General features: G+C 39.6%; 2 protein-coding genes across 2 annotated transcripts; both read right to left on the reverse strand.

The window, feature by feature from the left end:
* Positions 1–7,880: 7,880 nt before the first annotated feature.
* On the reverse strand, positions 7,881–38,121 carry GCC2 (GRIP and coiled-coil domain containing 2). Its single transcript, XM_050894926.1, is given in 24 exon segments — positions 7,881–9,580; positions 10,715–10,916; positions 11,795–11,934; positions 12,749–12,943; positions 14,382–14,599; positions 16,080–16,256; positions 18,069–18,190; positions 20,201–20,338; positions 21,049–21,126; positions 21,255–21,355; positions 21,912–22,074; positions 22,650–22,754; positions 23,125–23,274; positions 24,699–24,833; positions 27,105–27,203; positions 27,284–27,384; positions 28,080–28,149; positions 28,851–29,438; positions 29,440–31,341; positions 32,147–32,251; positions 33,090–33,157; positions 34,238–34,322; positions 34,990–35,052; positions 38,066–38,121. Coding segments are annotated over 24 exon segments (5,082 nt in total). The 5' UTR covers positions 38,072–38,121; the 3' UTR covers positions 7,881–9,509.
* Positions 38,122–45,773: 7,652 nt separating this feature from the next.
* SULT1C4 (sulfotransferase family 1C member 4) lies at positions 45,774–51,573 on the reverse strand. The gene is made up of 7 exons (XM_050904884.1): positions 51,402–51,573; positions 49,601–49,738; positions 48,207–48,304; positions 47,764–47,890; positions 46,433–46,527; positions 46,046–46,226; positions 45,774–45,886 (listed from the first exon to the last, which is right to left on the reverse strand). The coding sequence occupies exons 1-7, from the start codon at positions 51,571–51,573 to the stop codon at positions 45,774–45,776; spliced, it is 924 nt and encodes a 307-aa protein (XP_050760841.1).
* Between the last annotated feature and the right edge of the window lie 20,516 nt (positions 51,574–72,089).

Raw genomic sequence — 72,089 nt, forward strand, 5'->3', positions numbered from 1 at the left:
CTATAATTCACAAAAGGTATTTGATGGCTGTGCCCCAAGCATGGTTCTGGACAGAACTACAACTGTAAAAATACAGAGACATCAGACTGCTGGCTTTTTCTTGTTTGTTTATTTGTTTGTTTGCTCCTTGGCACAGCTCAGTTTTGCTTCACAAGTTTAGGAATCCAAATATAGGAAAATTTCTGCATCACAGGGAATACTTTTCTGTACAAAGAAGGAAATAAAGGATATGGCTGGAAAAGGGAAGGGATGGGATGCCAGAAGAGGGGGAGGTGATCCTTCCCCTCTATTCAGCACTGGTGAGGCCACACCTGGAGTGCTGGGTCCAGTTCTGGGCTCTTCAGTACAAGAGAGACATGGACATACTGGAGAGAGCCCAGCAAAGGGCCACTAAGGTGATTAAGGGAGTGCAGCATCTTTCATATGAGGACAGGCTGAGAGAGCTGGGACTCTTCAGCCTGGAGAAGAGAAGGCTCAGGAGGATTTTGCCAGTGTATATTAATACCTGAAAAGGGAGGGTACAAAGAGGACAGAGCCAGGCTCTTTTCAGGGGTGCCCAGTGATGGGACCAGAGGCAATGGGCACAACCTGAAACACAGGAGGTTCCGCCTGAACATCAGGAAACACTATTTCACTGTGAGGGTCATCCAGCACTGGCACAGTTTGCCTGGGGACGTTGTAGCGTCTCCGTCCCTGGGATATTCAAAAGCTGCCTGGACATGGTCCTGGGCAACTGGCTCTCGGTGGCCCTGCTTGAGCAGGGGGTTTGGACAAGATGACCTCCAGAGGTGCCCGCCGACCTCAACCAGTCTGTGATTCTGTTAAAAAAAAAACAAACAGACACCCCTTTCCCCCCCAAAAAACCCCCCAAAACCAAAACACCCACTCATTTTAATGAGTGTCAGCAGAGCTTCCTTATATCATTCTGTGTTAGTTGAAGGTAATAGTACCCTTTTGCTTTTTTTAATCAACTTTCGGCAGTCTGCCATTCATTGTAGGCAGCTTCATAAATGTCTTTAATTAACCTCAGTTTGTCTGCAAGGAGTTTGGGGGCTTTCCCAGTGCCCGTCCTCCTGAGGAGCTGTACGAGGCAGTTGCTCCTGGCTGCTGAGCCCAGCTGAAGAGCAGCACCTCTGACCAGGACAGCCTGAAACAGGGGGAGGTGGCTGGGCAGACATGCGGCTACCAGGGCAGAAAACTCCAGAACAGTAAATTCTGGAAATAATTAACAGGCAGCGCCAGCCAACGAGCGCAGCCGTTACGGTCCTTCCTTGAGAGAGCACATTTATAGATTTAATGGCAAGTGAATTGCACCATGTGCAGTTTTCCTGTGCTTTTAAAGACGACATCCCTAGAGCCTAGTCCGCTAGCAATATAATCTCAAAGTAGCAAAGGCATTCACAGAGAGCGGGAGAGCCTCCCTCAAATATGTACGTATGCCAAACATTTAAGTACTAGCAGCTTTTGGAAACGTCGTACCAAGAAAAGCCAGGAATTCAGTTTCACAGATTGCCTCCCTAGGCTCTGTGTGCTTTCTGGCAAGTTTGCGCCTTGGCTTTGGGGTCTGATTTAAATTTTTGTTGTGTCTTGCTGTATAACAGAAATAACAATTCTTAATTGTTATTAATTCTCTACTACATAGTATTAGAGCATGCTGGCATTCTAATTAACTTGTAAAATTCAGTCCAGAATACTTAGGCAAATAATTTAATAGGATTCACAAACACACACCGCAAACTCAAAAGGAAAAAAAGGTCACTCCTTCCAGTCCAGTATAATGAAAGGCTATGACCATTTTCTTCCTATGCAGTTTTTAAAAAATATAGTAATCTGCCTACTTATTTCTGCTTACAAACCCATCACGAAGTTAAACATTCTGCTGCTAATGTACTTGGCATCAGGAGGAGAAGTGCCATTATCCCCAGCAGACGAGTGAGGAAACAGAGACAGAGAAACTGAAATTAAATTCACAAAGGAAGCATGTGACAGAGCAGGGACTTTGGACTCCATGTCTCCAGACCAGCATATTAATCACAAAATTAATGTCTCTCTCTTTTTTCCCTCCCATCTCTCCCTGCTGGACTAGAGTAAAAAGCAGTTTTAAGTAGACACATGTTTTTGATGTTCTGTTTCCAGAGCACTTTAAGTCTTCCATTACTGTTGAAATGCTAATGTATAGTACCACGGCTGGCAGTGGTAGAAGTGACAGCAGAGAACCTTTACCTATTCAGAGCTATACACGTTACCAGCTTTGCTGACACCAAACAAGACCATTATTGTAGGCCTGGGGAAGAAGTGAGAAAGGAAGGGTTATTGGGGAGACAGACGAGAAGGCGGCTGCTTGGTGAAAGAATTTGACTGCCTGTCTCTCATCACAAATATCAGCATCTTTACACCAAGTTCTTTTTCATTTCCAGAAAAAGTCTTTTACAATTTTGCCATAGTGATATGAAGAGACTTGAATAAGTAACTTCCAACTATGGTATTTGCTCTAGCTTTTGCTTTCTCCCAGAACTTCATGCAACCGCAGATGGTATATTCTTCCTCATGTTGTTACTGACTCCGAGTGCCTGTTAACACAGCAGCCCCGTGGTTGTTTACCTTAATATAATCAATGGATTTCAGCTGTAAACTGTGTCAGTGTTCTTTGTGTCATAGCTCCAAAGCTACGAAGTTAAAGCAACAGCAAAGGAAACTTTGACCATTTAAGCATGAATAGTTTTTGAACACAGGGTGTCCAGCTAAACTTTCCTAGCAAAACTGTTAATGCATTCACAAGTAGCAAATTATTTAGGTTTCACATTCTTGCTCAGCATTAATAACTTTTCACAGCTCAGTTGTAGAAACAAATAAATTTTGACCACTATTTGATCTCCATAAAAATCTTTCCTAATTTCAAAAATAGTTTACTCAGAACACTAACAGACAGACTTATTTTAGTGATCATTCTGACATACTTATAAAAGCAAAGTCAAATTTCTGCTTCATGCATTTTAGACATGCCTAGTATATTTGGCTTCCCCTTTTCTTGGAAGATGGAAGGAGATTGTGCAAGAACAGGGATATAACTTTTATAGATCAATCTCAAAACCCTGCAAAATTGATCATTAAAATTCCATATTTAGCAGCACAAATTTCTGCTTCATGACAAGGTCAGTAATTGGACGGACACACTAACGGCTAAAGAAAAAGCTTACGGCAGCACCACGAAACAGCTACTTTAAAAAGTAACTCAATGACTTCTGGCGATCATGGTGGTATTCCCATGTTTTTATTTAAGCTTGTACGCCACTTGCATATAACAGAAGCATATAGAAATTTGTCCACAGAAATGTTTATTGTTAGTGATGCTTTAAAAAAAGTTCAGGGCATCTATTCCAAACTGAAAGCTTAGTCTACATCAATAGATAAAGCTATAAAAAAGGTTGATTTAACACAGTCATCCTTTCTGTTTATCAGGCTATTCTCATTATGCTCCATCTATCATAAAAAAATAAACCACTCCCTGAGCCATCTCAAATTCCTAACCCACCCATCAGAAATAGGTTTTCAAAGTCATCACTGTTCAACTGGAGAAGGTAGGGAACAAATCTGATGGCAAATCCTGCTGACAAACCCATCTTTCTTTGCCGCGTATGGACCATATTTTAGCACAAGCATCCCTAGCTATTGCAAGATCCGTGGTATCACCACTGGTTAAAAAAAAAAAAAAAGTCATTGCTTGATGACAACAATTTGGTGCAACCAGTTATAATTACCTGTTTATTATTTTGTATGGTTATTTGGATGGTTTTGCTAATGCCAGTATTCAGAGGTCCTCCAAAGAGAGGAAATGCAGCTCAAGAGTCAAGCAGCACAGAAGTCAGTCAAATACCTTGGGATAACTGGGGGGGAGGGGGGGGAACAAGTTCCACCCCGAAGTAACTGAAGTCTGTCATTTTTCCATTTTAAGCTTTTTGTCACTGCAATTTCCATCCTTCCCAGAATGTTACAAAACGTATCGTTAGCTTTTCTGCGTTTTCTGAAAATCCTCCTCCCGCAAGAAAAATATGATATATCCGCTATCCCCCACCGCTCTGCAAACAACTGCTTTAACCAGCTTCCAAGAGAAAGGCTGGTGGGGAACGTTAGGGCAGGGACAGAGAGCCACCACATCAACAACAGGAGCTGTATTTCAGTTTTTATTCCCTCCCGCTGCTTCTCTCTCTCCGCTCCTCCAAAGGCTGTAGCCCCCTGCCCGTGGAGCGGAGTGACCACCCCCGCCTGTCCCCCTGCAAACGTTGGCAGCCTCACAGAGATTGCTGCAGCTGCAGGTTTAAGTAAACGGTGTGACTACTCGCGAGAGGAACATGAACTAGTCTGGATAAGTATTTAGATGCTAAAAGCCAAAATGACACGACTGGCCTTCTCCCTTGGCAAAAGCAATGCTGAGCGTCAGCAACTTAACTCCGCAAGGGGGAATAACGACAGTAAAGCAGTACTCAGGTAAAAGCCTTTTTCTGGAGTTCTGTAATGGTTTCCATGGTTTTTACTTTTGAGATGTTCTGCATGCTGCAAAGGGCAAGAGATCCAAGAACTAATACGTACCTCCACTCTGGAAACGGTCCAAGTGTTCTCAGAACAAGCTTCGATTTTCAAGCAATGAAACAATAAAACCCCCTTAAATCCTATGCTCGTATACAGCTGCTATCCAGAGTCTATCAATTTAAAACACTTTCAAAGGCCATTATAAGAGGACTGGGACTGTGCCCATGCCCAAAATAGCACATTGGTTTTTACACTGATTACCTTTACCCTGGGTTCTTAAGAAGCCTACAGGCATTCAACTGACAGCAGAAGGAATAAATGATTCGCTGATACCAAAGTGGATTGAATTGTTGGAGCAGTAACTGACACGCATTTTTCCACTTTGCTTTACTATCCTCGGTCATCATTATTCAGTCCAGCCTTGATCCTCAGGATGAGCCTGAGGAACACAGGACAGGAAGGAAGCTCCTGAACCTAAGATGCACCTTCTCATCCTTGCAAGACAATATGATAAATGTTAGATCAAATTCAGTTTGAAAAGTAGCCAGATTATTATTTCCCTTCCCCTAAGCATATATACATTTACGTGAAAGATGTTAGAAGTTGACTTTAAATATCAGGCTTTCGTTTTTGACTGGTTTATATCCATTTGTTATGTCAACTTCTTTTTGCACCTTATGATCCCCTCTCTGACCACATATTTGTATAATAAGCATAGCCTAACAAAAAAATGGATGGCAAGAAGATAAACACACCAAGCTCTCACTTCAATCAATCAAACCAACCAACCACCTCTTCATAGAGCATCTAATCTTTGCACTAGGACAACTGTGCAGGTACAGAAAAATTATCACAGGGAATGAGGGAAGAGGTCGTTATGTCCACTTCAAAGCTGAGTGCTATTAGGAAGCAGTGCTGATTTATAAGGTGGCTAGTACTTAAAATAAAAATACTAAGTGCAATCCTTCTAACAAGCACATTAATACCTTCTGCATCCCTCCTCTCCTTCATGTCAGATATTGTCAGATTGTTGGTGACAATCTAGTAACACATTTGAAGTAATTTAAATAACAAACCAATTTCTTTTCCTCTTCCATTCATCCAGAAGTATCCATCACTGTTACTGTGTTCCAAAGTAAAGACTGCGGCCACTATACCAGATCCATAAAATGTTCTCTTTAATACTACAGTAAACATCCCTTTGTTTTCTACCTTGCACCTGAGTAGCATTTTCTCAGGTAAGAACAAGCATTCAGGGAAAAAGAAAGGCACTCTGTTGGGTAAAGGTGAATTTTATTGAAGTGATGGCCACATGAAAAGGCCATCAAAGACATATTTCCAACCAAAACACTTATCTATTCAGACTAGCAATTCTGAAATTACTACAACAAATATATTTTTACCTCTTCATACATTTGGTTTCTCAGCTTGTGGGTGGTAACTGCTATTTGCAAGGCTCCTAAGAGGTATTTTCACAGTACCAGTAATAGTCGAACTAGCAGGTAGTTGAGGAAGTATTGTTGCACTGGGTGAAGCCAAAGCATAAGCCAGATGAAGCATAGGTGGTTAAGCTGCCTTCAAAGCCACTTAGTACAAACTAAGGAGAGTTTTTAAGTATTCCTCCAGAATTTCAGCATATATTGTCTGTTATCGAAGCAAAAGGATAGAGGGCGATAGCCAAAGGAAGATTTAAATTTAGAAAATAATCTAACCATGTATTCTCTCAATTATACTTTGGGGAAGGAGGGTCACGAAAGAAAAAAGCAACTCTACTCTCCCATATATCACTTCTAACACGGGTTCCCTTTGGCCATCCTGAACCCCAAATCCAACTGACCACATCTACACTACAGCCTGACAAGCTCTGGTATTCCTGTCTTTCAACTGGAGCACATTTCGCTTGTGCAAATGAGTCTCCCTTCTGGGTAAAGGGAACATGAAAGGCATATAACCCGTTTCTAAGTCAGCATAGGTAGTTAAAAATTCAGCCACAGTGCACACGCAGGCCTGGGAACTCTGAATCACTCCCATTTTTGGTTTTTAATTAATATATACTCTGCATAGTTACAGTAGAGTCTTTTTTTTTTCTTTTTTTTTTTTTTTTTTTACATGCCCTCCTTGGGCTTGGGCTGAAGGCAGGCTGATAGAAGAGTAAAAATTGGTCCTAAGCTTGTAAACTCTTTGGGCAGGGGTTACATTTTCTGGGAAACGTCCTAACAAATATGGCACTGTAAAGAAAACAAACAAACAAACCAACCAGAAAGCAAAGTCAGCACAGTGCTCTTCCAAAAAAGAGCACCACAGTATATCAAGAAGCAGCAGTACTAGTTAAAACTTTAAATTGCTTTTTGAAAGCAAGTCACAGCTACAATGCTGTACATTACAAATGCAAATACATGACATATAAAAAGTTTTCTATGCAAAATAATCCTGCTTCCAGTCCACATTCTTCTATGCCATTTACTGCAAGTGTATATTAAACTTTGATATATTTGCTTACAGACAGTTTATTGCCACAAAGGTAAGTTCTGGCAATCTTAGCAACAGAACACAGTTTAGTAGCAGTTATTAAAATACTTTTACATTAATTAAGATCTTAATCTTCCATTGTAAAAAAAAAAATATAGTAATGCAAGTTATCCACTACATTCATAAGTACAATACTTGAGTTTTACTAAAAACAGTAAGCATGCAACTTAGACTTGAAAGAAGTCAATAAGCAACTGGTATTTAATACAGCCAGTGATATAAGTTACTTGCATACATTTATTCACAGCTTACAATGTTAAATAATCTACAGTTCTGAAATACGTGCATTTTAAAAGGAACTTGTCACAGCTTTTTAGCGATAGCTGAGCAGACATCGTGCACAAGAGACTAAATCAGGTCAGCTGCAAACTGAGTTTGAACTAAGTAAGACAAAGTCATACCCTTCCACTCATGTGCTTCCATTGTTAAAATCACAGCAGGAGAATGACTTGCACTTACTTTTATGCATATTTCAAATCTCTCCTGTCGCTCTGTTTTGGCATTCTTTTGAGTGACATTAACCAAATCCAGCTGTGAATAAGGAGTTAGAATTCAACATCCGAGATCTGGAGCAAACTGTGAATGCTGAAGATATGGTAATCGTTTCAAAAGCAAATGCAAGAAAGCCTAAACGTAGCCTCATGTCTGCTATCTACATTTCCAAGCTACAGATGCCTAAAAGACTCATCCCCACACTACTATTTATCAGTTCTGTGATCTGAAAGTCCCCAGAGAATGTTTTCACCGGTAGCACAAACCATAAAGATTCCAGTTAAAACACATGTTGGAGGGGGGAAGGGGGGGGGGGGGGGGAAGGTGCTTAAAACTGTGGAAAGGAATTAAAATACCTAAATAAAGTCTGTTGGCTTTCTTGATTGTGTACTGAAATATACACAAGAAGCAAATAATTAAACCAAAAGTACAGTTACTGAACAGTTTATTCTCAATGTGTGCTGCCTTTCTGCTGTTATGTCCAGATTAATCTCAGCCCCAAATAAGGCAATATTAAAGGAATGAGCATCATTTCCTCAGGGCCTCAACTAAGATAAATAGGAAAGGAAGAATACTATTTAGTATTGGTATGTATACCAGGGAATGATTCTCTGTAAAACAGCAGAGAAGAGCATGAAAATATGAGTGAAAAAGATGGGAAGACTCTGGTTGAAAGGTAAGCAGGGTTTAAAACCATGTGAATGCATTTTAATAACTTACAAATAAATTAAGATGGTGAAAGGCAGCATGGACTACAAAGGGGAAAAAGAAGACTGAAGCTAAAAAAAGGTGCTGTGTTCATAATAGAAGTAGTAATTCTATGGCAGAGATTTATTTTTCTTGAAGAAAACCAAACATTCTCTTGAATAACCTGGAACAGAAATTATCTCATCTGTGCAAAAGATTTGTGCAAATGACGTGTGCAAACACAGAGAAGTGAGAGAAGGGTATAACATCTTCAATCATTAGAACATTTAAAAGATGCATCTATTGACACAAGCTCTGTCCTGTTCTTTCAGAAGTTATTGTTAGGAGTCTGACCTACGGACTCAGGTTCTCCCTTTAGTGTCTTCAATATGACTAAGTCAGTATGAGTAGTCTTTTCATCTAAGTACAGACATCACTACAGTAATGAAACATTTCTTCCTGGTCTTGAACACAAACTTCCAACCTCATAGCTTAAGCCCTTTCTCCCAAAGTTTTAGCTCACTTATGACCTCTGATTCTTGAAGTATAATCCCAAGACTTCCATAGATGTCATTAATCTCTACTACAGTACCATGCCCCAGGTGTGCCAAGCATTGTATTTCATATAGTTTTAGGCACCCACTACATTTTGTGGACCATTGCCTTCATATTTTCAATCCAGCTTTTGCAAAAAAAAAAAAAAATATAACCTAGACTAAAAATTTAGTCAAGTCAAAGCAGAAAATGCCATTTCTGTTTCTTAATGATCTTACATTTTGTAAGCATCACCAGAGAGGAAATAACTCAATTTTAATTTCTTCAACAGGCAGAGAATAACACCAACCATATAGATTAGCGAGCTCACAAAAATATGTGAAAGAAACCATAAACACTTTAAATGCTTTAAGTCTAAAGTCTAGTTATTCCAGTTACCGTATTAGATCAAGTTTTTAAATATCAAAAGAGCCATCACAGGTTTGTCAAATTCTGTTTCCAAGCAATTTGTAATTAATTTGTCACTTCTCATTATACTTCTGATCATCAGCTTTAACATTTACAAGAGAAATAGTTCACTGCTGTCAGAGCATAATATAGGACAGTCTTTCAGAGCTACTGAGGGCTCCTTTCTTAGAAGAGCCTAAAAAACTGAAAAGAACACGCAGAAATAAAAACCTGTAGTTCAATGCTACAACACCAACAGATTGTTCTTCTACATTAAGATTTCTCTTTTTGCAACTGTGGAATGTGTTTGAAGATTCAGCGTTTCCACTGTCTCATCGAAGTCCTGACCAGCTGTGGAGGTACGAAGCCCACCCAGAGGGCCGTGAGGTGCTCTCTTCCTCACCTGAAGGAGGAAGAAAAACATACTTTAAACTAAGTTTATGATGTTAGACATTGCATCATTTGGTTACATGACCTTGTTTCCTCCCCACCTCTGTCCTTTTTCAAATGCTGTCCTCATAAACTTGTTGAGGAGGTAACATTCAATATTCACTCTTGGGCTGCCATAGATACGTTCCTGGATTTTATCACTAAGTCCACTTTACTTTGGGTACTTAAGGATGTTTTAAAGTGGCAATTTATCACCTTTCTCCAGAAAAATCTAATCAGTGTTCATTAGAGTGCCAGAACAACATCAAAATGCTATGGACTTAATTTACATTTCATCTTTCCGAATGCAAAGCCTATCATGGAATGCAGTACTTTGCCACCTCCCTTATTCATGTGATTTTGTTCACAAGTTTTAAGTGCTTATATATACACACGGTACTTACTCTTTATATTAATTTTAAAATAAAGTATAGGTCAGTTGCTAATGAAGTACAAGAAGCTACAGGTTGTTATTGAGAAGTGACAACCAATACCTTAAAAAGTGTTTTTAAGGGGACAAACACTCAAACAGAGTATTTGAAGCAGAGCCAGAACATTATTGTACAGTCAGCTCTTGGGTTAATTTCTTGCAAAGGCTTAACTCTTTTTCTTTCCTTGCCTAGTTCCTTTATTTGTTAAACAAAAAGCATATATTCTTGAAGATATTTTTAAAGTTAATATATTGAAACTAATATTAATCTGCAGTACTACCTTGAGAGGACCACTTATAATTATCTTTTTAGAACATCTGCCAAGAGAGTAATTCATTTATATTATACCTCTATTTTAAGGTCACTTTGACAGAAATCTTTAACCCTACTCAAACCATGAACACGTTAAATTTTTACCGTCTTCCTAAAATGTGTATGTTTCAGAAGAAATTATATTTTACCTTAATTTTATTTATATTTTTGGGTATTTGTTCTGTTTTCTGAAAACTTTATAGTAACTTCCCAACAGAGCAAAATGGTTTTATTGCTAGCTCACTGGCATTATGCTGCTAAGCTTTGTTTTTCCTCAAAGGTCTACATAAAAGAAAGCACAGAACTTCAGTTGCCTTTATTTCCACTTTTCCTTTTTTTGCGACAATGTTTTGAACACCACCTACCTTGGGCGATTGCAACTAGCTTCCCCTTCTCTTCAGGGCTGAGCTGCAACATGGTGTCTATGACTGGGAGCAGCCTTTCTTTCTCGCTTCCCGATTTTAGAAATATGAACTGCAATAGAACATTCTTCAAGTATTCTAGATTAGCCACAGACTTTTCTCTCTCTTGATTTCGTTCCAATCTTCTTATTTCATTCTTAAGAAGCTGCAGATGAGAGAAAAAAAAAATGCAATACTGTTTGCTTCATATAATGAGTGATTGAACAAAGGTCTTTTGAAAAGCTAAAAAGCAAATTATGCAGCTTGCTTCAAAAAGAATAATGTGCGCATAGCAACACATTCTGGACAAAAATCCAGTGAAAATTGAACATGTGATAATACTGTCCAGAAATAACTTTTTATTGATCAAAAATAACCTTTTTTGATAAAATCTGCACAGTAGTTATAATGATATATGGTACCAACTATTCAATTTCAGTGGTAAAGAGTAAGAGTCGAACAGTTAAATAAGCAACGTGGATCAAAGATTTAACAATATTATGATTCATTAAGACACATTTTATAAAAGAAAGCTTAGCATGTTTAAAGAATGTGTTAACTTCAAAAATGTTTTCAGAAAACTCACGGAGGTACAATCAAATCAAACCAAACTCTATTAGTACATGTATCCCTAAACATGTACATGTATCTTCTTTTAACTTAAGACAGCTAAAAGGGGTAACAGGAAGAGAAACCAGACAATGCTTCCCTTGGGATTTACTGCTTTTATCTAAGTGAAAACAGTAAAGGCACTTTACTAAACATTAAACTTCCAAACTCTTGAGGTTTTTTTTTGTAGCAGCTTTTACTCTCCCCCTGTCCCCCCCGACTAGAAACTATGGGGGAAAAAAACCCCAAAATTGAAGTCAACTCTGGAAGCACTAATTAGTCCTGTGGAATAAAAGCTCTTCCAAAATTAAGGTTTGCATCACCAGATTTTTATAGACTGGGATTTTCTGAAACATATTTGATGTTAAACATTTGGTCTGAGAAACAGACCATAGAAATTAGAGCTGTCCCCACATTTCCTGCATGTCTGCTAACCTTTATTTGTTCCATTAGGATTGCATTGGTTGCTTCTGATTCACGAAGTAATTCATTCAAGTGATCAGCACTCTTCGCTGTTGTGTTTAGTTTCTGAATCAGTTCATCCTTGGTGAGTTCTGTTTGCCACTGAGATGGTTCTGCAATTAATTGGAAAAGAAAACTGAGACAAGGAAAAAGTACTTGCATCTACTTTATACTAACTTAACATTAAGACTTGATTAATGTAGTTTCTTAGAAACAAAATCCATGCAAAGTCAGACTGCAAAATTAACAGGCATCATTGCTGCTGCTGCATGCTTGTGTTGCTATCTATTTTTGTATATATATTAGAAAGGGATTGGCAAATCAGTTCTAAGTATGTCAAGATACATGGTTTTAATTTACCCCTTGTTTCCTACCCATAGATGGACATTTTCAACAGTTCTCCACAAAGTGTTCAGTAGACTTTTAAAATATGATTAGATGCTACCATATATTTTTCTACTTTTTTGGGGACTCTTAGAACATTGTTCTTCATGCTGGCTTTAATTTTCCTAGAAAAAACTATGAATAAATTCCTGTTGTAATAAGCCACATCAAGATGAACAGACATTTTATCCTTCAATTAATAAGAGTTAAATCAGCACTTAATTGTGTCTAGTAGAGACTAGTCCAGAATACAAAGAGTTCTGTAACTATTCACTGACTTGCTCATCCAGTCTTTTCCCTTTAGAAAGTCAGAAATACGACATCTTTAAATCACTAAAACGTGTAGCAATGTTTTATTGTTAGTCCTTACTCAAGGACAAAACTCCTACAGAAATTCAGGATAGTGTAAACTCAGTGGCACTTAAGTAGACTTGTGTCTTGCACCTAAAAGCATGAAAACACAACGTTCTCACATATTTTGAGGGCACAAACTTCTGCAACTTATGTAGGCAAGTGCTTCAAAAAGCCACTTGTTCTACCTACCAAGTTTTGCTTCTGGGGAGTTCAGAAGTTGTTCCAAGGATGGTACATAAGTGCTGGCTGATGAGACAGACTCCGTGTCCGTTGTTTCCATACCTTCTCCCTCTTCCCTAGCTACAGTGTGCACATCGAGAACAGGAAGGTCAGTGTTTCGCCGTTCTCTTAAGTTCTTCGTTGCTGGATTTGAAACAGTTGGACCTGAAAGATACTTACTGATGTTTGTCATCAGAATGAAATTGGTAGGGCTATTTCATAGGTGTGACTGTCTCGGATTGGAGAGCAGTACATAAAATAGTCTTCAAAAAGCAGGAGGAGGAAAGGTGAAGAAAAGGGAGAAAGCCAGATACACACATAACATTTATAATAGAAAATATAGCCTTTCACCTCCAAATGACCATTCCGATCAAAGCCTGTTTCTAAATTCAAACTTGATTGGCAGTTTTTATTTCAGTGACTATGAAACCTTCATGCAACTCTCCCTGAAGATGTGTTGTATCTATGATAAGAGTGTCAAAGGTTTTTAATGCAAAACAGAAGTAGCTTTTCTTTCAACCAGTCCTGTGGGAGGTGTAAATTGTTCTGTTTTAATACTGTGTGCACTCTCCTGCTGCTTCAGTAACATACGGAAAGAGTAACTTCTTAAACTGTTACTGCTGCTTGGCAATGCCCAACTACATCCTAATTAGTAACTTCACAGATATAAAAATAGCACTTGAGCTTGAGCACAGTAAAATCTTAAATTAGAAGAGAGATCAGATAGCAAGTATACCAATAACAAACATTGTTAAAACAGCTTTCAATACACTTTTCTTTAGCTTTACCCCTCAATACTGGAGGCAGAGGTCCAGTATGCTCCAAAATCTGAGACAAATTGATAGGAAGAGCACCAAATATTTACAAAGTAATTTCCCTCCATCTGTCTGACAATGCAGATACTGCAGAAGAGGTAACAGTGATGCAGATTCTAGAACAGAACAGAATAGTTCCAGCTGGAAGGGACCTACAATGATCATCTAGTCCAACTGCCCAACCAATTCAGGGCTGACCAAAAAGTTAAAGCATATTATTAAGGGCACTGTCCAAATGCCTCTTAAACACTGACAGGCTTGGGACATCGACCACCTCTCTAGGAAGCCTGTTCCAGGGTTTGACCGCCCTCTCTGTAATGAAATGCTTCCTGATGTCCAGTCTGAACCTCCCCTAACTCAGCTTTGAACCACTCCCACGTGTCCTGTCACTGGATCCCAGGGAGAAGAGCTCAGCACCTCCCTCTCCACTTCCCCTCCTCAGGAAGCTGTAGAGAGCAACGAGGTCACGCTTCAGCCTCCTTCCCTCCAAACTAGACAAGCCCAAAGTCCTTCGCCGCTCCTCACAGGACATGCCTTTCAGCCCTTTCACCAGCTTTGTTGCCCTCCTCTGGACGCATTCCAGTACCTTAAGATTCTGAAGGGACAGTAATAACAAAGACATGTTCCTTACTTGGTATCAGTGGATTGAAAAGGCATGCTGCCGATTCTCCAGAAAAAGTTGCTGGTGTATTACAGAACCACACACTATAAGCATGTTTTAGATTCAGACTCAGGTACACAAATTTGTATCTAACCCAAGAAAACCTGGTATTATGACTGAATGTTACCTCTAGTGCTTGGTTCACTCTTGAGTTGAAAGAGCTGAGCTTCTACTCTGGACAGTTGCTGCTGAAGTGTCTCTACTGTCTTCCTGTGCTCTTCTTGCAGGTTCCTGACTTGATCTCTGAAATTGTTCCGGAGAGCTTCATTCTGGGCTGTCAGCTGACTCAAAGCCTGGGCATGCTCTGTTTTCATGACCATGTTCTCTGATTGTATTGTGCAGAGCCTGAAAACAGCATATACACAAACCATAAGAAACAAACAGCAAAATGCTGTCATTTTTACATTTCAAAATTTTTAGAGTTTAAAGTAGTTTTCAGTTTTCATGTGTATGATTATCTTAGAATGACCGTGCAGCTTTTTTCCATTTAAATTCCTCTTTTTACAGGGAAAATCTAAGACTGAAAAAGTTACACTTATTACCTATCATATGAATGCGCTGTGCTATATAAACTCTTGATTTCTATTTCAGAATACAAAATTCAGACATCTTTAGGAAAAAATGAAAGTATTAGAGACACTGTGGTCTAAACATTCTTAAATTCTAAAACAGCAACATGACTGTTTATAGTGTCATACAGGGCGTGTCACTTACCTTATACTCCACTTCCTTTAACATTTATTTACCAAAAACTTATGCAGGACTTCTGAAAACATAAGTTTCTAAGAAGCTAAGTTTAATTTTTTTAAGCTTCAACTTTCAGCACAAAAGAGAGTAGAAGAGTGTAGTTGTCAGCAAGAATAATGTCAGTAACATATCAATTGTACTCGGTTTGGAGGTACTCCAGAAGCACGACAGAATTGCCACAAGCAACTAAACAGGTGCATGTATGGAAAGACTAAGCATAGGACTTGCCCTTATAAGCATACAAACTTAAATATAGCCAGAATAGCAAAGAGCTAGTCTCTCAGGGTACAAAGGGAACCTACTGTGATATGGGTTGTTTCCAGAAAAATGCGGGAAGACATAATATAGTTGATTACAATGAATCATCATGTGGCTATCAGGAACAGATAAAACAGTACAAAGACGGTGACAAGAAGTCAACGGTTCCTAATACTAAGCTTTAATTTCTAATGAATATTTCATGTGAACTTCTTTGTACCCTAAATAGAGAAGAAAAGACAAGGAAAGACCCTTTTTGAAGAGCTCAAGTATTAGGTACTCATGTGATTTTTCAAGAAGTGATACAGATTAAACAGATTCCTTTCATTTTGAAAGAAATAGCAGATTAAGACTGTGGCAAGCATAGACTTAAAACCCAGTACTTTCTGTAAGAAAAGCACTTGGTGGACACAGGACTGGATATTTTGTCAGTGAAATTGTTCGCTCTGCATTTAACTACCTTATTTTTCTAACAGGAAACATCCATAAAATTTAGTTGAGCAGTCCAACACAAACGTAGTGCTGAGCATTGGACTTAAAAATAGTCAACGTGCTTAAAAATGTTAATTTTTAAATCTGAGAGTTAACAGGTAGAAAGCTTGCAGAAATCTCAGGTTCCCTGATCAGCTACTACTTCATTTTCATTGCTGAAACTTCTGAAGGCTCATGAAAAATAGCAAACAATCATTCTGAAAATTCTTTTAACTTTCTCAACAATTATGCCCTTTCTTTGGGAAGTACAGTTATAGGCCACTACATGCCCAGCCCTTAAAGTTCACACAAAATAAAATATCTGTATCTATTCATCAGCAGACCATACTTTTCACGGAGTTCTGCCTCTTTTGCAACAGTCTCTTGCAGCATCTTATTGTGTCTTTCCAGCAGGGTGTCGTGTTCAGACTGCAACGCCTGGAGTTCAGATGCATTCATCTGTGAATTATGCTGAGCATCTTGCAGCTTAACTTTAAGTTGATCTATCACCATTTCCAACTGTTCTCTACAAGGGGAAAAAGGAAATAAACAACATATTTTTAAAAGAATTATATTATTTCAGAACCTATATTCTATCTACAACATTTTTGATAGCTGATCCAAATTGCTTATTTATTAATTAAATCAATACAGCACCATGACCAAAATAATCTTAGAATGTGACTGCAGCAGAAACAATTAGGAAAGTTCTGATCGTGTTTCAATACAGGTACAAATGGGTTTATCACAACCCATCTGAACTGCTGGGAACATAATTAGTGGGGTAGAAAGTGTGCCTGCTACCACTTTCTACTTCAAGCTGTTTTGGAGGAACAAAACAGGACAATAATATGCAGGATGCGGGTGGGAGAAACAATTTCTTCTTAAAAGTGGTGGAGGTTTTTTTGTTTAGTAAATGCACATCAGTTCAATGAGACTGAATACAGGAGACAAATGGTTGGAGTAGATTTTGAGCAAAGGACTAGAAAACAACATCAATCCATAAAAACATAAACACTGTTGGTCAGAAATAAATCAAAATCAGATACACCAGGAGGAAAAAGCCTTAAGTGACACGCTTAAGAGAATTCCTTCTACGCTTTTTGTATTTATATATGCAGACATCTTCATTATCTCATGAACTGTGTATCTCATTAACCCTTAGAGTTGATACTTGTAAATAATTTCTTTGAAAACTATGTCATCTGTTTATTGCTTGATTACTTGTCCACTTTGTTTCCAAGGTGACCCTCTTTCACAAAAACTTAACAATACCAGAATTTCTTAAAATTCTGCAAAAAAGAGAGACAAAGAAACGCAACTCTTGCGGTTTGCTTGCTTCAAAGAAGAGCTAGATGTATTTAAAAAAAAACCACCGAACAAACTATAAAACCAAAGTCCTCTAACAAAGCACAAGCCTCCCTCTGGTGGATTTTCAGCCGCAATTGCATGTACTGTTTTAAGATCTGTCAGAAATGAACTTTGACATCTCACAGATAAACGCCCAGTCTGTCACCAAGGACAGCTATCAATAACTTTTAAAAATAACTTACAGAAACTGGTCTACTTTTGCAGTGGGTTCAGACATTTTCTGAAGTGAATCTGAATATCTGAATTTACCTGGCTTACAACTATACTTAAATGATTTTCAGGGAACTTTTGGCAGTATAACTTTTTTTTTCCCCCAAGTCTTTTCTCATATAACAGCTGATAAGACAACAGTATTTCATAAATCTGCTGGAACTGATGACTGAATCGGCAGCCAGAGCTTTACCTACACTAAACCATTCCTTCCTGAAAAAGTTCACAGTGAGCTCAGCTGAAAAATACCAATCTGCTCTTTTCTTCTTAGTTGGAAATGGCACTTTGCTACAATACTTTATGTCAGAGAAAGTGACATGTCAAGTCTACACAGAATATGCTGGCTAATTTCTGCTCATGAGAATCATAAGAATCTTCCTAACACCTTACTTCTCCCTCTGACTGTAACAACAGGTAATCAACACAAAAAAAAATGTTAAAAAAGACAAATCAAGGAATTAGAAACAAACATACTACCACCATGGTACAAATTGATGATCTTTCTTCTATTCAGATAGGCAGAGCTACAGTTAGATTACAGATCAGGTAAAGTTTATAGAAATAAAGAGCTTTTTTTTTTTTTTTTTGTGAAAACCAAAGTAACTGGGGAAGCAAACTGCCTCCCTTCTGATACTTTCCTTATTGAAGCAAAGAGTTAAACAGTGGAACTCCCTTGTTGGTCAGCAATTAGCAAAGACAAGCTCAATGACTCAAGTATCAGTATTTTTCTGTATGCATATAAAAATTTTAGTTTTACCTTTCTTGTTTGGCTCCCTCAGATTCTGTCTGAGAAGCAGATTTATTCTTTTGCTGTTTTAGAACATTATGAACACGGACTTTGTAGCTCTCGAATTCAGATGTAACAGATGCTTGTTCAGCCTATCACACAGAAAACAAACCCTTAATAACTTATGCTATTAACTGTTGCTCCCTTATTTCTCTAAAATGAAACGCATCTTACATTGAATTAAGAACCACCTGTTGCATTTTCTTCTTTTAAATGGATAATTAAAATAGTGACTATCATAACAGATCATGTTTCTTTACACTTTAATTGAATATCATAAAACGTGAAACTTAAAAGAGAGACACTGATTTTCAACATACCGGTATTAAAGAAAAGAAAGAATACTTGCAAATTCAAAAATTGCATTCAACAGAGATTCACAAGCAAGGTGTTCTATCAAACAGCTTTAAACGAAGGCAAAGGTGAAGGAAAAAAAGGGATAATTCTGTTTTCCTTCTATACTACCCAGGTGACAAAAATCTAATATGCCTTAAAGTTATGCATAATTTTGAGGAGTTAAGTCAGTCTTGTAATGGTAATACACTGCACAAGATACAATATTCTAGTTGATTGTAAGGGTGTTTGGTCTGTCTTCTCTTCTAAATTCAGCTGATACCCAAGTTTCTGTGGACATACAGAAAATTACCTCACAACATAGTAGCTTCATCCTTGACTGTACACTATACAGCAAGAATTATTCCCACCCTTCAAGTACTCATTCCTCTAAGAAAACACAGATGCAGGTTTTCATTCTTGGATCTTAGGAGAAGCTCATGGATTCATTAGTCATCCTTGAGATGACTAAAATGCTCTCATCTTCAAGAGGAGGATTTTGGAAAGTTTCTCTTCAGCTGAACTGGTGACTGAAATTCCACGGTGCTGACCCTGATTAGCTACTGCTCCAGCTTTTCTGGAGTCTGTAAGATTTGTGGGCATTTCTTTAAATTAATCCTTCTCTTTTCTTCCAGTCAAACTATGTGAGCTAGAATATTTCCAAGTCCTCAGGTACACAGCCTTAAATGTCAGCATGACTTTTGCCTTCTAACCTACTATCTGCTTTGGTGTCCACCTTTCCTTTAGACAGAATTTGCCTTCATTAATAACCTTGTAATAATACCTATTTTCTAGATGTAGGGCACCTAAAGAGGAAGGCTAATCTTCCAACAGCTTCAAGCCACACCATCACGGAAGATCTACACCCTTACTGGTTTCACAACATCAAGGAGCAAGCCACCATGGATAGGTACTGTAGGTCCCCAGTTATGAAGAATGCATTTGTAAAACCGTGATCCGTATCTACCAGTACAACTCAGGCAAGCCTCCTGTAGCAGCAACCACAAAAGTTTGCCCATTTCAGTTCACCTTTTTAAAACATAGAAGTTTTTTGAGAGGCTGCATTCAACTGTTGCTTATCTGCAGGATGCACACCTATCATACAAAAGGGCCCATAGTGTGGTGCAGTAATCTCCATAAAGATAGTTTGAACATAACAGTCCTACTTTATTCTGAATCTGTCTGTCTCCAATGCAAATATTAGATTCCAGGAACATCTAACAGTGTCATATGGACAAAAAAACAGAAATAATAAAAACCTCAGCAATAGTGTCAGTTTCACATGTAGCTCAGTTGCCAATTAAGAAGCTGCTCATACAGCAGCATATTAAAAGGTGCTTGCAAATATATTTTTCACAGGGTTTTTCTTTTTAAAATGGTATCTGTGTTAACTGGTTTTATATGGAACAAATTATATTCCTTTTTTGTTCTTCTCCTCTTTTCTTTAAAGGCTTCTCTTTTCCCCACAGTGTATACTTGCTGATCATCTTAAACTCCGACTCCCCACTACCACCACGAGGTTTTCCCTACTGGAAACATAAGAGTGCAGTTCAGATGTTCCACCACAAGTGATACATGACAACCAGGACAGAATCTGGCTTGTCCTCTATACCGCCACTCAAATACATTAAGCACTGGGGTAATTCCCAATTCTTGACAGACAAAAAGAGAAGAGTGAAAGATCTGCAAAATATTTTTAGAGAAGCAGACAGAGAGTGCAGTAAATCTTCCTTCTAAAGTCTCTGACATTACTTCTTCCACTAGAGTACCTGGGCTGCTCTGCACTCTTCTTGCAGGGTTGCAATTTTTTGCTGGTAAGCACTCAACGTACGCTGGTGTTGCTCCGAAGAAGTTCGCAGGTGTTCCTGAACTTTATGCTTTTCTGATGTTAGTACAGCCACTTGAATCTGAAAAAGTCAGTTGAAAACTTCACTATGACAAAATTTTTTCTTCCCTCGCCAAGGGGACATGCCACAGAGAACATAGGATCCTACTACAGTAATTCCTGCACAGAACTGATTAATATAAAATTAAAATCCAATAAAAATAGAATAAAAAAATAGACATGGGTTACCATGCACTTAATTAAAAAAATATATGATGTTGTTTAAAGAGATAATTGAAGATGAAATTACAGGGAGGGGGGCGGCAGCATTTACGAAAGCCAACCCCTCTCCCTTCCCTTCCCTGCTAATTTCATTACATTCAATTCCTATTCTGCCCAACCAACAAAATTTGTACAGATGGACAACACTTAAGCTTTTTGCTGACAATGTTGCATTCTTTTGTTTTTAAACTGAGCAACTTCCATTTTAAAAGAAATTATTTTAAAACATATCCCAGTTACAAGCTTCAAACTACACAGTCCTCTCTTTTGGTGGAAAGGGAAAAGAAAGAGGAACAAGAAAAGGTAAACCTGTTCAAAGAACATCACAGAGGAAATATCTGGGGAAAGCAGCAAACAGACAAAACTCATTTAAGAAAAAGAACCAGTAACCTAGTAGTAAAAATAACACCTTTTTGTTCTTCAAGCCTATATTTCATCCGCCCAGCACAAATCACACCCTTATTACTTAAATAAGAAACCTTATACTAACAAAGAAGTGAAGTTTCTTGCCTTATAGGCTTCCACTTGTTGTTGACTGGCTTCCAGTTCCCCTTTTAATGATGCCTGCAACATTAGATGGTCATTCTCCTGTATGATAAAATTATCTGGTTATTAAAAAAACCCAAACCTCAGCAACTTAATAATTCAGCTACCAGCCCGTTTTTCAAAAAGTTAGTTTAAAAATGGAATACACAGTCATTAACATCTGGACTCACAGCTTGTTTTGAATCAGCCAGTTCTTTTTTGGTTTTCACCAGGAGTTGTTTTATCTTGGCATTTCTTTCCTCATCCTGTTGCATAGTTGACTGAAGTGACTCTAATGCAGAAAACAGCAGTTATATACAAAGAAAACTTCCCCTCCCATATTTCCTTAAAAATATTGGAAAACATTTAAGCAAATTCTGACAGATTTCTGAAGAACTGCAAACAAGTAGCTTACAGTAAGTTTAGTATCCTATTTCCAAGTATCACAAAGATCTTCAAATAAATAAAATTGTTTTAAGACTTACACTTAAGGACAGGAAGAAATGAAATTTTTAACGACATGCTAACTAGTAAAGTTTTATGAGTGTGGTATGTCAGAATGAAAAACCCTGTCAGTCACTGACTTTCAGGACTTATGATTAACTTGATCAGGTACGAAACACTGTTTATCAGGCAGGCAATTTGGCCTTTATTTGCTGAATACTAGATCAAGTGACTGATAACCTACTAAAGTTTCCTTTATGGAAAAGTAATTTTGACTATGTAACTGGTTAGTATTCCCTGCAAACCCTACTCTCACTCATCGACTTGAGAAGTTGTTTCTGAATTGTATTTTTTACCATTACTAACTATACCATAGTGACTCTTGCTGTTTATAGTTTACTCACTTATTTCTTCCTGTAGGGTCTCCTGCTTCTGTTTCTGAATCCCCGTCTCTTGCTCGAGATCTTCTATTCTGCTGTCTTTATCAGTAATCTTCTGATTAAGTTCTTTTACTAGCCTTTCATAATCAGCTATTTCCATATCCATCAGTGTACTCTTTTGAGCATCCTGCAAGTTACACACAATGAAGTTACAGCTTACAATCTGCCTTGGCTGCTAAGATTTTTTTTTTTTTTAAATTATATTGAAAAACTATATTGCCCATCTAACAAAAACTTTATAACTATCCATATCCACAAGCAACACCCATCCATCAGGTTTCCATATCCTCAGAAAATAATCTGTTTTCAAACAAGAACCAGAAGCTTTGAAAAACCTGTTTTAACAGTTTTACCAGTAGGTATTTTGCAGATACTAGTTTCTATCATCTTCAGTCCTTACAGCAAGGGCAGCTTCTGAATAGTGCACCATACAAGCACTCCAGACATCTGAATTCTATTCCTATTTCTACTCATGACAGGCCACATAACCCAAGCTAAAACAAACAAACAAAAACAAAAAACAAACCCAAAAGTACATATCAGCTCTCCAAACACAAAACTAGGAGGAAAAGCCCTCATGTTTCCCCTTTTGCAAACCTTGGGCTTTAAAATCCTCAGAACAGAAAGGGAGGCATTCAACATAGCAAGATGGGCCAAAATCTTTGGTAGTCCATTAAGCACTAACATGAACAGCAACTCTACCTTTCTGGCCAGCTCTAGTTCTTGCATAGTTTTCTGCAGATGTTTCTTTTCCTTCTGAAGTTCCATCTGAAGCTCCTCCATTTCTCGGAGAGCACCACTATGTTCCTGAAATTTAAATACTTCTCAATTATGCAGTCCAATTTCAAAACAGATGTCAGCATCTATTTACACTTACACACACACTTTGGTTGTACAAAGTTAATTGATTCCTTTTTTAGGAAATCACTGGGAACGAAAGAAAAACCCAGAAGACTATGAAGTGTTTTTCACATTCTGTCACAACTCCCCATCTACTCTAAGTGACAGCCTTGCAAAGTTCTTTCAATGAACAGACCAAGCCTTCAAAAAAGACCAAGTAACAAGAAGAGAAAGTATGGAACTTGTTCTATAAAAACACAGTTTACAAAGGTCTAACAGAAGTCACATCCAGTGAAAGTAATGCTTCAGCCCATTCACCATCTCTAGAGAGTACTACCTTTGTTTTCTGTTCTTTTAGAAGCTTTTCAGCTTCTAGATCTTTGTCAGCCTTTGCCTTGGCTCTTTGTATCTCCAGTATCTGAGCTTCCAGCAGCTTCGCATTATATTGTAGTGTTTCAACACGAGCGAGGAGGTCTTCATTAGCAGACTGTAAATGATCATGCTGAAATGATCATAGTGGAAAGATAAAAACGTAAGCTGAATTTGCGTGCAACTTTGAGAGATAAGATACTATCTATATTTAAAAAACAAACACTGATTTCTATCCAACTCCCTTACCAACAGCACTCCTACTGATGAGTCTTGTCCATCTTAACTGTTTTAAACCAGATTAAGAAATAGGCTAAATTAAAGTCACTAGCACAATTTGATTATTTTGTTCAGAGTTCATTTGCCCAACTTTCTGTAAGATGGCTAGAATTACACGAAATCTGAAAAAAACACCCCAACATTTATGCTTTGTGCAAGAATCACCTTCCTCCCACAATGATACGCGACGTTCCAGTACTTATTGCCCCACTTCAAATACAGCTGCTGTATTTATAAATAAATGATCATGCTATTAACTCCTAAAAAAGATTTTAACTGCAGCACCACCAAGCCTTCAATGAGATCGTATCAGTACGTAGTAAGAAATCCTCCAGTATCTGGGCTATTTTTGCAATGATTTTAACAGATTTAATTGTGACATCTTCAATGTTTTATCTTGGGCTCTATTATGCAGATTAAGAATGAAGTATAAGTGAAAGAAGCTGCCAATTACCTAAACAGTGGTTTTATTTACAAAATACTTCATAACAAACTTGAAAATTCAATGTCTGCATAATCAGTGGAATATATGCTACTATTTGTCATTTCTTCCTATGCTATTCACTACTAGCTTCCATTTATAAGGAAATGGTGGCCTAGGTGAATCTTCAGTGTAATTATCTATGGGGCCTGGGAGTTTAAATCCTAAATCCCAAACCCATTGCAGTTAGCTTTGCAAAAATGTGTCTCTCAGCTGCTTAATTACCATCTTAGACTCTTCTGAATGCCACTATAGTACTCTACAATGCATCCTAAAGTCTCATCCTTGTGAGAGATGCAAAAACCATAATGAATTTAGTATGTTTAAACACTCTGTTGATTAAATAACAAATCCACATTTTGTCTAAGAAATAGAAGAAAAAAAACCATAACAGTTAAAGGTTACTGTACTTCATGAGAAGTGTAGATGTGAAATCAGAGAAATAGTGCAAGTTTGATACGTTGTTTTTATATCTGGTACACGGAGCAGAGTTGTATGTCCAAACCAAGCCAGAGGTGATCACCTGCTCTCTTCTGAGAGCTGACTTGGGGCAAATTAAACCCTTTCTATTGAAAAAGCCAGACATTCTAGATATATTTACCTTTGTCACGGCCCAGATAAGGTATCAGATGTTGAAAAAAAACAAACCCAAACCACCTGAATTTCCAGTCACTATCCAAAATGCACTTAGGTTATGAAACTATATAGTAAGAATCACATGAATAAAGCTTACACTCAATAGGTAAAATAATTTTTACCGTAATTATCAATAGATCAGACACACATACAGAACTGACCTGCTGGGATGACACCTGTAGCTGTCTTGTGAGGTCATCTATCTGACGTTCAAGATTATTTGCTCTGCATTTTTCAGAATCCAGCTGTTCTCCTTGCTTATCGTATTCCATCAAAAGATTCTTATCACATACAAACAGAAAACCATCATTTTTTACAACATACATTGCATAAGCACATTCTATACCTCAGACACTTACTTCTAACATTTCAGCATGAGTTGTCTTACTGCAACATCAGAAATATCAGAATGAAATTAAAGCTATTGTTCCATTACAGACTCTGGGAGAAACCCTTTTCAGTTCATTAAATTCTAGAATAATTCAGGTTGGAAGAGACCTCAGGAGGTCTACATTCCACCTCCTGCTTAAAGCAGGGTCAGCAGTGAGATCAGACCTGGTTGCTCAGAGCTTTGTCCAGTCAGCTCTTTCCAAGGACCTGCCTCCAAGGATGGAGATGGCACCACACCTCTGGGCAACTTGTTCCAAAGCTCAACCATCCTCATAGGGTAAAAATATTTATCCACGTATCCAGCTGGAATCTCTCGTTTCAATTTAGGACTACTATCTCTCATCTTGCACCGCCATTAATAACCTAACTCTACTTCCTTGATAATGTCTTTATAGGTACTGGAAGGCTGCTATTACGTCCCTTTGAAGTCTTCTCCAGCCTAAGCAATTTCTCAGCCTTGTACATCACTTATTCCAGTCCCTTGACCATCCTGGGCACGCTCCACTGAAATCACTTCAGGTTATCAATGTCCTTCTTGTATTTGGCGGGAGGAGGAGGGACAAGACTGGTTGCAACACTCTCACTGATGTCAGAATCATTTAGGTTGGAAACGACCCTTAAGATCATCGAGTCCAACTGTTAACCTAACACTGCCAAGTCCACCACTAAACCATGTCCCTAAGCACCACATCTACACCTCTTTTAAATACCTCCAGGGATGGTGACTCCACCACTTCCCTGGGCAGCCTGGTCCAATGCTTGACAACCCTTTCAGTGAAGAAATTTTTCCTAGTATCCAATCTAAACCTCCCCTGGCACAACTTGAGGCTGTTTCCTCTCATCCTATTGCTTGTAACTTGGGAGAAGAGACCAACACCCACTTCACTACAGCCTCCTTTCAGGTAGTTGTAGAGAGCAATAATGTCTCCCCTCAGCCTCCTTTTCTCAGGCTAAACAACCCCAGTTCCCTCAGCCGCTCCTCATAAGACTTGTGCTCTAGACCCTTCACCTTCATGGGAGTGCTGACTGAAGAGAGATAATGACTTCCCTTGACCTACTAGCTGTACTCCTGTTCTTGCAGCCCAGGATGCTGTGGCCACCTTTGGTACCAGAACACAGTTTTCTCATTCTCAGTGCACTGCCTACCAAAACCCTGAAATTCTTTTCAGCAGCCACATGGTCCCCAGCTTGTATCAAGGAGTTCCTCTCTCCCAAATGAAGAACTTTGCATTTGTCTTTGTCAAACTTCAAACAGTTTCTGTCAGCCCATTCCTCACGCCTGTCTAGGTCTCTCTGAATGGAAGCCCTGCCCTCAAGTCTATTGACTGTTCCCAATTAGGAACAATCTGAGAACTTGATGAATGTGTACTCCATCACCTTCTCCAGGTCACTGTTAAACAGGACGGGTCCCAGCATAGACCCCTTTGGTACCCCATTTGTTATTGGCATCTAGTACAAGCCGTTAATTGCTACTCTCTGAGCCCAACCATGCAACTATTTTTTTTTTTTTATTATTTTTTAAGCACCCATTCAGTTTTTTACCCATTTAGATCATAATGTCCTAGCGCGGATACAAGAGTACTGTGAGAGAGCATCAAAAGCCTTCCTAAAGTCAAGATAAGTGACATCCACTGTTCTCTGCTAATCTACAACTCCACCTGTTTTATCATGGCAGGCAATCAGATTAATCAGACACAATTTACTCTTGGTGAATTGATGCTGACTGTCCCCAGTCACCTGCTTTTACTTCATGTGCCCAGCAACATGACCCAAGAGGACTCGCTCCTAAGGCATTGTTAGTTTATGTCTTTATCACGTAAGGACTTTCTAACTGATCCCCAATTTAATGTACTTTGAAGAATTCATAAGGATTTACGTTTTGCCTCAGCAACACATTGTTTGATATGTATGATGCTAGATTTAAAAGGCTTAAAAATACCATCCAGTAGAAAGGAAATGCCTCATTTTCTTCTGATAGCAGCCACACAGTTCTGTTACTAGAACCTTACGTTGCTTGATTTGTGTACTCAACTGCACTGACATAATTTCTTTTTCCAAACATACTTGTGCAAGTAAATAGCAATATATGTCCAGGCTAGGCTTCAAAAGCAAAGTATTTTCTGACAGTTAACTGTCTTTTGTAAATATGGTACTATTCTTACCTTATAGCTTTCAGCTCCTTGAATGACATCTTTCATTGAAGCAGACAACTGATCTTTTTCTGATCGAACCAACTCCAATTCTTCCCTCAGAGTCTGCATCTTATTACAAAGAAGTGTGTGTCATTAAAACAGAACCCCACATGCAGAATGTTCTTCATATTAAGAAGCAGTCAGGGTACCTCTTTTCGGCTGGCATCTAATTCCTTCTTTGCTTTCACAGCAACAACCTTAATTTTATTTAGCTTCTCTCCTTTTTCTGCAGATTCTTTTTCCAGCCTTCCTAAAATAAATAAATAAGGAAGTGAAAAAATATGCCTCTCCTCTCCCTCAAGAAACGACATGAAAAGAAATTCAATTAGAACACAAATACCAGAATGACTTTGAAACAAAACAAATATAAAGCAGAGGGAGACATTCAAATGTCTCATTCAGTTAAGCATTTAAATTTAATTTGAAGCTAGAACATCCAGCCGCACAGACAGCTTAGGGACGATCTTTCCCTGTTTCAGAGGCTTCCATCACAGTTAACATTAAAAGCCATATTCCTGTCTACTTCTACACACAGCTGTAACAACTCGGAACCATTTTCTTTCTAATGTGTTGGGATAACTGCAGTGATGCAACAGCAGTTTTGGCAAAGTGTTGCTTTCCTCTCCTCTTGGCAGCCTTAGCAATTCTTATTGACACAGTTATTTCCCATATTTAAAAAAATAACGATGAAATCCACTGCACTGTTTATAGCCAAATGTACACAGGAAGAAAAAACCTTAAGAAATATCAAATGATAACTGACTTAAGATTGCTAACAATATTTTAAATCCCTAAAGGAAGGAATATTGTAGGAAGTTGCATTGATACCTACTTCCCCACCTTCCTTGGCTTGTAGGAAATATGGGACAATTATGCAGAGAAAGAAGAACTAACAATCCAAAAACCTCAAACTGTTTACATAAAAGAGAACAGTGAGAAAGATACCAATTTTTTCTTGAAGCTCTGCTACTGAAGACTGTTGATCAGTTTTCTCAGTCAATGTCTCCATTAAATTCTGTATTATAAACAAAGATACAAGTATTACAAAAATTTCTTTGTGATATCTGTTTTTCCCCTAACAAGCCACCAGAACTTTCAGCTACAGCTGGACTGTGTCTACATTCTCACTACCAAGAAAGTCTTTATGTGCAATTTCATATCAGCTTGGTAACTGAAAAGCATACTTATGTTGAAAGGAAAACATTCCAACCTTTTAACAGCTGCTTTCCATCCTGTCCGAGGACAAAAAATAGGAGACCATTAATTCTGCAGCTGTCAGTTTTACATAACCATCAATTCCCAGGACCTGAAGTTAGGAGTAGCTAATGCAGATCAAGCAGGAGTTTTGTTTGAGATGGAGATCATAGAAAGTTAGAGGTGAAAGATATGAGGTCAGTTAGTCCATCTAGTTAAATGATCACTTTGAGGGGTATTGACAGGAAGACAGGTTCAAGTACAAGCAACTTTTGTCAAGATAGCACTATGACTGGTTTTGTTTGGTTGTTTTTTTTTTCCTGGGGGGAGGGAGGGGATTCTGAGGTGCCAGGAAACTCAGAAACATGTGCTTCCTAGAAGGGAAACTCACTTTGAGGCCAAGGGGGAAAGAAAAAAAAAAAAAAAAAAAAAAAAGAAGAGAGAGAATTGAAAGTATTTTTTGAACCTTAATTCTGAAGACTTTAGAGGTTTAGTCTGTATACTTCAATAACAAAATATAACCTTTAGAGAACTCAGTTCGTCTTTCACATTTCTAAGTTCAGTTTCCTTTTGTTCCAGAATGAAATTTAAGTCGTCTTGTTTTTCCGATCCTTTTTGCTGTTCTTGTATTTGACTTTCACAAAAAGCAAGTTTTTGAGTGATCTCTTCAATATTAGCTAAAAGATCTTGATATTCAATCCTTGTTTTTTCACTGGCATTCTTCAGCTCCTGGATATCATGTTGAAGTGCTTCTTTTTCAGACAACACTCCTTCCAATTCTTCTCTCAAGAGATCCTTTTCTTTTTCAAAATCCTGAATCAGGGATCTATGTTCTGTATATTGAGCTGCATTTTCTTCCTCCAGTCTGTCAACTTCCCGCTGCAAATGAAGAACTTTCTCCTCATTCTGTAGAGCAAGGCACTGCTCTTCTTTCATTTTTGCCAAGCATTCATTTGCAATTTGTAACAAGTTAAGAGAATCATATTCCTCATTAGAATCTGAAATGCTGGACCCCACTTGCTCAAGTAAGTGGTACAGCTGAGTTTTTACAAGGGATCTGTGTGCTTGTTCACTTTCAAGTAATGTTGATATATGTTTTTTTTTCTGCAGTCATCATTTGTAGTTTCTTTTCTAAGTTTTCAGACTGCTCTTTCAACACTAACCAACCATCTTTTTCAGATATAATCTTTTCCAGCTCTTCACTTAATTCGCCTTTTTCCTGAATGATTTTCTTATTTTCCTCATGAAGAGTATATGCTTCAGATGAAAGGTTCTCTCTTTCACGCACCAGAGAGTCAATCTTGTTTTCCAGTTGCTCTAGTGTTTGAGCATTTTCACTGTTCCTAGTTAAAGCTTCGTTCAGTCTCTCTGTTAATTCCTCCACCTTTTTCTTCAGGTCGCTATTGTACTGGTTAGCAACATCTGTTTCTTGCTGAAGTTCCTGAACTTTTCCTTGTTCTTGCTTGCACCTTTCCTGAAGGGTTTCTCTCTCTTCACTCAAGCATTTTACTTCATTTAAAATATCCTTATTTTGATCAGTAAGAGCAATGACCTTCTCTTCCAGTTCTTTCATAGCAGTTTCTTTTTGGTCAATGGAGCTTGTTATTATGTTATTCTCCTCCTGAAGACTAACAATTTTACATTTAAGTTCTTCTATCTCTAGCTGATTAGATGACAATTTTTCTGTTTCTTCCTGGAGGCGATTCACAGTTTCAAGAAGAACATCCTTTTCATTGAAAGCAGCTCGGAGTTTCTGTTGCAGTTCACTGACATCAGAAGCTTGCTGCTGTTTCATTGATTCAAACTCCTGGCTGATCTTTCCAGCAGATTCCCCTAGCTCAGCCTGTAGAGTTTCCATTGTTTCTCTCAGGCTGTTGTAATTGGACACTGCTTCTTCTTTCTCCTGAGTTAGCTTTTCAAGTTGTTCTCTAAGTTCCTGCATTTCAAAAACTAATGCCATCTTTTCTTTTTCAGAATCAGATAATAAAGTTTCATTTAGTTCAGAAATTTCTCTCTTATGTTGCTCTTTCAGAGTTTGGGTCTCTAAGTTACGCTCTTTTACAGCGGTTTCACAGTGCTGTCTTGCTGCTTGAAGCTCCAATTTTAGTTTTTCAATTACACAACAGTAATCTTCTTTAGTGAGTTGCAATTCATTTATCTTAAAGTCCAAGTCTTCCCGCTCATGAAAGTACTCATCCTTTATGTGATGGATTTCCTCTTCCAGTTTTAGTTTAACATTACTCATGTAAGTTAACTCATCTTTTAATATACTATGTTGGGACTGGAGCTCTTCTAAACTATGCTCCAGGTGCCTAACCTTTTCTTCCATTTTTGCTTCTACACAAAGTTCTTCTTGTGTATCTACATCATCTATCTTGTTTTCTACATTTTTATTTAAGACTTCTCTCAGCTGCTCCAAGTCATATTCACGCTGGTCAGTACAGGCACACATTTCATCCTTTGTATTTTTCTCTTTTATTAGGCTCTCCTCTGCCAAATTGTGCTGTAACTGATTTATCTGATTTTGCTTTTCTTCATTCTCTTTAGATGATATTTCAATCCGATGCATCAACTCTGCCACCTCTTCCTGATGGGCAATTTTTAATTTTTTAAGCTCTTCATTCAGATTTTTGATTTCATTACGGTAACACTGAGAGTTGCTTTTAATAGTTTCTTGCAGATTTGTCACTTCTTTGTTTTTGTCTTCATTCACAGTTTCCAACTGCTTGTTCAGACACAAAATTTGCTCCTCATAAGTAGATTTAATCCTTTGGACATCATCTTGTAATCTTTTAACTTCTTTTTGACTATCACTATGACATTCAATCTGTTCCACCAGCCCCATTTGTTTCTTCACTTGTTCCTCTAATTCCATTTTCAGCTTTGTTAAGTCCTCATTGTGTTTGCATTGTGCATTTGCTAATTCACTCTTCAGAGCTTTTATTTCTTTCAGAGAGTCAACACTTGATTGCTCTAGTTGCTTCTGCAATTCTTCTGTCTTAGCCACTGCAGCCTAAACAAACATGCAAGTTGTTATTAAATACTGGTAATTTAGCACACAGAATTTCCAAATAAACTGTTTACAATAACGAATTAGAAGATTTAAGAGTCCTTAGTTTTAAAAATTGCTATAGTTTTTAAAATATCTAACTATATTAGGACAAGTCAATTCAGAAGACACTGCAGAGTACAAAAACGTTTGCAGAATGAGAAAGGAAAACTAAGTCTTAAATCATGTTTACCAGCATAATTTCACAAAATGGTCATGACAGACTTCAGCTTTAGCAACTATTCTGATGATGTATTGAAGACCAAATTACTTTTACTGCATCAAATTCAAGTATCTGGAATATAACAATGTTCATCAATTGCAAGCAATTCACTCTTCACTTTATTATTAATTGAGATTACTGACATAATATAGATGCCTTGGCTGACAGCCTCCTTCCTATGAATACCTGAATGTAAACCTCATATGTCCCATGGAAAGACAGAGCTGATTGATTGAAGCCACCACATATGTAGGCTACTAATGCACAGACTGAACTCTTTTTGAACAGCTGTGGATCTAGCTGGTGCATATAAGAATTTTATATTTATTGTCAGTCCTGTAAAAACTATAAATTAGGGGGTACAGAAAAAAATATGCTTTAACTTATGAAGCCTTTAGTTTTTTGTTTTTTTTTTTTTAAGGTAAAACAGAACACAGGTAAGTGAAGAAAAAGATTAAAATGAAAGTGAAATACAAAACAAGCAAAACTAGAAAATAAACATAATTCTGAAGTATTTCAGTAATGTTCTATTGCTCATTTCAGTACCTCTGCTTCTTGCTTTCTTTGAATATTTTCTTTTTTCAGAGCTACGCACTGCTGCTGACTTTCAGCTTTTTCCAGAAGTACAACATCCAGTCTTTCTGTGAGAGCCTAATTTTAAGGAAGAAAGATCACTGAAAGAAGGGTTTCTTAACAATGGAAGCCTGAATGATTTCTGCAAACCATAGGAACTCACATATTGGTCATGACTTTTTTTGTCAATTAAACAGATGAGTCTGATTTTAAAAGTTACGTTCAGCCCAAATATGACAGATATGGAATATGTAGACTAAAACAATGTTGTTGAGTAATAGGTCCTGTTCAAAATCATATTTCTGAACAGCTAATTTTTTATCACCAGGTGGTGGTGGTGGGGGGAGCTCCCCTTCCAAAGAAAAGAAATCTCCATCCAAATTATTAAAAACAATTTTCCAGTTGATAAATTCCTCCTCACTACCAATTTTCACTTTCATATGCTGTCTATGACCCTTACTTTGAGAAAGACAGATGTCTTGCCACTTAAAAAAAAAAATTCCAGTTACTTTCCTAAAAGTATTTCTTGTGACATGCAACTTTAATGATGTGTTTCTGATCTCATCAAATGACTGTCCCAGAAGTTTTCTAAATGGCTGAAGTCTTTCCACAGTGGTCATTCTAAAATAAACAAAAGCCTGTCTAACCAGCTACACAAGGAAAAAGTCTTGCTGAGGAAATTGTACTATTCTGTACTATTCCTCACAGAACTGATAGTGTTTTCTGAGAAGTGGAGTAAGGATGTGGGGGGAGGAGGAAAAAAAGAGGTTTTAGGAAGTGTCTTGAATTCCTGAAAACTGATTACATTCAATTTGAATAACAGTTTTAAAGCTATTTACTATTTGTCAAATTATTTCTGTAGATTTATATCAGCTAACATTATGTAATACATTAGAAATCCATTATATATTCCTACCTGAATAATATCATCAGCTCCTCCAGTAGCTGCTTTAGATCTGAGTTCTTCAATCTCTTTCTCTAGTTCTTAAAAAAGTATAGAAATTTGACAGCATGAATTGATGCTCCATCACAGCAGCAAATTCCTAGTAAATCCAGTGCCTAACAACACTCCTATTCAAATCAGAGATGTCTTTTACTTCATCTTTTTTTTGTTGTTGTTACTGAGTGATAGAAAGGGCTAACGGAAAGAGAGTAAACATTCAGTACTGCTTCTCCAGTCCTGACATTTCGCATGGTTTCCTGAGGAAGCAAAGCTTCCTTGTTTGGGTAGAGGGACAACAGATAGCAATTCTTCTGATGATTGTCTTACCTTCTATTTCATGATCAATTTAAGCCAGAGAAGAGAGATTCAGTTCCTACTGGTTCTCTAAAAATAGGCAGCAGGTAGAAGAACAAGATCTTATGAATAACTCCACTGAGGAAAAGCCTAGTATAGCCTATCCCTATCCTTATTGTTTCGCTGGGCAGCTACCAGCAGTCAGCATAACTGTAACTCCAAACAAGGGGAAGTGACACCAGTCCAAGTAGCGGGCCACTGGAGGAAAAGGGATGGCAGAGAGGACAGGGATAACACATGAGAGCACAGATTTACACAGGATACTTTTAGGTGGTTAACGCAAAATTTTGTTTGGTATATTTTGCAATTTCTTGTTAAAGAAGCAAATGATCAAATATAAAGTAGCTAACTATTTCAAAGAAGCCACTGTACTCTACAACAGTACTAATTATGCAGAAGTCTATCAGAGACATTCCCACTCCCATCTGCTTCCTGAAAAGCAACAGGTATCCCTGCAACTGATATGGGGAACAGACAATGACAAGTCCCACTTCAACTCCTGCACAAGCTACATTGTTCCATCATGCCATACTGCCAGATCAAAATTAATTTAAAACCTGACAAAAGCAATGCTTCTTTTTCTTCCCTTCCTTGCTCTAAGGACTTCATTCCTCATCCTCCCACAAAAAATAGTGACATTGCAGAAAAAAAATCTAGGATATTTGCCTAGGATTTTAATCTACCTAGCAAAAATATGCAGTGGTATTAGGAAAGGTCAGATAGTACCAAGCATTAAGGCAGAAATTGTTCTCTTTCCAGTAAGGTACCTGTACATCTTGACTTCACTTTCTGTATAAGCATCACTTGCTTTTTTGCAAACTTGATGAGATCTTCTTTGGGCAGTGTGTCCAGCTGTAAAAAAGTACATATTAGAGAAACTAGCTTCCTCTAACCCAGACGTAAACAGAAAACAGGGCATTTTAGCATTCGACTTCCAAGATGTTAAATTTTAGGGCAAGAAACTGTCTTACCACACATTTGCAAGAACAGTAACAGTCCAAGTTACTGCTGTTCTGTTATCCAGATCTGTTACTTCAAGTGCGATAGCAGAAACTACTCCTAATTCTGTACTTTTCCGAAACCATTCTAGAGCACACAACTGGGAAGCATCAGTTAGACAGGAGAACTCAGTTGGGAAGGGTTACAATTCAGTAATATAATTTAAACAATGTTTTGAAAATAGCATGGTGACCTAACATTGACATTGTTTAAATTTACTTCCAACATACGCAAACAAGTCTGCGTACATTATGAAACAGACTACCGCCAAAACTGGATGCTACTAATATTTTATCAAATATTATAACAGGAAGTGAACATATCAATAAGAGATTTTTTCCCCCCATTTTCCAAAACACCTGAGCCTAGTGTTTATAAATCAATTTTTCAAGAAGTCTAGAAGACAGGAAACTGTTTAAAAATACCTTTATGTCTTCCTATTAGTCACAGCTTGCATGCTAAGCTGTTACCCTTTCAACTACTGCTCTCCAAATAAATTAGATTTGTGAGGACTGATTACCTTTGATTTGCCTGATCCTGGTGTGGCAGAAGACGCCACCATCTCTTGCCCAGCATCTTGAACCTACAACAAAATAAAGCACAATCTGTGGTAACTGAACTTTTTAATGTAAGACTACTGAAGGAACTAACTGAAAGTCTGCAAACACTGAGAATAACTGAATATAGTGAAAGCTCAAGAAAAAAATTAAAAATATATTTGTAGGACTAGTCAGAAGGATAACGTAAAAAAATCGATAGAGATCTATCGTGATTAGTACAATACGACAGCAGAATAGAAAACTCCTGATTTCCAAACCGGTATGATCTTATGATTCCATTACTGAATTGACATCTGGAACTGATACATTACTGAAAAATCATTTTATTTACAAGAGGTTACAAAGGCGTGACTCACTATCTTGTTCTTAAAAGACTTATTAAAAAAAGGCATGAACAAAAAAAACTTGTAGAGGAACAGCAGTTAAATCAAACTTTGGGAACTTTTGAACCACATATACCTCTCAACTTTTTTTTCTTTCTTTAACACACTGGTTATCACTAAAATTGTTGGCCTAACAAATATGTTTGAAAAGACTCTGCAAAGCCAGGGCTCTTTCGAACAAAATATAACGCTCCCTCCCCCTCGCCTTTTTTTTTTTTTTTTTTTTCTTTTTTTTTTTAAGAACACTCTGGTTAGCAATAGAAGTGCTGGCCTGACAAACATATTTGAAAAGGCTCTGCAAATTCTGGGCTCCCTATTCCTAAGACACATGCATAATGCCTTCTACTGTAAACTTCCACAGATCTAATCTGGGAGACTCTATGTTACTTTACAGTGGTTTATGAGATATGCTTACCTATACTCGGGAACATGAAGAAACATACATAACTAAGATGGGGCAAAGGAAAATGGAACAGACACTTCCAATATCTTCAGGGTAGCATTTCCAAGCTTTGACCTTTACCCTGCTTCTTCCTTCATACTATCATATGTGTGTGTGTGTGTATATAAAAGTGAAGGGGTGTATATATAAATATTTGTATTTTTATATATCTACGTGTTTGTGTGTATATGTATACACACATACCTTCACTTTTATTTTGCTACTCTCTTTATTCTGACCAAAAAACCCCTTATAACAGAAACTAAGGAAAAACCAAACTGGGTCTAAACACTACTAGAATGGAGAATCACTAACAATTTAGAGAGAACAGCTGATACAGATAATAAGAAAGGCCATCATTAGAAATGTGAGTTCAAGTACAGACCAAGGACAAAGGCAGTTCCAGTTATCTCTCTCTGTATCACATGGGCTAGAGGTTTTTTTGAGATGGCAAAAGCAAACTTACTAGAAAATAATGTGCCTGTCAAACACAAATACAGCGTTTAAAAAAAAAAAAAGCTATAAAGTTTAAGTTTCAGATTTTCTTGGTATGCAAAACTTTGTCAACATTTGCATTCTTAATATTTCAGCACTGCAATTAGCAAAACACTGTCACTACAAGCAGTATGCTTACACAGTATGATTAAGTACAACAAATTGTATGTACTGTTTAGAAAATGTTAGCACATGTCTCTCCATACTACGGTAAGGTCAGATGAATCTACACATTCCTTTGACTCTCCTTTAAGCTAATACGCAGAGAGGCAGAACCACGTATCACATAAGACAATGCATCCAGTTTTGTTGTTCTGGTAACAGAAACCAAAAACAGCTTGTGTAGAGGGCTTCACCCATTTGAATTAGAAGAATAAGGAGGAAGATGAGTTACTAAAAAACCCTAAACTTTTCATTGATTAGGTGCATCTGAGCTGTGAGCCAGCAGAAAGTACAGTTCCAAGCACAATGCTGAATCCTGCAAGGATTCTCAAGTTTCTATTCCACCATTCTGAAACCAGGGTATGCTTCCATACTTAGACTGAGACATAGATAGATTTTTTTTTTCAATTTAAAGCCTACTTTATCTACACTAAGGTGTTTCCAAGCCACAGTTTAGCATGTTCTGTGTATTAATTGCTATCTACGCCTTACTTTTGCAACAGCTAAACATACTCTGAGAAAGCCTAGCCAATGTATAAATGCAATATATTAAACTTTGATGTGAACTGTGGCAGTAATGACCACTATGAACAGCGATTTTCTGAGCAGTGTGCAACTTCTAGACACCATCAACTCTAATCATACCAAGTCACATCAAAACACATTTTGAGCTGTGATCGCTTCAGCACACAGAGGCATAGTTAGAACGTGTGCAGCTCAGAAACTACCAGGAGGGTTAATTTCATGCATGAATTTTAAACTCTTTGACGTTGCCTTTGGGTTTGCCTTGGTGGTTATGAAAGCTACACTAGATACATATACTTCAGTGATTTTATTTGCTTGCGTTGGTAGGTGTTTCATAGTTGGCATACTGTTAACATATCAGGTTATCTCAGTAGAAAAGGAATGCTTGTTCACTCGTGGGTACTTTTAAAGAGTAATCACTCAACACATTCACTGTATGTCACCTGAGTGTTTCTTCCCTTGAGTCAACACCGGCTGATCTCCACCTGCCCGTGCAAACAGGATGACATCCCCACCTCCTAGCAGGAGGCACTAAGCAACCCCTGAAGCCCACACCGGCGCTCGCACTGCCGCAGGGCAGGACCAGAGCACCCATTCCCGGCCCCGGCCCCGGCCCAGCCCGGGCGGGAGGGCGGCGGGCCGCGCATCGCAGCCGCTCACAGATGCCGCCCAGCGGGGCTGCACCACACCCGGGGGCAGGCGGGGAGGAGGCGAAGGGGCGCGCAGCGGCCCGCGGGCTACCCCGCCCGCCGCGCTGGCCCTGGACAGCGGCCGCCGGCGGGGCCTGAGGCGAGCGGCGCCGCCAGCCAGGCGCGACCGCCCCGGTCGCTGACAGCCGCCCGCCAACGGCCGCCGCCGGCGCGTGGAGGGGGCTGCGCACGAGGGGGGGAGGGGGCTGGCGCTCCGCCCCGCCCCCGCCCCGCGTGCTGCAGCCCAAGGTCACGCGCTCCCCCCCCCCCCCCCCCGCCAACGGACCCCCCCGACGGCTCCGCGCCCGCTCTTCCCCAGCCGCGCCGGCCGCCCCGTTACCTCCATGGCGGGGCCGGCGGGCTGCAGGGGCGGGGAGGTCTCGGCGCCGCAGCCGCTGTCAGCGCCGCTACATCCTCCCCGACCCACTTCCGCCTCCGTCATCCCCCCCACGCCGGTAACGCAGCACCTCCCCTCTCCCGGGCCGGGCCGGCTGAGGGTTTAGAGAACGTCCGTCACCTGAGCCCCGCCCCCTCGGGGCCCGGCCCCGCCCCCTGGCGCGCGGGGCCGACGGTTGAACGCCTCACTTGGGCGGAGGAGGTGGGGCTGCGCGGGCAGGGCGGGCTGCGGTTACAGCGGTGCCGAGCGAACGTCGCCTGGCGGGGTTTGTGCTGTGGCCAGGCCGCTTCGGCGGCAAAACCGACCGGAACGGTGGCTTAAGGCGGGAGGTGCAGGTAGCGCTGCCAGCCGCACGCTCTCCGTCTCATAAAAAGGGCACAGGGGAAGGGGTACGGCTACAGCACGGCTGCACCCCACCATTTCCTATTCCTGAAGGGCTCCTGAGGGGTATGCACTGCTGCGAGGGCACCGTACGGTGCGGAGAGCCTGTCATTAGGCAAGTCTGTCTCTCACTGTCACCATAACTAGAGTAAGAGGTGAACAGCTATGTGTTCAGACAGGTACTTAAGGATTTAGGATCCTGTTTTTCATATCTCGATGGAAGCATGGAGTGATTAAGTTATTTATCAAATGTCGGATATGAAGGACTGTACCAGAGAAAATAGCAGAAGCCAGGTATTAGGGCTTGTAGTTCTGGGTTTTTCTGAGCCATTTTTACGGTTGTTTGGGTAGGTGTTTGAGGGGAGCAATACCTACTTTAAAGTACACACATTTTTTTATTGCAATCATGCATGCACTTTGATAATGCCTGAATTATTTTTGACATTGCGTGACAAGTAGTTGATTTTTAATGAGAAGTTGCCTGGGAGAAACAATTTAGGGATATTTTTCTATTTACAGTTCACTGGATAAATATTGAATATCACTGAATTAAATATGGTGTCATGAGAGAATATTATTTTAATAAAAAAAGAGTCATGTTAGTCAAAGTGCTGCTCTCGGAAGAATAATTTGCATTTTTCCAAGTCTGCTTATTGTTTCAAATGACAAATAGTGACAAAAGGCAGAAAGGTTCTTCACATATACGTCAGAAATTATCTCCTTGTCTTTTTTTTTCCTCCAATGCATTCACTGTACATTACATATATTTATTGTATATTGTAATATATGCAGGTGCACAACTGCAGCAGGAGCATATGGTTCCATGCTCTCACAGAGGTTGCTGACAGGGAACAGATCTCCCTAGCCAAACCACAAGAAGCTGTTTTTCCATTACTTCTATTCTTACACTTTTTAGAAGCCCCACAGGGCACTAAACAGATTAAAGCTTTCTTTCTCCATCCACTTTGGGCAACTCTGAACTGGGTACCTAGGCCTGCGCTGCCGTGGTCTAACATGGGAATTTCACACAACTTCAAGAAGAGCCTTTCTAGATACAGTCCTTCCAAAACCATCCTGTGGCAAAAGCTTTTGACCCTAAACTGTGCCATACTGCACTGCTTTGTCATTCCAGGTCAGTCTCCGATTGAAGTTGGACGTTTGGGGAGAATACTGTAGGAAAGCTTGCCTTCTTTTTTCAAAAACGCTGGAGAAAACAATGTTTCATGTAAATTTGTTCTTTCTTCCTATCCCCAGAAAATATGTATTGTCATCCAGCTCTTGGGTCATCTCATGACTTAGCCTATGAGGAAATTTATTTTGGAGATCATCCAAGGCAGACACACAAAGGGTTTTCAGAAGTGTTTGTACTGAAGACAATGAACTACCGGCTCACTCATCTCAGGCTTTCTGAAACTGATTCTGGCTAGGGAGCACTCAGCCCCCCCATAGAGCTCCCTGCTCCCTCGAGACAGGTATTCAACAGAGACAGGCCAATTCTCCTCTCCCACCCCCCTCCATTTTGTGCAACAGAATTTAGGTATATTTTACGATTGAGATTGTCCTGACAGTCTTTCATTCTGGTCCTGAATTGCAACAGCAACTGCTAAACATCTTGGTTAGGGAATGGTAGAAGAATTTAAAAAGTTTCTAGACTAACTAGAAGAAAAAAGATTGAGGATTTTGATTGTTAATTGTTTCAGTTTGTTACAGTAAAGTACGAGTTGCTCCATATTTTGTGGGAAGAAATGTCAATTCGTACCTGCAATAGTCTTACCTAATTTTCTTAAACAGTTTATGAATTGTACATCTTACCTATTCAGAAGGAGCCAGTAAGCTGACATATATTGCGTGCAGCTAATTTGAGACAAGATAGGTGAGGAAAACAAGAATAATTTATATGCTCCATATATTCTATGATTTTATTATCTTTGTAAAAGATAATTAGTTCATCTTTTTAAATAGCATTGTTTACGTAAAACAAGATTGCCAAGACGTTTATGAGATGTGTTGGGGCAGAGCATAATAAACTTTAAATCCTGCTTTTGTTGAGAAGCCAAGTCCCACAGGGCTGTGATTAGCCCTTACATCAAGGCAGGGTACAAATGCTTGTTCACTATCATTGGAATTATTAGACCTGCAAGAATTTTCTGAAGAGCACATAATGAGAAAATTACTGGAGTTTTGCAACTGAGGAATGTGTTTCCAGCATACAAGAGCTGATGCTTTAAATACTTGCCACTGTAGAAACTGCCTTTCCAACAGGTTCTGAAGATCACAAACTCTTTTGCTTGTGAACAGTGCTGGGCAGATCAGCATTCTTTGAGCTGCTTTTGTGGCTTATCTACATGCCAAATTAGTATAAAGGAAGGCAGGGTATGAATTTACAGTATGTTAACTATTCTTCTTTGGAAACTTAAAGTATTCTCCCTGCCCTGTGCAAATGACCTGTAAATTCTTTGGCTGACTATGGCCATTTTGTTGGGTTGGGTTCAGGTTCAGTAGGTTCCCACTGGAGTGGAATGGTAGAGGCTACAGGTACAGTGACAAAGTTAAGAAAGTGTAAAAGGGGAGGCTAATCTGAATGTTTGTATGAGTAAATAAGATGCAAGGCCAGTACTGTCCTTTGTATTTTTCTCAAAACTGCTTTGTGTGTGAAGGATTTGGTTAGGTAATAAAAAAAGAAATTGTATACGTAGTCCTTAATTCTGGTCTTAAATTGCAATAGAAAACTGTGAGGTAAGAAGTTTGGTGTTCTGTTACTCGTCTACAAAGCCCACCAAGCCTGTTGAAAGATTAGCATGAAACTGAAACAAGGAAACTAACATTTTGTTTGAGCACTTAGGGTTGGGTCTGGCTATAAAAGACTGTTCCATTGTTAACAGAACATGAAAGCCCTTTTAACTGCACACAGAGATAGTAGCAAATATAGATGAGTGATGGTTATTGGTACAATAATAAGTTACTGTGAATCAAGAGGCCCAATTTTAACAATTAAAAAAAAAATTAGTTAACTTCATTTTTAGGTGTCTAACCTAAGACTCTACCTACACCTATATTGCCTGTACCAGAGCAGGACCCAGTGTGCCTTGCTTTTGACATAATCCCCCTGTCTCCATGGTCATGGTAGATGGCCATAATTCAGCTGTGAGCCTTCACACAGTCCTAAAGGCAGTCTGAGCTCAGACTGCTGATAAACACCAACTGCCCTTGCAACAGGCTATGCCGAAGCCCTTCTGCAAAATAATCCATGAGTAATTTGCCTCTTCAACATTAACCATGGGACACTGCTGCATGACAACATTCCTGGTTCACCTACACAGTGCCTAAGTCTGTGCTTGGTCTGGAGGGCAGGCAGAGCCTTGTTATCCAGCCTAAGCCCATGGCTTTAGGTCTGGCAGCAGAGTTTGGTTGCATCCTATGAGTATGAAGGGCTTAACTTTCTCTCTCAATGTGCCTCTAGGCTCACCTACAGCCTACACTGAGACAGGGCTTGCACCACTCATTGAGGACATGAGAGAAATGGAAGCTTCAGTCCAGGCTTCAAATATAATGTTAATGCACCTCTGGAAAGTTCCAGAATTAATAATTAACCTTGTTGTGAAGATAAGGCTCTTTGTGAACATGTTGGCATAAATCATTATAAAAAAAAATATAATGTATATATTATAGGATAGGATATCCCTATCCTATATGGATAGGACAAATTAAGTAAAAACTACTTCCTGTCCACGGTCTGTTTCCTAACTGGAGAAACAGTGACTTTCAATTCAAGAATGAAGCAGATCATCTACAGTAAGATTAGTGGAAAGAAAAGCAGTGTCCCTCTGTCTTTGAACGCTAGCTAAGAAGATAGAACAGCTCCCTTCTCTGTCTCTCTTTAATTTTTTGAAGCTTGGTGCTTCTATTCTATTTTGTAAATGGTTGCATTCCATGTGAAAGTAAAATGGCTCCCCTAGTTGCTATCGACAGTCAAGCTAAAGGGTGATCGTGACTACCCTGGAATGAATACAGCAGTTCCCGTTAAAAAGTCTATATCGAAGCAGAAGTCTTCAGTCATTCCCATTGGAGGATTTGTTTTGGTAGTTGTTAATGCAGAGCTACAAAACAGAACCATGTGAACAGTTAATGTGTATTAATCAACAGTGATTTTCAAACATCTGTTAGAGATGAGTAACAAAGTTTCTCAGCTATCAAAACTCTGCAGGTACATTTTCTTATAAAAGAAGAGACAAGCAGCATTGAAGAAGTTGCTGTGGGATTGCATTAGCTAACCTGACACAAGTCCTTTTTAAACTGACATAGAAGAAGTTGCATCTGTGTAAGAAGGTTAGTAAAATCATGCATCTAGGTAACCGGCTGAAAATGAAGCATAGGTGTATACTCAGGGCATATGTCTAATAGAGCTTTGTACGGAGCTCTGTCACCATAGTAAACAGAGTCACTTGTTTGCACCAGAAGCTTGACAGTAGTTTAAATTGTTTTGAGATAATTTAGCTGAACATGTACAATCTCCTTCTGCAGGCGCTCAGTATCTTACGTAAAAATAAATTAAACCTCTTACCAACTTATGTCGGTATTAGTAAAAAATCTCTGTATACAAACACATCATTTAAAACTCTTCTGTACATAACAACTGACAAACTTAAAGGTATGTAAGTTAAAGGTGCTCTAGATGTAGGCACCCTCCAGTCATCTACCCAGAAGCTTACGCACATCTCTATTGACATACTGTCATAATAGACACCAAAGCACGGTAGTCTCCAGGCCCATTTGGGGATGCATACAGCCTATTAACCCCTTTCCCAAACTTTTCTGGTAACTACAGATCCAATCATTTTCACTGGTAACAATTCACTGTTCCCTGTAGTTTTACATTGGTATAATTAATAACGTTTTGTGACTTATGACTGAATCCACAGGTTGATCTCTCTCAGCTGTGGTGGCTTGAGAGGGCATAAAAAGCAGAAACATCCCACTTTTCTATCCCCCTGCCAGCTATATGTTGTCATAAAGGTTAACATTTCTGTCTTTGAGTATATATAAGGTTAATATCAATAGGATAAGAAAAGCCAGTTTTTATGTAACCACACATCCAGTGTTTGTTTTCACCCTTTTTTTTCCTAGGACTGCACTCTGGCCTGTGTTACTTTTTATCTGTTTTTCAGAGCAGCTGAATTGCAGCTGGGTGAAGAGTTACCTAAGCACGTGAGAGCAAAGGTGACTTTCCCAATGTCGTATGAGCCCCTTATTACATGGTGCCTCTATCCTTGCAGTGGCTGTGCAGCTCCCTTTCAGACCAGGCTTCAGCCACTGTCAGCGTTTTGCACTTCTGATAGATTCAGAGATTTCAAAGGAGGAACAAATAGGTCATCTGTGCGACCTTTTGTACAGCAACGCTCATAAAATGTCACCAGGCTACTGAGTTAAGCATGTTTTCCATTTACTGATGGCTCTTATGACACTGAATGAGACTTAGATTGACAAACTGAGCTGACTCATGTGGTTTCACGGAGCAACCCAAGAGGATGGAAATATGTCTGAGAGCAGGCAATGCCTTTTCTTCATATTGGCAATAGTAAGATAGCAAATCAAGTTAATCATAAAAAAACCCCAAGCAAGTAGCAGAAAGCTCCCCAGGCTGATATTTAGCCTTGCTGTGATGAACAGCAGCACCTCTGCCAGATGATTTTTTTCTCAGGCAGTCAATTTACTGAGACATCCTTTATTTGTGGGAAGGGATCTGTGTTGACCTAAAGCCCTTCAATTGCCTACGTTTGCACTAATGTAGCAAATGCATGTTTCTGGTTTCAGTGTTTCCTGCATTTTGGGGGAAACTCGGTGGGCCAGGCACTGACAACGTAACTTCTGTATTTAACAGGAAGCTTTTCGTTTGTTTTCAAACTTGTGCTGCCCTTTAGAGAACTGCATTCATTTTAGATATTTGGATTAAATCGGTAGCCTGAAATGGACTGTGCATGTTGATAGCTGCTCCTATTACTAAATCCTTGCAAGTCTCCACAAGCCGAAGAGAAAATATCCCCAACAAACATTTTCTGTGTTAAACTAGACTAAACTAGACTAAATGAGACTAAGACCATATTTTCCTCCAGCTGCTGTCATCTATGTTGTTTTCCCTCTGACGTTCAGAGTGCAAACCCAGTTAAGCAGGAACTCTTTGGGGCCTTTTTTGTGTGCCAAGCTCAATGGTGACACTTTAAAACCAAAAGTGGATTGGTAACAGTTGTCTATAATTAAATGGGCTATGAATCGCTTTAGTTAATTTCCCACAAGCTCAAAGCATGGCTGTAGTGCTGGTACTAATGCTAAAGCAGAACTGGTCTTTATTTGATAATATCGACCAGGCCCTACTGCAACTAAGAGTCCTCAACGGGATGTTTGTATGTTTGGTTAACAAGAGAAGAGTGAAGAAAAGGAGGAGGTAATAACGTGATGCATCTGATGAACACTTTTACAACGGTGGAGAAGAGGGAGACAGTACAGTATCTGCAGCACTGACTTTTGACCTGGTTCATACCAACTTTCAGAATTCTCCAAATGTTAACAGAAGATTATGCTATCCGTTTCAAAAGGCAACAGTGAGAAAAGCTTCTTGTCTTGATGCAGTAGGGACTACTGCCTCCACAGCTGGATTGTAGATAAATGCCTCGATGTAGCCCTTTAGCTAGTTTTATCAAAGGAATTAATGGGTGTTCAGTGGTTTTGGAAATGTTGCCTTCATCTCAACGCCATTTGTGATGTCCAGCTTAAAATGAGAGAAGGTAATTATTCTACTTTGTGCATTTCTGTTGCTCTGTTTATACTTGACCACCTTTAAATTTGTTTATTGTTGTTTATTGATTAATGTTCATGCAACATGTGAATAACACATAATGCCCACACCTTTTGCACTCTTTTAACACCTTTTTTCCTATTGGTTTCTAATTTCTGTTAGAGGTTGATTTGAAAATGCCAGCAATATCAACTGCAGTTTTACAAAGACAAAAACTCAAAGCACGTCTGAAATATTTTTGTTAATTCTGAAAGTTACTGTGGGAGGGATGAACGAGAAGTATCCAGTGGGATTATTTTCTTCAGTGAGACCAGCCTAAACGTCCACATAATTTGGGCACTCTCATGATAATGAAAAATCAGTGGTGTGTGAAAGAGAGCGATTGAAATCTTAGGGACACAGGCATTTTGTGAAGGAAAAGCAAAATATATAAAATGGAAAAGGCTGAAGATCATAGAGAATAATTCCCATTGCTGCTAATCACAATTCTGTGCGAAAAACAAGAGAGGTATCAGCCATTTTCTTCTTATAATCTTCATCAAATTTCTTATTCTGTGCCACAGTGAAATAATTCTTCCAGTCCCCGACAACCCCTAAGAAATAGCAAAGCAAAAAAGGACAAAAGATTAATTTACCAGTGTTTCCTGAAGCCCATTAGCCATGATTTACTAGATACTTGTACTTCAAGGCTTATTTCAAAACAGAATGACAACCAGGAGGACAGAGTTGATGCCAGTAACAAACCTCAGTACCTTTTCTCATGAATGGGGAAATGGAGTGATCCATTATTCCCTGAAACTCCTTAGTGTAGTTTGTCATGGGATTTTCCTTCATTATCTCAAACGAGGTGTTATGGAGTATCTTGTTTAGAAGCTCCTGATTCACGTCCTTCTCCAGGAACTTCAGAATCTTCTGAATTTCTTGCTTTGGATTCTGCAGAGAGAATAACATGGGATAAGATACAGAGCCAGGAAAAGCAAAGAAATCAAACACAGTGTTATAGTTGCAATTGTCAGGGTGAGACGATCAGGTTATCTGAAGATTTACTGATACAGCTGGCATTATAATAGAAAACTGTTGATCGTCGGTAGTGGACTTCCAGATTTCAGAGCTCTATAAACATACATTCAGCCTTTTACCTCCTTCATATCTTCATAGAAGAGGTAGAGAATACGGTGCTTATCTTTTGCCTTCCACCATCCTTTTACATGGTCATACCAGGAACCCCAGAGCACTGAAAAAGGAGTAACATCATCAGCAGCTATAAATGCCCAAACTGTCTTTAGGTATCTGTGGCACTCATGTTTCCCTCATAACCAGTGTCTGGGCATTTCCCAGCTGGTTTTGAATCACTGTGGCCATGACTGCTGTGCTCTGTGCTTATCACAGCATTCGTGCTGTTAATCCCTCAGGTGTATGGACACTCAGAGCAGGATTCATGTGCACCTTTAGAGGGCAACAAATGCAGATGCTTACCCCTGAATGAAAAATCCAGGCTGCCTTTACAGTCGATGGAGAGAAACAGATGTTTCCAGAGTGACTCATCTGATCAGCTGGACAAGACTGGTCTTAATTAGCCCTGCTTTGAGCAGGGGGTTGGACCAGATGGACACCAAAGGTCCCCTCCAACTTGCATTATTCTGTGATTCTAACTGGTTTAAATATTTGGTATACTATCAGAAGTGCCTGTTGCTCTCCGGCAAGTATCAAGATGACTAGCTTGGACAGAGGTAGCTATGTTCTAGATGTCTGCACTGGGACAGATGTCAAGCTGGCCAAACACAAGACACAAGGTCTCCTTTAGACATGAGACTCTCATGCTCATCCAGACAGTGGTGTTTCTAGGCCTACATGGTGGCAAAAATATTAAGGATCTATGGAAGCTTTACTGACCGAAATTGCAGACTGCCATCCACCTGAGCTGGTTTTCTTTCTTGGATATGAGCACCAGCTTCTGGGGTTGCCTGTCTCTAGCTAGATAACTGGCTTTGTTCAGATGCCTGATTTTTATACAGATGAATTTAGGTAAAAAGACTCCCTTAACTCAAGTTCACACCGCACGTTTCTACACAAAATTAAACCTTGGTTTCTTGTATATCAGGCTAGAGCAAACCCAATTAAACCACTGTTCATTCCCAGCTGGCTTCCAAGCAGGTTTCTTTTAACCTCAGAGAGAAGAGATTAAGCCTGAAAATTGTCACATGTGTTTCTGAATGATAATAGAATAAAGAGTAGCTTTTCTTCCCTCCCCCAAAATGGGAATGTAAAGATAGAATTAATCTTTTAATCCTTTAGGTACTAATAAAAACCCATGAATGAAGATAAATTACTACTGAAACACCTTCAGTAGATATCCTTCTGTAGAGTGTCAGCACTGGATTTCAAACCATAGCTGAAAAAAATAAATCAATGATGTCATGCATTTTCTAAATGACCAAAATCTCTTGTACGACTGATTGCAGTTCATCACCTTTTCCAGTCATGAATTTCTCCATGAACTCCTCCCAGGTTCCTGGGTCAGGCATTCCTTTATTCATTCTGTGGAAATGGTAGTATGACACCAGGTTGTCTTTTGCATTTCTCGCCACATAGATTATCTTTATTGATATGAAAAGAGAGAGAAAAATTAACTTACAGATGCTTATATAGATATTGAGCAACTCCTGGAGTTTTCTCTTGGAGCCTGATGACAGAGGCTTAAGAGATTTTGCTTTGAAGCTGCCGTTTTCTGAAATCCAACGCAGGTAACTTAGTCATGACTTCTTTAGTTTCACACAGGCTTTGCACATGAAAGGGAAAATATCTGGGGAGACCTTTAGGTTTCACAAAGATTCTGGAAACCGTATTCAGTCCTGGTTTATGTCACTTTCTTTGCAGGTAAAGTAGAAATGAGTCCTACCTCTTCAGCCTTACCTTACAGTTTTGTTCCCAGAAGGAGGGAGGCACCAGCTGCACAGGGAGATGAGTTTTTATTGTTCGTGGAGAAGGCATAGCTTCAGCTAACTCCAGGCCTGTGGGATGTTTCATTATGAGATGTGTCTTGTTCTCTAAATTGCACTAGCACTTCTTTGCTATTCTCGTATGTGTGATTTTGACTGGGACTTTTCAGCAGTTCACCTTGCAACTATCATTCATCTCCAAAGCGATTACATAGCAGTGTAACATATACAACATTGCATAAGCACCTTCAGTGTTTCTTGAGAAATTTTTACCTATGTATTCAAGGAGGAAAGGGGGAACACTGATTCATATCTTCTTGCTTTCTTGGGCCCATGTCTAACCTCTGCATTACAAGGGATAATGATGAATACTAATTTATATTTACCCAACTAAAGTTTTTCCTTTGCAATATTTAGTGATCTCCTTTCACTTCACAGGTCAGAAATGTTTGTTTCTTTTTAGGATATAAGAAGAATAGACTGGCTGACTAGACTTTCTGGATAGCATGTAAAGAGAAACTAGGAGAATGATGGACAGTGGATTTTGAGTAGCTATGGATATATGGGAATACTTGGGAATATCTGGTGATATGTGGAGATGTGTTATCCCCCCTCCCCTTTTTTAAACATCTATCATAACCTCTATAATTTTTTTCCCTATCATCATCTATCATCCTCTGTCATCCTCTGTCATTTTTTTGTCTCTTTCTGTGTCAACACAGTCTAGCGTAGAAGAGAAAAAGTAGCACTTCTGCTGCAGAGTTAGTCAAGCTTTTTAGCTTAAAATGTGAAGAGAGTCTGGCTTAAAGATTTGTATGGAACAGGAGCCCTTGCTGGGGGAAGACTCTTGTAGGAAACTGTCTTTGCAAAACAGTCAGGCCTGCTGGTTGCCTGAATGCCCCATAGCTTGTTTAGATGACTAGACCCTAGAATTTAACAGCAGTTACTCAAAACAGTAGCAAGACCACTGAAAACATTATCCACCTTTTGGGAACACATCCATGACATAGGTTTCTCTTCCATACAGCCCCTAGTCAGAGAATGAGATTCAATTGACCCCACGTTGCCATTTTATGCATATCTGCTGCTGTTTTTTGTGCTGTGGAGTATCACACACAGCTTTCAGATGCCACTCCAAAACAACATGGTCTTCAGTAGCACCTGAGTCACATCTGCCAGCCTTGCATCGGCTTGAGTAGCACTAGATATTTATGTTAAAGCAACTGAACTGATCCCTAATACCCAACATGGTGCATAGTTCAGTGACAAAGCAAGTGGGACCTTTCCCAGGAAACCTGTGGCATCGGCACTGGGTGCTTGTTTTGTTTCATTTTGTCTAAAATATAAACCTATTTGTATAATATTCACCTGAGTAACTCTCAGCTGAAGAGTCCTGGAAAGACCACTCAAGGAAAGGATGGCGTCTGTAAGTAGTGGCGCGTCTACACTTCTCAACATCTCCATTTTGTTGAATCATATCCACTATCTCCTGTGTCCATGTGGTACCTGAAAATGTCAGTGTTTAGATATTTCCCTCAGGGATAGCCAAGAGTCTCTTCTGCTAGGGAACTGAAAGTGAGAATGATGGACTCTGTATTAAAGGCGGAAGGAACAGCACAGAAGATGATGGACAAAGTGGAAAGAGAGGATAATGGAGGAAAAAGGCATAATTAGGAATACAAAGGTAATTCCCAAAGCACAGTTTCAGGGATTCCATTTTAGACAGGCTTCTTCTTGCCAACAGAAATAGCCTCCACCCCCACACCAGTAATGAAAAAAGCTCTGGGATAAATTCACTATTATTTGGAGACTGTATTATTTGCAGAGAGGAATGAAATTCCCTCCTCCCAATTTTCATACCTCACAAAAATTCAGGTATTTCAATGTTTGTTTTCATCCTGAATTTGAATGAAAAAATGAAATACCTGAACTTTGAGTGAGTAAAAATTTCATACAGTTTGAAAATATAAAGAAGTTGCAGTATTTTCAACGTTCCCATTTGAAATGCTCTAGTGAAGGTCAGTACCACATTTCATCTGCCTGAGCTACTGCAATATCTTGTAAGAGTTACAGTATTGTGTCTCGCATGTGCCTCTTTGTCCTTATAGCCGTGATCACCGGGTTAACCACATCTCCTCTGAGGTACTGTGGCAGGTCAGCTAGAGAACAGGCTAAGGGATAACTTGGAAAGCAATGTGGGCAGGAAACTCAGCCCTTTGTAAGATGCTTGAATTGTGCATCTCTGGCAGATACAACATGTCCATGTCCATGTCAAGTGGACTGCTAACTTCATTTCTTTTCAGTTCAATGGCTGAGAGGTTTTAATCCAGGCTGGATAAAATAACGTGGTTTTGCTTTCAGTATACAGGAAATAAATTAAAAGCTTTCATGTTTTACAAAAATAATGGTGGTTTTTAAATTTTTTTTTTCCTACTGAAAAAAATACTTAAAAATTCTTGCTAATTCAAGTAATTATTTTTTTATGATCATAAAATGTTCCCGAATCTGTTCTTGGATCCCCTAAACTGTACGTGTTTTTATTCATCCAGGATTAATATTGATGCTTGTTATTCATTGTTTTCCTGTGTAATAAGTATAAAGGGTCTGATCAAGAGGAGGAATAGTAATGAGCTAAATGGCCAATCACTGAATAAAATACCAGCTAGCTAATGTTAATGGTGGGTATTTTATTTTATTGGCTGAAATTATTAAGTGAATTGGTTATTTCCTTAAAATAGTTAACCCATTTCCAGACATCAGTACTGGTTTACACACCAAGATATTCCCCAAATACATAGTACAATCCATAGTTGTTCAGTCAGTTTCTATTATTTCTTAGTAATGATGACTTTTTACTAGGCTTTGTTAAATCATATTGGTGGAAAACTTCTATTGTTGCCGTTAATAGATACGTATATCATCTAAATCAAAGGAAACATTTAAGTATAGGTAATTAGACTTTGACCATTTGAACTTCAATAATAATAGATGGTTGTTACTTCTGCCAAAGAAGTCGGAAGTTACTAGTCCAGCTGACAGAGCTTCACGTCTTTAAAATATGTCTGGTTTGGGATTAAACAAATATCAGTCACAATAGAACAACATAATTTTCAATTCCAACAATAAGCACTATCCCAACTTTGCTGTTCTGTTTCCTACCCACACCAACCTGCTTTTGCATAGGTTGCGATGAGCAGGTCTTCAGGTCTGGCTTTGAACTTCCACACTTGGTCCCATGTGCTGCACATTGGTTTTGTGAAGGGAATACCTTCCACTTCACCTATCTCAGCTTGGAACACTCTCTGTTTCAGACTCAAATCTTCCATTTTATCCAGGGCCATTGAGCACTGCATGAGGAAAGAAAGGCTTGGAATTAACATGGTTGCTCTGAAAAAAAAAATACCTAAATTTACTCATTCATTCTTGAGGTCTCTTTTATTGACTGAGTTCCATGTCCTCTGATTTCTTTGGCTATGATTTAGCCTATCTGGATCCACATATAGGCTCCCTAAAGCTGGATCTAATTTTCAGAAATGCTTAGTATATTGCTGTTGGTGGTTCTCAACATCTCTAAAAATCACTCTGTTTACTCAGATACAAAAAGAGAAAAAAAGCCATTATTCCCATCTTTAAACATTTTACCAAACACATTTATGTAAAATTCTGAATGTAAGTATGTGGTCTTTGAAAGGCAAAAAAAAGTAATATCAGAGGTGTGATTCAAAAGAAGGCAGAGCATAACAGCTGCCCCTGAAGTCAGCATACAGGACCCAACCCTTCCTTCTTAAAGAAAATAAACAGAAATATCTGCTAACACCTTTTGGACCTCATACTCACGTAAATGTTTGCACAGCTTTTCTGTGTTTTCTTCCTGGAGCTTTTCACTCTTAGAGCTCTTTTTGCTGTATATTGAAATTTGTTGCAGATAAATAACCTGAACTAGATAGATCATTAACTAAAGGTTGTTAGACTTTAATTATTTAAATCAATCTAGTTAAGTCTACTGCCTATTGTACAGTTTTACAGTAACTAGTTATTGATTTCTGGATTTCTCTCAAGGAGGCCTCTTCTTAGCCATAACCTTCAGAGCTCCCGAATCTGGTCAGAGGAAAGTTCTGCTTAAGGGGAGGCTACAGAAATCATCTCAGTTAAAAATATCAGCCAGAAAAGAGAAAAGACATTTCGATCCCAACAGCAAACACTGCCAAAATATTACCTTTCGTTTCCTTGTTTACTCAATGTCACACAGATTCAGTTGAGCAGAGTGAGAGGCTGCGTTGGTGGGTGGGCAGTGACAGGAAAAGACAAGGAAAGAGAAACTTGCCAGAGAATTTTTCCCGTTTGAATGTCTTCAGTCCTTGGCTGTATAATGACCGTGCACCAACTTAGATCTTTAGGCAGAAGCAGCATGAAAGCTGGGGTGGAGTTTTTGTTCCTCCTATGAGTGTGAAGAGAGCAAAGGAGGAGGTACAGCAGAAGCCAACAGCTGAACGGTTTTTCTGGTTTGGTTTGTGAACTCCTTTTTAATCCTGTGAAGGAAAAATACTTAGAATTCTCATCGAAAGAATGATTCTTTACTGGCAACAACATTAAATGTCAGTTGGTAGCTCCAGCAAGATTATTTTAACTTGTCTCTGTCATTGTCAACAGTCTCGGAATAATTCATTTTCTTCCTACTATCTAATCTAATTGCAAAATAGTTTATTGTTTGTTAATACCTAAGATCAACAAGAATGAATGAATTAAAAGTAACTTGTTTCCATTTTCACCACGTACTGCACCGTGCTCATTTAATAGATGTCTAAGGGTCTGTTTCATTGCTGGGGCCAGCCATTTATGTTTTATAGCACTTTCTAGACAGGTTCACTTCTTAACTAGCTTGGCTTTACGGGGTTAGGGATCACTACATGTTCAGTAATGTTCTTTTATAAGATGTAAGTCCCTGCCTATCTTTAAGTCTATATGAGATACTGGGAGAGATAATGACATGCCCCAGACTAGCCACAAACAACATAGTAACATTGGCCGCCAAAAGTATGCCACTGACACTTTTATATCTAGTTCCCAGCTGTTGCAGTCATCCTGAAATGTTTGATTGCATGAAGAAAAGCTGTTCTTGGGCAAAAGGTAGGTTACTGCAGCTGAACTCAAGCAAGTTTGAATGGATTGTGTTCATAAAAGGAAAATCACTTTGAAACAGCATTGCTATCAGGCATTGCTTCTGTCTTCCATTGAAGGCATGCAAGCACTGTGAGTACTCAAGGTCCTTTTTGGTCATCCTTTGGATTGTCTGGCAACATTTGTATCTAAAATGGCTTTCTGTTATATCATTTTTTGAAAGACATTTCATATATCGTAATCAAATGAGGATGTAGCCATCCTTGCAGTGATCATACACTGTATGGAGGGCTAGTCGACATGACCAGTGGAGTCTAGAAAGAGATTCAGCTGACCAAACGTGCACTGACTTGCTCTGCAGAGTCCATGAACTGTATGGATTAGCTCTCCATTGACTGTAGGAGGAGCACAGATATCTAGCTTGCAAAGACTCACTTATATTTTAAGGCACAGGTGGGAAGCACGGATGTTCTGCCCCAGGGGTGAGGGGTGAAGTGAGAGTAAGCCAATGCAGGGCTCTTCTGGATCTCTATAAGAAAGCTCTGACAACAAATGGCTTAACGAAATAGCTGTTTTAATAAGACAGAGTAAGAGGAGGAATATAGATAGTGAGTAAATATGTCACCCCAGATGCTGGGAACCTTGCGTTTGTGCAGCCTCAGATGGAGCCCGGGAGGATCTTTCCCAGGGCACGCTGAGCAGGTCCTGTCCATGGAGAGAAGCTCCTCGGTTTTGGCCATTCAAGCTATTATATAGTTTTCTTACAAGAAAACAATTCTATTCATGAAGGACGTTCACAGGAGAACTTCTTGTTGCCCTTTTAGACAGAGGCAAGGCCAGGCAGGAGGCATGATCACCGGTACCAAGTGGGAGCTGCCTGCAGGCTCCTGTTACAGTGAGCTGGCTGAGTTGATCCTGTGGCCAAGCACAGCCTAAACTGTGCAGTTGATTGATCTGCGCAGCACGGCACAGGCTGCGCCTACTCAGGGTAACTGTGATGTGGATCTCTGACTCCTCGATGTACAGTGGTCTCCCGGGTACAGGATCGCCACTTTCCACCCTTTGGTCCACATACAGGTGATGACTTCCCTCACACAACTCATAGCATAGAGGTAGTGGGTCCCCGTTGAGGGGCTGTGGGAGTCAGTGAATTGGTTCAGCGTTCCCTGTATGATTTCAGGAAGTTTCCAAAGAATCAGGAAACAAACCAAGAAACTGGGAGGACTGCTTGATTGGCTTTAAGCCAACCACTTGATCTTTTTCTGGCTCTGATGCCAAGTTTTTCTTCTGAAGGCTGGCAACACCAGAACACTAAGAAATAACACAGAACAAGCAGAGGATGTATGGTTAAGGTATAATATTTCTGTTTCTGTTCGTGTTTTTTTTTAACGTGACCATTACTTTCAAGTTCTGTCATGGGAGGATTTGCCATTTTCCTCTCTGTGTTAAGCCCGTGCTGATTCTGTTTGTCCTTCTGACACCTGCACCTGGCAGTTCCTTTGCTGGTTTGAAATGGTATTCATCACCCTTTCAGTTACACAACCATTCTGATAATGCAGTAAACCCCAAAGCACATCAGCTCTTGTGTCTGAACAAAGAAAAACCCAAGAGCAGCTTATCGAGTGGTTCTCTTTTATTGCAGCTGTGAATCTGAGTAGCCTGTGAACAGTACACTGTGCCAGATAAGCTGGAGCGAGGTCGAAAACCACTGCCTGCAGCTTTAAAACTGCTTTCGAAGTAGGCAATGGGTGATGGATTTCTCCTGTTGTGAAACAGGGAGGTGAGAGGTGAACTGGTCAGCCCAGGGACTGGGTTTCTGAGCTGGGATCATGGTTTGGGCCGCTGTGAAAAAAGACCAGGCACTCCCTGCAAAGAGTTTCCTCCAGGTTTCCATTGACCTTTTCCTGAGTGCAAACTGCTGGCAGGTGTTTCCTCATGTAAAATGCACTGGGTTTATTTTATTTTTTATTTTATATTTTAGTTTATATTATATTTTATTTTAGCTTGGCTGGAAACACTTAGATCTTTACCTGGAAGGGAAAGCTACAGGCCACTCAACAGAAATAATAATGGGAGGAGACTGCTGGCTGCTGACAGCATGGAGACAAATGACTGCGAATCAGGAATATGTTTATCTGTCCTTGGAAGTATCCTTGCTGTATAGCATTGTGAGTTGGGGTAGTTAGTGTTAGGCTTCATAGTCACTGGGATTTGTGAAGTCTGCATCTGATCAGCAAAGGAAGTACAAAGGGAGAGTAGGGGTACCTTTATCTTACTTGTGTCCTCTTCTCACATCCTTAAATCTACACATGGTAAGCCAGTAAGTTTTCATTTATCACGGTGTGGTAATTGTCTACGAGTCTCTCATTTAGTTCCAGGTAAAACTCTCTTTTCAGCACACAGCAGTTTATAACAGTGACAGAGAGGTTCAGGAATATTATTGCACAAGGTAACCAAGTTGCTGGGGTGGCTGCTCAGAGTGCTGGCTGCTGGCCTGGGCTGTCTCCTCTTCTCATCTGTGTTAGGATACAGCTTCCCTTTGGCACGTTGTCACCGGAGTTGTTTCAGGGATAATGACACGTTTGCACTATTTACTTACATACTTTTATTCAGTGGCATAGATTTATTACCGTTTCTTCTAATTTTTCCTTGGTGGGAACTGAAAACAGAAGTGTATTTATTTCCTGGGGACCCTCGGGTATTTGGTGGATTCAGGACCCCATTAATATGTGCTGCTGCTATGCTTCATGGCTATCCATGCCCACACCATGCCGTTCTTGACATTAATATGATTACTTACATGAGCAGAGATATTCAAATGTTACTGACTAGAACATCTGAAGGGAGTTAAGCAAAGATAAACAGCACTACAATGGAGTCAAAACTAGGAGAAAGCAGATGAATAAAGACACAGTTTTCTTCTTTTAGCCCTCCAGACTCTGGAGTCGGGTTTATGTTGGTTTTTTGCTGGTCTTCAAGTGAGATCTCCTTTAAAATATCTTCTTTCATTCCTATTAAATATATCAGGTTCAGGTTTTCTAGCTTGGAAAAAAAAAAGCAAAGGGATTATCTAAGAAATAAAATATGTTTCCAATTACTATCTGAAGCTTTTATTTTTTTTTTTTTAGATCATTAGTAGAACATTTCTTATTCAGGATAATTCTGCGATGAGATCTCTGGCAAAAGGTTCTGTTTTATTAACTAATGCGAAAGCCCAATATTCCTATATTGGCTCTTTTTACTCTCCTTGCAATGGGTGTTTCAGGGATCATTTGTATATAGAGAAAGAACATTTGAAAGAATGTGGGTAACTCAAAAACTCACTGAATGTATTACATCAGATTTTAAAAACATCTGACAGAAATGTGTGTTGGACGAGAAATCTGTCTCAGGCTAGTGGACATGAATAATACTCAAACAATTTGAAGGCAGAGAAGACTGCTTTTGTTCTAATTTTTATGTTGAATTTGAACATTTTTGCATTTAAAATTTAATCAAGAATCACAGTAGGACTTTCAAATCATGTTAGAAAAAAGTGTGTTTTCTTTTGTTATTTGCACAGGATCAGACTTGAAGTGGGATGAAGGCTACAAATCCTACGTCAGTATCAAGCACTATAATATGGTTTTAAGTCTGATTTTCATCAGATTTTGCCTATATTTAGCTGTCTATATGATCTAGGGTACTATGTCTTATAAATTAAAATCTTTATTAAAATCTATAGCTGATACATTTGAGTTAAAGAATTTTTTTCTTTGTTATGTTTAGTGTTTGTATTACATTCCTCTAAAACTCTAGTCTCCCTCTGCTGGACAAAACACAGTCTTTATTGCAAAAGATGCTAAAATCTTTTATATTTAACATTACATTTGAAAGCTATTGAAATCCTTAGATACTAACCTGTATTCCTCATTCAGAAAAGTGCATACTCTGGAGAAACGAAAGAGCACTCTGGACAGGCCAAGGTTTCACTTTCACGCTTCTTGAGTTTTAAAGCTGGTTGTCTACATTCGTCTCTTGGTGACTGAAATAAACTGACGTGGCTATCAGTCGGTGAGCATCCTTAGGCAAGGAAAGCTTTTGGTATTGTGGGACGATTCTAGAGTTAATCACAAATATGTCCTGTCATAGACTCCTGGCTGTCACAGCCCATATGTTGTCAAGAACAGTCCTGCAGGTATCTGTAAAATAGGAACAGTACTACCAATCTTGTGATGGTTATTTAATGAACGTCTGGGTTGCAGGCAGATACAGTCGAGATAATCATCACAGATATATTTATGTAATAGCAAAATAAATACTAAGGGAAATGTTAAGTGTAAACATGGAATGAAAAGTCCTAAGGCTTTAATTCAGCAACACACTTAAGCACAATACCCAAGTGCAGTCGCTATTAGTAAAGCACTTGTGTTCCATTACCATCATACTCCAGAAATTTCTTTAAGTATCCTCTCTCCAGCAGAGTTTCCTGCTAGAGGAAGTGCTGGAGCCCACAGTTTGTATAACTCTGACCAGCTCTGCATGTGTTGGGGTCACAGTCATATTAATATACAATCTTGTTTTTGTGACCATGCAGTCAGGTGATAAAGTTTAATTGGACTCCTACAGCTTTTTCCAAATACTTTTCCCAAGAAAATATGCATATGAAATGCTGCAGTGTCACCCTGTCAGTGGCAATACATGTTTTTGGCATTGTTTCTGGAAATTACTTTGTAGAAATAAAAGGTCAGGTATTCACTGCGCAGAATAACACCTTCCCACTTGTAAATGAGATTTGGTTTCGAGCCACAGGGGGAAAACAGAAACTTGTAATAAACAGTTACAAGAGTTTGGTGCCCTTTATATATATGAAATGATGGAATTTACTTACAAACATTACTTAGCATGTTAATACATGATTCCCAGTTGTCTGCAGACTCCGTTGTGCTAGCAAGCTCAAAGTGGACAATGTTAATGCAGACAGCGTTGCTTGATATAGACAGGATAGAAGCTGTTCACATATCTCAGGCTTAAACTTAAACATGGGTGTAGTAAAAGTCTACATTAGAGAACTTGGGAGCACTGCTTAGTTTTAGGTGCCTGACCCAGCTGTGTCCTTGTTTCTTCCCAAAGGAAGCCCCAGAATTTGTGCCAGATGCCATGGGGGACTGGTATGCTAGGACACCAGTTCATGCTGTGATGAGAAAGCAGAGGTGAAGACAAATATGTCCCAAGAGCAAAGGTAACCGAAGAGCCTATGGATCACAGGCGAAGAGTATGTGTCCAAGCTTCCAGGCAGCAGGCATGCATGTATCAATGAGCAGATGCTAACTGAGCAGCTATGGTCCTTTTCCTCAGAGCTGTGCTGAGTGGAAAAGGAATTTACTTTCTCCAGCCTTTTCTGTCGACCTGCCCTGCAACTGCCAAGTTATAGTCAGAAAGAAATGCTTTTTAAAATATGTGCTCCAAAAAATAATGTAAATTGTCCATGGCTCTCTGTTGATTCCTTTGTATCAGTAGATGAATCTCATTCTTAAAGCTGGATCCAGGATTCTAGTTCTTGTAAACAGAGTAAGTTGTCATGTATTGCATTTATGGATCCAAATATAAGCTTCATGCCACAGTAATAGCAGGGGTTCTTTTAGCGACTGTCTTGATGAACTGATGTGAAAATATTTCCATTCGAGCCAAACATCTGCTTTGTAGCACAGCTTCTTGTGAACATCTCTACTTGCATTAGGTGAAGTTATTCAACAGACTATTTGCGTGATCACTTTATTGAGCCTTCTTTATCGATGTAAGCAAACCCTCTTTGAAAGGGACTTTGCGAACTGACATCATTTCATATCTGTCCTCTTTCGACTGGCATTTCTTTCTGAGGCCTCAGTTTGACCATTTATTGAGTGTTTGTACCACAGCAGCAGAACAAAACAGCCTGCGAGCCAGGGAAAATGCATATCCTTTTAAACCCCTGTATACCCCTATGTATCTTCTATACCCCTTTACAGAAGATATGATTGAGACAAAATAGCTTCACTGCTTTGGATTCACTGCTGTCATATGGATCCCCTGGGGCTACTGGCAACTTCAGCTTCCCCTCGAGGCTATGTGCAACCAGGAAGCTAGGTCAGAGCAAAACACCATCAGACTTGCCCAATTATTTTTACAATTATTTCCTGAGAAGAAACATGCATTTCTTCATGTTGCATGTGCACATTGCCAGCTGAAGACTGGAGACTGAAAATTTCATTCTTGGTTCTACTGGTGGTGTAGCAGGATGCTCAAGTGCTACCCTGTGCTACTTTAGGCACTAAAACATCTTGACCTTTCATCTGGAACAATTAAATGGAGTTTTGCTTAAGTGGCACATCTGCTGTTCAAGCTGGGACTTTGTTGCATGAAGACTGCCATTCCCAGTTCAGAAGACATTTGCTTATCCAACCAAATTATAACTCCAGTTTCCTTTTTACAAACATCTGTTTGGAGACAGGAAAATCTCTCTGGATGTGAAGCTTCAGAAAGCAGCTTCAGAAATTTTCCTGCAGTGTTGAACTTGTGATCATTAGCTAAATTCCTCTCTGAAATTCTGCAAGCCCAACAATATTAATTCTTCAGTCTAGTGCTGCTTGGTTCTGGGAAATCCTTATATAACTGTATCATAACTTAAAGAGAGGAATCCAGATGCTACAAACAAGCAAAATGTGAACATATATGCTATCATTTTTTTCAGTACTATAGGTCTGTGTGTCACAGTTCTTATTAGGTAGCAGAAAGAACATTATATGTGAAATACCTGAGCAATAAGAAACTCCTACTAATAAGGCTTATAAAAATTTCTCTCTTGGCAGTGGCTGTCTTTATGCATGGTTGTAAAAAGACCCTACTTAGTTAAACACAGTGCAGTGAGGGAAAGCAAAGCTGTAAAAATTATTAGCAGGTTTTCTTGTGAGTATAGAAATTAAATTATTACCACCAACATTTTGTCAGGAACATTCATTAACAGCATAAAATCTGATACTCTTCAGAAGTAAAGAAGTCTATGTGTTTCATTTGCTTATGTGTTGTAATACAGAAAGCTAGCTTTAATTTACAATGGTGCATCCTTAATGGTAGACATTTTTAAGGTATTTTATGTATTTATTTTGAAAAGTCTGTTCACACTTTCAATCACAAAGACATTTTGAGTGGTTGAAAATTCCCGGAGCTTCGGTTGAAACATTGAAATCTGCACCCCTTCCCAGCCCTATAACGAAAGAGCACTTTAACAGCTGGACGAGTACCAGGATGAGGTTACCTGGTGTTAGCAACAGCCGGCGTCCAGACGCCTCACTGTCCTACCGAGCTTGCCTGTTGTGAAGTTAGTGGAACTGATGCAGGTGGGAATATTTAAGTGGGAAATTTGTCCTCTCTCTTTTAAAATATTCTTTTAGATTTTTTCATCTTATTGATAAAAATCTACTCAGAGTTTAGTGGATATGTTTCTCCTCTCATTTGGGCACTCTTTTGGGAACTATGCCATTCACATCAACAGAATTGCACCGGTATATAACTAGGAGGAGAGGAGTTGATCTATGATTCATAAAGTCTGTTCGTGTTGCCATGTATTTTTCTTCCCATAGGTCAATGAATCAGTTAACTTGTTTCCTTCAAGCCACTGGCATAAAAACAAATATCAGTGTTCACATTTTCTGAAGAATTAACACCGTTCTGAAACAAATGACCTGTGTTTCAGTGTTACATGGCAGGCTGGGGACTATGCTATTCCTTGTGGCAGCTTTAAAGGGGAAGAAGCTCTCACGCTTTAAGACATAACTTTTGGACTTAAAATGTCTGTTACCTTTCCCTCAAGATACAATGGCAACAAAAACAAGTACTGAGGTGTCGAAGGCTGTATTTATACAGCCTGTGGGGTTCATTTCTTCCATTCTTGTGTAACTCTTGTATAGTGGAAAGATGATTAGAAAAACCTTTTCAGAACAGCCAACTTGTATCGGTCACGTCTGACAAACTGTCTTCTCACATCAGGGCATTACAGATGTGAGACACCTATCAATCAGGGACTAGTATGACTGAGTATCACACAGTTAAAGTTTGTATTAAATGATCGAGACATGTTGGGCAGGACTTTCTCCATATTTTAGTAGCAACTGGTTGCTTTACCAGATGTAAGGTCTCCCTTTGTGTGTGGAAAGCTGCATATGCATGGTATCAGCAGTCTTAGATGCAGCTGAATTGCCTTGGTGGATGTCTACCTCTCTTCATTGACAACTGGGGCAGCTAAAGCAACTAGACTCCTAATGGGGTCTAGGCACCTTTTCAAGTTCCTGAAGTTAGGCAAGCTAGATCCAGACTCTACTATGCCTACCAATAAAATGGGTTCAGAAGTGTACATTTTAAGTAATCATCTCACCCACAATCCATATATGAGGCTTAGTAACCTATACATAAACGTATGTATATGTAGAAACAAAGAAGAGTCTTCAGTCTAAATCTTTGTTGTCCAACCAAATGTTGAATAGAAGGTCTGAAAAAAGCCCTGCATAAATAGCCTCATTTCTAAAGTGTGTGGCTTATCCTGCTTCCATAAAAATGTAGGGTAATGTATCTATTAATTTAATGGGTGAAGAGCTAGGTTGTGATCGTGGAGTATTCAAAACTATTGTAATGTGCAGCACTTTAAAAAATCTTACAAGCATCTGAAAATTCTGCACTAAACAGGTACTTTTTCCACTCTACTTAACAGCGTATCTCGTAGAGGACAATCCTCTTGTCCAGAGATTGTAAAGGAGGCACATGAGGTTCTGGTTCTCTGTGTACTTTGTGTCATACTTTCTGTTCCTGTAGCTCCAGCCTTGTTCCTTGGGATACTGAGGTACACGATTGTACATGTCATCTGCAAGACAGGACAGGATCTTGCTGTCAGTTTTTCCCAACAAGAAAAGTAGAGTTTAAAGTCAAAACAGATATGAAGCGAGAAAGCTATAGGAATAAAAAATGACCTGTCAGGTGTTTGTGCTTTGACCTAAACTGTATGAATGACAGAAGTGTGACAGCATGGTTTCTGAGTTAGTAGAAATTTCTTACCTTTTAACAATGTTCATTCTTTACTCTTCTAATTGTCTTGAAAAAAGTCCCTTGGAAAGTCACTACCGACCATTAAATCTCAGTTGAAATCTTTTATGTGTGCCTTCAGCACAAAATTAAGAAAATTATGGTCGCTTATTCTTTTATCATTTTGGATAGGTGTCTTAAATTGCTTATGTATGATCTAAAACTCTTCTGTTGAGTTTGATAGGAGTTCACAAAATCTATGCTGTTTGCAGCTTTCCAAATGATGAAAAGTTCAGTAAAATATCAATAATCCAAATTTAGGTGATTTTTCTTTTTCAACAAGAACGATGTGAGACATAAGGATTCCTAATGAAATTAAAGAACAGAAGATTGCAAATTAAAAACAAATATCTTACGAAGAGATGTCCTTATAACAACTATGGCTGAATTTGAAGGACTGGGTAATTATGACCATTAATATAATACGTTTCATTTTACATGCTGGGAGAAATTCCTCCTGTCACAATAAATGACAGTCCTAATACAGGATGAACACACTTGATATTTGTATGCTTAAAAGATAGCTATTTTTCAATTAATATATGTTCATCAATGTCATTAAAGTATTAACATATTTTTGTACTGTATGTAAGGACAGCTTCTAATGCTATCCAATATAAGAAGAGCAGTTTATTTTTGTTTGCTTTAATGAAGATGTTTCTTCTATAGAACATCCAAGAGAGGGAGACCTACATAAAAGAGATGTGTGAATTATTTAAGGATAATATAACAGATTAGGGATTTTTAATGTCAAAGAAACATTCTGAATGCTTTGTCTGCATTCATCAGACTCGCTTTTGCATCCATTGAATATGGAAGCTGTCAAAGGTGTTGAAAGTCTGACAGATTTTTTGAGCTAAGTATTTTATTTTTTGACAGAACAGTTTGGTTTCTGAGTCCTGCATCCTTGCTTCACTGAGCAAAGGATGCTGTTATGTTTGGCTTAGTTCATTTTGAAGTCTCCAGTGGTCATAACCCATAAACCAGAGTGACAGAGGGCCGTCAATCAACACGCAATGATTCGTCTAAGCTTTGAATTCTTGAGGCTATCTTTGCACATTGTGTTCAGAGTGCAACTTGTGGAATATCAATCATTTTTATAATGTGATAGTGGAGCTCTGAGATTGGAGTTCCTGCCCACATCTCCAGCTTCTGAACATTTAACTGCTGGATGACCTACCTGACAGCACTGTTTCTTCAGGCGTGGTGTTTTCACATGTAAGAAAATGCCTCTAAACATTTTTGAGTTGTACTTTAATGACATGGCATTCAACCAATGAGCCATGACCATTCCCGGGTTTTGGTGGATAAATGGCTGCACTCTGAAGGTGATTTTCTTCAGGCTCAACATTAATTTTATTCTTTCTACTGTAATAGTAGCTAGTAGTTACAAGATGAGTACTGGCATATATGCCAAATTTAAGATTTGGCAAATTGAAATAGTGATATAATCTGCTTGCTATTTACATGTATCTATGCTCATTTCCAGGTTTTACATAAGACTATGTCTTTTGCACCCTTCCCATACAGTGGGCTACACAGATTTTCTAAGTTAATTGAAGGAAAACAGAATCTCTTAGCTCAAATAAACCATTAGAAACACCTAATCTACACAGTAAAGGTAATACTGTTCTACTCCAAAAACTGGACCTGGAGTTTGCCAACATGCTGAATTGTGATTTTATCATACCAGAAGGTTTGTGACTTTTACTGACCACTCAGTTTAGGGAATTCTGCAAATCCATATTTTACAAGATGGCTGATTCCAGAAATTTGTTCAGAAATACAAAAAGCAGCTAAAAACTCTCCCCTCGTGACCTTTATATTTTATGATGAAATATAATTGAAATAGGATTCAGCAGGGAAATTAAGTTTGTGGCTGATTCAAAACACTCTGAAATCCCATTACTTTTTATTTCACTGATTTTGGAAACTTTAGCATATGATTGAAGTCAAGGATTTATGTAAATGTTTTGTTGTTTTGGAGCCAAAAGTTTGAGGATAAAACTCCTCATTTTTTTCTCAGAAGAAGCTATTCAGCTTGCATAACCTAACTGTGAGTTTTAATTAAACTTTCATTGTAAGGAGCCTACTAAACAAGACCAATAAGCACACCTTTCTATTAAAAAGTATTTATATTTTTAAACCACAAAGACATACCTCTACATAACTGCAGCTACTCCTTTAGCTTGTTTGTCATCACTTGAATGATTTTTTTGCCATGCTCGTTGTGCTTTCCTAGTCATGGCTCTGCTGTAAACCTTGTAACAAACTGGAAAATTCTGGGACTAATTTACAGGGATTTCCAGTGTCTCACTAAGGGTGGCACGGCTGTTCGAAGGCGGCAGCTTCTGCCTGCTCCAGGGAGTTTTGGTGGTGGTGGTGAAGCTGTGGAGGGGCTGTACAACACCCAGCTATTCCTAGAGTGCAGGGATGGGCTAATCTGGGGCCAGCATAGCATAAGGGTTATGTGGATTTAGTTGCCTAAGCATAGGAGTCTAATGACCTTGGACACCCCAGTCTGGCCTCCAGTTGTCTCTCCAGAAGGGCAGAAATCTCCTGTGGGTCATATCTATGAGCCATGGGCAAACAACTTGGAAATATGCTAAATTAGCATCCGACTCGCTTGAAGGACTCTGTGTATGTAACTCAGCCATCCCTTAGTGTGCAAAGACAATGGATACATCCCAATGCATGTAGGCAATAGCTCTGACAACTTAATGCAATTATATGTGACAGTTATAGATATAAAATATATTAAAACCCCTCCATCGTCTTCAAGAGCTGCAGGGAACCGATCTCAAGACTTAGCACCCGAAGCTTCTGTCCCAGAACAGCGTATGCAGGAACTGATGACTGGTTTCACTTCTCATTTACCAGCTGGCAGCCAACACTTAGCAAATCTAATTCAGAAAGTAAGGTCAGGAAACACTCATATGAGGAGCCTTCTCACACTTGTCAGAAGTGTGAGCACTTTGTGATACAGCAAGTGCAGAAGTGGGTCAGAAATGAAGATTTTTTCCTGTGTTAACGTTCCCTCAAAATTTGAATCAAATAGTCTCCTCTTTTAAGTGACTGGTGTTGGCAGGGCTTCCACCAGCATTTTCAGAGGAACGAATACTTGGAATTATTTGCCATACAGCAGGGTTGTGTACTATATACTATTTGTTTCCTTTTTCAGCATGTAAAAGCAGCCAGCACTGCTTTATGAAGATTGCCAGTGTGTCTCTAGCATCTACTGCACGTCAATAAGCAGGTAGCAGTGGGTTGGAGCACTCTCAGGAGGGCTGACCCAGGAGGAAGCATTCTGGCTACATCAAATTGAAGGGCTCCAGCTCTCGCCAGATGCTGTCTCAGTGACTTGGGCACCCACCAGCTCCCTTCTCCTATCCCTGGGGTCTGCAAGAAGCAAACCCATCTGTGGGCTGCTGAAAGGACCAGGACTCTGCAATATATCACAGTGGATATGTGAAGCTAAATCTGTAAGTGCTTTTTGTTGCTACATTTATGTTGTGTTTTGATTGTAGGCCCACTCAAAATCCAGTGCAGAGGGAGTACAGGAGCGATATATTTATAAGTAAAAGAGAACCAGAGAGTGATTCCTGGCCCAGCAAAGACAAGCCTGCACTCAGGGCATGGGTTACACTCATGGAGGAAGCCGGGTCTGCAGTACCCCAGCAACCTCTGCATGCCCTGGCTGCCACCATGCATCCTGCCTCCATGCCAGAGGTGGACCGGGAAGGCTGGGCCGGGGAGTACATCAGGCTTGTGCTTGGCTGGGCTCCCTAAGGTCCGTTCAGCCTGACTGTCCTGCAGCATCTGACTGGAGATTGTTTAGTATTCTCTTGAGCCCGGGGATCTAAAAGTGATCATTAGCATCACAGTCCTCTGCCTTGGGAGTGGAGCAGCTGAGAGCTGGTAGGAAGCTAACCAGGCATTGCGTTCTGCAAAAAGCTTTAGGACATCAGTGGCAGACCCACTCGTCTTTAAAGACATAATAACACATTTGATTCCCACTTGTGGGAGACTCCCAGTAATAATCCTATCTATTTGTGACTGGCATAAAAATACATGGGTGTGCTGGTTTTGGTTGGGATAGAGTTAATTTTCTTTATAGTAGCTAGTATGGGGCTATGTTTTGGATTTGTCCTGGAAACAGTGTTGATAATACAGGAATGTTTTGGTTACTGCTGAGCAGTGCTTACACAGAGTCAAGGCCTTGTCTGCTTCTCACACCACCCCGCCAGTGAGCAGGCTGGGGGTGCACAAAAAGTTGGGAGGGGACACAGCCGGGACAGCTGACCCCAACTCACCAAAGGGATATTCCATACCATAGGATGTCATGCTCAGCATATAAAGCTGGGGGAAAAAGAAGGAAGGGGGGGACATTTGGAGTGATGGAGTTTGTCTTCCCAAGTAACCATTATGCGTGATGGAGCCCTGCTTTCCTGGAGATGGCTGAACACCTGCCTGCCGATGGCAAATAGCGAATGAATTCATTGTTTTGCTTTGCTTGCGTACGTGGTTTTTGCTTTACCTGTTAAACTGCCTTTACCTCAACCCACCAGTTTTCTCACTTTCACTCTTCTGATTCTCTCCCCCATACTATTGGGGGGCAGTGAGCGAGCAGCTGTGTGGTGCTTAATTACTGTCTGGGGTTAAACCACGACAGTCCTTTTTGGTGACCAACATGAGGCTTGAAGGGTTTGAGATAATGACAGGTTTGATTGGAATGTGCTAGATCAACTTTATAGCTGTTATTGCTGTTTAGCTATTAATTGGCAGGCTTCTGTGCTTGCCATGGGGCTTGCTTGCCTTACTGTGTACCAGAGGCTAGTGCTCGTTAGTGGCTGCTTTTTGCTTTCGCTGCTTGCTGTGCTGCTGTACTGCTTATCATCTTACTCTGCTGTGCCTGGGAACATTTTGGTAACAGCAATGGCCATGCGCCTGGGCTGGCAGATGGCCAGGGCATCGCTGCTGTTTCTGTGCTGCTGTACTGGATGGCTGGAACTCCAGTGCGAACTCGAGTTGAAGGCACTGCGACCTATGGATGAGTCCACATAGGAGCAGGACACCCTGAAGCGTCTGTGGCCGTGGATAAGCCCATGCCAGAGCAGGTACATCTTGAAGCGTCTGTGGCCGTGGTTATGTCTGTGCCGCAGCAGGTATACCTCTGAAGGGATAGTGGCCCAAGAATAAGTCCATGCTGGAGAAGGTACACTGCGAAGCATCTGTGGCTGTGGATAAGTCCACGCTGCAGCAGGTACACCTTGAAGCATCAGTGGCTGTGCATGAGGTCATGCTGGAGCACCTCAAAGCGTGTGGCTATGGATAAGCCCATGACAGAGCAGGTACACCCTCAGCGGGACTGCAGCCATGCGTAAGGCCATGTTGGAGTGGATTTACTTCTGAAGGGACTGTGGCTGTGGGTAAGGCCATACTGGAGCAGGTACATCTCTGAAGGCGTTGTGGCCCATGAAGAAGGCCATGCTGGAACAGGTGCACATCAAAGCGACTGTGGCTGTGGATAAGTCTATGCGGCAGCAGGTATACCCCTGGAGAGACTGTGGCTCATAGATAAGGCTCCACGTAGAGCAGGCATACCCCTAAGGGACTGCAATCTGTGGATAAGTCCAAGCCAGAGCAGGAGCAAGGGGAGGAGTTCATTGCAATGTTAAACCTGATGGTCTGGTCCAAAGGGACCGGGGTGGAGATTGTAATGGAAATACCTTTAAATTTCTGTAACCCATGATTTGAGTTGCATGTTACAGGAATTACTAGAGCAGGAACCACCTGAACCAATGGAGGACAAGCCTTACAAGAAGCAGTGCAAGTGCAGCAGTGACCCGACCTGAGCTGGCTTTGGTGCTCAGTAACTCCACACAGCACATCACCTCCCCTATCCTGAGTGAGCACCGTAAGAGAGGGAGCCCAAAGTCATGGACTAAATGAACTCAGTGGAAAATTTCTGGACATTTGTGGACATTTTACAGACATTTTACAGGGGTTGTCCATAGACTAGGGGAATGATATCTGTGTATTATGTCAAAGGATGGGAAGGGGGAGGGTGGTTAATGAGGATGTATTGGGTAGTGTGGGACCTGAGCATGACATGAATGGTATGGAATAAGGGGTGGAGAAAAAAAGGACTGTCGTGGTTTAACCCCAGACAGTAATTAAGCACCACACAGCCGCTTGCTCAGTCCCCCCCAGTAGTATGGGGGAGGGAATCGGAAGGGTAAAAGTGAGAAAACTGGTGGGTTGAGGTAAAGGCAGTTTAACAGGTAAAGCAAAAGCCACGCACGCAAGCAAAGCAAAACAACAAATTCATTCACTATTTCCCATCGGCAGGCAGGTGTTCAGCCATCTCCAGGAAAGCAGGGCTCCATCACGCATAACGGTTACTTGGGAAGACAAATGCCATCACTCTGAATGTCCCGCGCTTCATTCTTCTTCCCCCAGCTTTATATGCTGAGCATGACGTCCTATGGTATGGAATATCCCTTTGGTGAGTTGGGGTCAGCTGTCCCGGCTGTGTCCCCTCCCAACTTCTTGTGCACCCCCAGCCTGCTAGCTGGTGGGGTGGGGTGAGAAGCAGAAAAGGCCTTGACTCTGTGTAAGCACTGCTCAGCAGTAACCAAAACATCCCTGTATGATCAACACTGTTTCCAGGACAAATCCAAAACATAGCTCATACTAGGTACTAGGAAGAAAATTAACTCTATCCCAGCCAAAACCAGCACAATGGGATTAAATTTAGCAGGGAGAGTGTAACTGTACAGTAGTGTGATTTTCCTCATGTTAAAAAGTCAGTTACAGCTGTGTTGCACATTGCAAGAACTAATCCCACAAACAAATTCAAATCTTGTCCCTTTGCTCCAGAGACAATCCATTAATGCTAAGAGGTACTGTCAGATGTACTTTTTGGGCTCAATATATAGGCATGTACATGTATATGTATAGGCATATACACGACTGTGTACATGTATATGTGTATGTTGTATAAGACTAAAGGATGCCTCAGGACTCCCCATCATGCTTACTTTCCAGAAAAAGGCATTCCTATCAGTTCTGTGTTTTAGTTCAGAATGAGATAAAGTACAATATCATGTACTTTACATGTAAAATACAGAATAAAATGAAATGAATCATAATCCCATTTTTTCCTCTAAATTCAACTTATTTCTTGCTACTTTCTCAGATGGACTCGGTATTCCCTTCCTAGGGAAAAAGACACCATGCTTCAGCAACTGAAGAATTTGAACCCATGCAGTTTGCTTGGGGAACAAGCAGCCGAAAGGTCCTCTGAGTAGTGTCCTGTGAGCACTCAGTGATCTTCCAGTTAGTGGGCCACTATTCTCACTGCATGTTCACTTATTCTCACGGTAAAACCTAATTTCGTATTACCTCTCACGTCAGCTGGTCACTCATCCAGCTCTCTTATTGTCACACAACAGTGGTAGTAAACCACAGCAGCAATCACATTCTCCAAGGCTGAAATGAGATTTTTTTTTTTTTCCCCCAGTAAGAAAGACTGGCTGGTCTCCAAAGCTTGTCTGTCTCGATCTGCTTTCCTGCCAGAGTCTTCTCGTGCTTGCACTCCTGCTCCGCTCTTAGAAGATCAGTACAGATACCTTCATAACCATGGAGCTGCTTTTCATGCCCTATTATTTCTTCATTAAATTCAGCCTTCTGCGTTTACGTCCCCACTGCTTTCCTCCTTAACAAGCTCTTAAATCACTGACGTAGGATGCTGGAAGAATTGATGTAGGAACTTGATTATGAAATGAAAGCTTCCGATCCCAGAAAAGGCAATGCTGCACCAGGACCCGCTGGATCTGGTACAGATAGCAAGCGCTGTCGGGTGGCTTTTGTTAAGTGGCTGGAAATAGGTATTTGCGGGCCTGCTCACTGCCAGGGCGGATATTAGATGCTCCTTATCTCTCTCACTTTGTACAGTTTCCCATGACGGCTGTAGCCACTCATCAGGTCCTGAATTAACCAACCTAAGACTGTTTAGTTTTAGAAGGGTTTTTTTTTTCTCCCAAAGCAATAGTTTCCCTTTGAAGCATGAAGCTTCTCCAAGAAGCATGCTCCGATACTCTCTGTTGGACTAGATGTTTGAGGGATCACCAGCATTTAAGGAAATCCCATCCTAGTGGGGTTTAGGCAAATGTGCTGGCAAAAATTGGATACCAGGGATTTGAGCAACTGTCACTGCTCTGAAGGAGCTGACTGGCTCTTCTGAGACTCCCCAGCTGCCTACAGAGGCCATCACACTGCACATGGGTGCTCAAAACCTTTCTGTAGATGTGGCAGTAAGCTGCAAGACAAAATGATCACAGTTGGCCACTAATGATGTGTATCACATTGCCTGGAGAACAGTATGAAAGACCTAGGGATAGATTTGTGGTGGTGCTGAGCACACTCAAAACTGATGCAGGAGCTGATTGAAAATACGCTTTGAGTATACGTAAGACTATAAAAAGGCAGTTCTGAAAAGCAAGAATATAGCACTATAGCTCTTTGATGGAGTTACTATCCATGAATTTAGATAATCCTTTTGGAACATATTTTTATACTTTTGCTATCCCTAACAAAATGTAGCACTGAAGTCCACAATTTAATTACAAGTTGTTCTAAAAATATATTTCTTTAAAAAAAACCTCAGCATGATAATTTCACTAGAGGTCCTTTATTTTTCTTTCAAAAATTATTCCCTCTTCAGCTTCTTTGTACAGTCCATAAAGTGATAAGGCAAACATCTTTTATATCTGAGACAGACTCCATAGGTAGTTCAGGTTGGTCACCCAAGATTGATAAGCACAGCTTAAATTCTAGCTTTAGACACTCTCTGTGTCTGAGTTTCTCAAGTGTAAAAGTAGAGCTGGTATAAAGGTCGTAAAATTAGCATTATTATTGCTCTTGATGCTCTTAGACACACAAGTAGAGAAGGATTTTTAGTATATTAAACAGTCCAGGAGGGGTTTGGGGTTATAAGCATCAGTTCTGTAAAGGTTATAAATAATTTAAAAAGATAATATAAGAATTTTTGAACTGCTGAATATTAACGTGCTAATGACTTTAAATGATCCATTTTCTATTAGTTCTAATTCAAGAAGTGGAGTGATTTTACAATACATATTTTCTTCACATAAAAACTGAGGTTTTGCTCCATATACTCTTCTCATTGCTTTTTTTCATGCATGGTTCTGAATCTAGAATACATCTGGGTGGTTCCTTGGTAAATAAGAGACAGATACTTTTATAAGCATGTTCTTTTTCTTTTTTACCCTAATCTCACGTCTTGCTCTACAGGACTTTGAGGAAATGCAATTATTTCCGCCACCGTCAGAGAAGCCACTTAGATGCTTAAAGGTGACCATTTGCTTAAGTGCTTTACTGATTGAGCTTTTATTGCACTGGAGAGTATCAATTAAAAAAAATAAAATCTCTTGTCTCCCTCATGATTCAAAAAATCTAAAGAAACTGAGCACCATACGGAGCAGTCTGACCTTTAGAAAACATGTTGTAAGGCATTTTAATGAAATGCAAAGGGTACTTCCAAAATCTTCAGCATTCATCAGCCGTTGCCTCGTCTATCAAAACACCGAGGTTAATTACGAACAGGAACAAAACCCCAACTAAC

The sequence above is a fragment of the Gymnogyps californianus genome, chromosome 1 (assembly GCF_018139145.2).
Source record: "Gymnogyps californianus isolate 813 chromosome 1, ASM1813914v2, whole genome shotgun sequence".
Classification (NCBI taxonomy): Eukaryota; Metazoa; Chordata; class Aves; order Accipitriformes; family Cathartidae; genus Gymnogyps; species Gymnogyps californianus.

Coding starts and splice junctions, on each gene's coding strand:
- SULT1C4 (XM_050904884.1), bottom strand. CDS start 51,573: ATGGCCCTGGATAAAATGGAAGATTTGAGTCTGAAACAGAGAGTGTTC. Junction 48,305..49,600: donor TTCAGCTGAGAGTTACTCAG/GTGAATATTATA, acceptor AACATCCCACAG/GCCTGGAGTTAGCTGAAGCT. Junction 45,887..46,045: donor TTCCCCATTCATGAGAAAAG/GTACTGAGGTTT, acceptor GCTATTTCTTAG/GGGTTGTCGGGGACTGGAAG.